Source organism: Phragmites australis, chromosome 16, assembly GCF_958298935.1.
Source record: "Phragmites australis chromosome 16, lpPhrAust1.1, whole genome shotgun sequence".
Classification (NCBI taxonomy): domain Eukaryota; kingdom Viridiplantae; phylum Streptophyta; class Magnoliopsida; order Poales; family Poaceae; genus Phragmites; species Phragmites australis.
In genome coordinates this window covers 371,716-432,663 of record NC_084936.1, presented here as the reverse complement: position 1 = coordinate 432,663, position 60,948 = coordinate 371,716, and the positions used below count along the sequence as shown (strand labels likewise).

The following is a 60,948-nucleotide window of genomic DNA, read 5'->3' as shown; positions in this document are numbered from 1 at the left end:
CCACTTCAGGATGTAACGGATCTACTCCAAAAGCCATAAGTGTAAATAAAATTATTTTTATTTTGCAACCGAAACATAAATAAACAATGAATCGTCCAACCAGAGTACGATTAGAAAGAACAAAAATTATTAGTCTCAAAACAAAAGTATTTCTATTTTGCATGTGGGGATCCATATTCCCATCGGCTTCCAACTCCAATCCGGGTGGTCAAATTAATTACACGACTGCTGAAACATGGAGCCTAAACTGCATTCCAGCAGAATAAGCACTATAGACATTAGATTAAACATATGCCTCATCCATCCATCAATACAAGCTGCATTAATAGTATTGCTGGTATATATATATATATATATATATATGACCGTTTGTATATATTACGCGCCGACATCAAGTACCAAAAAATAGATATTATTCTTAATTACTTGATAGCGAAATTAATCATGCATGCATCCGCAGTAAAAATGAATAATGGAGACCAATGCAAGCACACTAACAGATCGACCTGTAGATATGATGATCGGTCTCATGGTGACACTGACGACATGCGTGCATGATACTATGGGATTAATTTTCTCCGGCGTGGTTACGTTCGTCGTCGTCGACAACTCTTGCAAGACAGATACAGATGTATAGGGTAGCTGATCAGGGCTTAGGCGGTGAGGTCATCCTCCTTGTGCGTCTCGATGACGACGTCGGAGGTGGGGTAGGCGTGGCAGGTGAGCACCCACCCGGCGGCGACCTGGTCGTCGTCGAGGAAGCTCTGGTCGGACTGGTCGACGGTGCCCGAGACGATCTTGCCGGCGCAGGAGGAGCAGGAGCCGGCGCGGCAGGAGTAGGGCAGGTCGATGCCTTCCTCCTCGGCCTGGTCGAGGATGTAGACGTCGTCGGGCACCTGCAGCTCGACCTCCCCCTCCGGCGTGATGAGCTTGACGTTGTAGGTCGCCTGCGCGCGCAGCCTGGCGCCACGGGCCAGCTTGCCGGTTGTCGCGGGCAACGCGACGGTGGAGAGGGCCGGGGCCGGGGCGAGGCGGAGGGAGAAGGCCGGCGCGCGGAGGCTGCTCAGGGCGGTGGCCATTGTGCTAGCTTAGCCTGCTGCAAGTGACCGACCTCTTGAAGCAAGCTCTGAAGTTGATTCGCTAGGGAATGGAGAAGGTGTGCTTGGCTACTAGCTAAGGAACAATGGAGGAGGAGGGTGGCCGGCGATTTATCGTTAGCGGGAAGGGAAGAGGTGGGTGCCACGTGGTGGGCAGGGAGTCGGCAGCTTATCTGCGCGGGGATGGCCGGGGCGACGAGGATCACACGCTGCGATCGATGAGCGTGGCGTGTGGCGGCCAGCCGCGCGCGCGGGGGCCCCTACGTGGCTTGGGAAGCAAATTTTCGATGGCCGTTGATTATTTCCTTGAGCAATCACCATCGATCGGCGTCGAGCATGCATGAACCTCCCTCCCTCCCTCCCTCCACACGTTGCATGCTTGGGTGTGGTTGGATTGGGGTTTAAAGGTCTCAGGAGCTCTGCCCTGCCCTGCCCACTATCTATCCATATGCTACCGTACCATTAGGGGCATTCTTTTTTTTCTTTTTTTTTGCCACGGGTGAACTCCGGTAGCATTCCATTTATCATTCTGCTTCATATGCATAGACTCAGTACGGTTTGCATATTATTCTCAGCAATAATTGTTACTTTCTTAAGATGATAACTTAGCAATTATTCTTACCATTTGTGGTATAGTAGCGGTAGAACCCTAGCCAGCTACTCCAGTTCTAAAGACGTGCCCAGATTTTGACCATTGGATTGGAATCGGTGTCTAATGTCGTCGACTGTAATGAGCTAGCTAGGTGTATGTTCAGGCAACCGAAGAATAGTATGATCGATCCATATTTTTTGTAGACACCGTATCACCGATCACCTTAATTTGGCCGTATATCCTTACCACATGAACTCAGGAAGGTTTGGTGACAAGTATCGATATAAAATGTTTTGACTTGGGAATCGAAGCTAATCAATTTCAGGTATATATTGGGCCGCAAAAGGCCCTCTTGTTTTCTGCGTTCGTCTCAGGGTTCATATATGCAAGGAAGAAGCATCATCCGAAAAATACGCCTTAGCTTCCGATGCCATTCTGGTCCACGCGGAGAATGACTTGAGAATTTCAGGTCCATGCAGATGTCTTCCTACTATTCATGCCCGTCTTTGACCTGTTCTCGTGTACTCCTTCGGTCCCTCCGACAGAAAATAAAAGTGGTTTAGCAACATCCACACGGTGGAACTTTGACTAGCAAAGTTTTATGAAAATATGACATGAAATGAATTGAAAATCTTTATTCGCTTCTCCTGTTCTTCTTCTACCCCTGTCCAGTTCTATTCTATACTTCCCAGTTGTGTGTATATTCGAATATGTATACAAAAGTCAGTTGAAAAATTAGACTTAAGCTATATTAGTTGGTTAGGGATAAAGTTGTGTCGAATTTGTATTCCTGAGCCTATAAATAAGAGGCGTCGCTGTTGTATCCGCACGACGACATAGCGATAGGCTCGGATGGGGTTGTGGCAGTTCTATTAGGATCTCGGAGCAGACGGTGTTGCAACTATAGGGAGGAGCGCATGTAGTTATGCATCGAGATGTAGCCTTCAGCTAAATTTTATTAATAAATATCGTATCTCTGGTATTGTCTGCAATCTTGCATGTTTGTCTCGGTAAATCCGTCGCTTCCGCAGACTAATTTCCTAACATTCCATAAATTATTTGATGTTTTTGGATCTTAAGCTTGTTCAAATGATCAAAGAGATAACAAGATGTAAATTACTAATAGTTAAATGGCGTGGGCTACTCGGGAGGCCATCGGATTAGCTTTGTGGGGTGGCTTGTCCTCGGCTTGGGATTAACATGTATATATTTTGTGTTAACGTGTATTTTGATGTGCAAACTTGTCTGTTGCTTGGCCAAACATGAGCCGTCTTCAGTTCGACCCCTTCGCCGAATCTTTCGTTCCTGGACTGGTATTGTACATGTTGCAGCTGATGAGAGCTCACATTAACATTACTGACCGGCCCCTAATCTCTTTGTTGGACTGTTACTGGTACGAGACCCAACAATGCGCTCTATAGTGTTATCAGCCTAGCGAGTATCCAGAATTCTGTGCTGATTTTGCCAATCTACTTTCTCTGTTTCCCTACAACATGACAGTTGCATGGATGCCTACTCAAACTCAAAAAATCTAGATTCTAGATCGAGCTGTCAAGCCAGCATGCATCGATGGACTCACTCATCACTTCATTGCGATCGATGATGCGATCTGGCATCGACGCCTTCCTCGTCGGGACTCAGAGGGATATACACATGTTTTCACTTTTCCATCCGTCGCCCTCGCCCACGTACACAGATACATCATACTCTACATGACAAGACATCTTTCCCTTAGATAGCTACTATTTTTTAAGTTGGGAGAACACATTTTTTAAAATTTATATAAATTTTATCGTTCATAATTCTTTATACATCACAAAGAAGAGAGCCGCTGAGGTGACTTGCAAATACTAGCTCTTTGTCTCCCATCTTCAGAAGCTAGCTAGTACTTACTCCCCTCTCTTTTGCGAGGTATGAAGATTCGTGTTAATTACAAACATTGAAAAATATGCTTCTCAGCTAAAGATAACAGATATCTCTGAAGATGCACTAAGCAAACCCATAGCTCTCTGTTCCAAGGCGGGAAAATCTGAGAAATTAATCTAAAATGTATATTAATAGTAAAAAGAATATAACAAATTAATCTAAAAACTATATCGATACAAATTTTTTTTTGAGAAATAATCACCAGAAGTACAGCATACTTACATCGATAAATTAGAGAGAAAAAGGTACAACACATTCCCCGCTAAAGATGGTCAACTGGGCCATATCTATTGGGCCGGCTCGAGACACGTCACTGCAATCACGACCTAGGCACAAATCAGGCACGATGGTAGACGGGCCGGATCGGCACGGCACGGCTAGCCAGGCCGTGCCTGGGCCGACACCTTGGTATGTTGGGCCAGCACGGCACGACCTGATTTAGACGGGCCGGCACGGGCATAGCCCACCCCGACTCGCACCGACCGCCCGCCCCTGCGCCGCCTCGCCGCCCTGCCCGCCTCCGCCCCAGCAGCCCGCCCCCGCGCTGCCTCATCGCGCTGCTCGCCCCCGCCCGCCCCTGTGCCACCTCACCACCCCGCCCTACCCCGGCCGCCCGCGACCCTGCCCCGCCGCCCGGTTGCGTCGCCCCCGCCCCACCGCTCGGCCCCACCGTCCAGCGACCGGGCACGGCCTGTCGTGCCGCAATCGTGCCCGGACCAGTTCGGTACAATACTGTGCTTCACAGACCGTACCGTGGGCTAAGGGCGCGGCACAACACGGCCCGTTACAGTATTCGGGTCTATTGGGCCGTGCCGGGCCGACACGACTGACCCATTTAACCATCTCTGTTCCCCGCTACTTGTCATGCAAGTGAGAGAAGGGAAAGTGGCAAACCTCCCCATAATTTATCTCTACCACACTTCTTAATGGAAAAAAAAACTAGTAACAAAAACTTCGAAAAAAAAAGATAAAAGAAAAAGGAAAAAGTGTTAGTGTTTTTTTTTTCTAGCAAGAACTTTTTTCTACCACATCATATATGGGTCTAAGTTTAATAAGAGAACTGATAAGAAGGTAAGGATTAGTTTACCTAATACACATATATAAGTGTCGTTTAGGTTGTGTATAATCAACTATTTCAAACTTTAGTTATATATTGTGTCTGAATATTTAAAATGATACATGTAGATTTGTCTCGAAAACTATTTTCATAATAATATATTTTAATAAATATTATAAAAATATAATAGTTAAAGTTATTTTAAAGACTATATGGATATCTAAAGCATTACTTATTTGTGACGGGGGAGTAATATTAATCAATTACTGTCGGTGTATCAAGTAAATGGGTACCCCAGCTAACAGGCCTCACGAAGGGTACAAACAGCCAAGAGAACATCTCCTAAAAATTCTAATCTATCGATAAGCTATCCTGACCAGTGCAAGGCCTCCAGCGACCAATCTCGCTACGCCTTCACATTAACCCACAACCAGCCCCCCTGGTCGCGGGACTGGATTGTACACTCGCCCGAACGCTTCTCTTCACCAGACACCGGCCTCGACGGATAAAGTCATGGGCGGTGCAGGGGGGGTGTTGTCGGATCCCGTAGCATTAAATTCTACGGAGTGAGACTCTACAGGCCGGCGCAACACCGCACGACAGATGAGATGCTGTCAACCATCCGGTAGGGCAAGTGGATGGAGATGGCGCAAAAAGGTAAGTGGACGGGAACGACGCAAAGGCAAGTGGACGGGGACGGTGCGGAAAGGCAAGCGGGCGGGGACAGTGCAGAAGGGCACCGTTCCATCCTGTCACATTAAATGCAGCAAGATAAGGCTCTACGGGCTAAGCAAAGGCGACGCATAGCATCATGATATACAATGCTATCAGAACAAGTTGCATACTTGGTACTCCGTAATGATGATTTGAGTTAGATATTAGAATAAGCAGAGGCCATCTGTGTAGAGCCCGCCAATGTAAGTTGTCCCTCTCTTTACTATATAAAGGGATGAGGACCTCGTCTGTAACCAGGATTGATCAATTCTAACAAACTGCTAGAACACTGTTGTAACAAAATGAGATCTACTATAACATAAAATATAGGACTTAGGGTTGTTATCCTCCGGAAGACCTGAACCTGTATAACCCCTGGTGTTCCCGAATTCTTCACCTACACACAGACACACTCAATCCCTGAAACGCCTTCACGCACCCACCGTCCGACATACCCCAAAATCACTGTCATGCATACTTACATCGATAAATTAGAGGAAAAAAGGTACAACACATTCCCCGCTACTTGTCATGCAAGTGAGAGCAAGGGAAAGTGGCAAACCTCTCCATAGTTTATCTCTACCACACTTCTCAATGGAAAAAAAAACTGGTAACGAAAACTTAAAAAAAAAAAGATAAAAGAAAAAGAAAAAAGTGTTAGTGTTTTTTTTAGCAAGAACTTATTTCTACCACATCATATATGGGTCTAAGTTTAATAAGAGAACTGATAAGAAGGTAAGGATTAGTTTACCTAATACTCCCTTCAATCATATATATAAGTGTCATTTAGATTATGTATAGTCAACTATTTTAAACTTTAGTTATATATATTACTTTTTATATATTGTGTTTGAATATTTAAAATGATACAGGTAGATTTGTCTCGAAAACTACTTTCATAATAATATATTTTTAATATATCTTAATAAATATTATAAAAATATAATAGCTAAAGTTATTTTAAAGACTATATGGATATCTAAAGCATTACTTATTTGTGACAGGGAAGTAATACTAATCAATTACAATACTTATTTGTGGTTTGCATGTATGTGTGCACTCCACCCTTTCTTCAGACATCCCCTGCCCATAATTTATGGTTTACGAACATATGGATGCTCCTGACTTCAGGCTTTAGCAACTGATTAAAAAAGGTAAAATAAAATAGAAAAAATAGAGAGAACAAACAACGGAGAACTTTCCCTGGAACAAAATAAGAATCTTTTGTACCTGACGTGAAGATTGCTCCAACACCGATCCAAATGTCGTCAGTCAAACCCCGTGTTCGCTGACCATGTCCCAATCTTGCTGCTTCCGCCACCGGAGTACTTTATCTTTTCTATTTATTTATTTTAATAATGGAATAAAATATCCCATGTCCGAAACCAATAATTATTACAATATTTTTCTTTCATGTAGATTTTGGTCCTGTTTGGTTCGCGTCTAAATCTGTCACGTCTAAAGTTAGTCACGTCATAAATATTTAAGTAACTATTTAGTTAACTACTATAACTGTGACAAACCATATTTTTGTTAGTCCTCTAGCCTACATGCCATACACTCAATTTTTAATTAACTTTGTTATACTTATGGCCAATAATTTCTTAGCCACACTTAGTTAACCTTAAATGTGACAAAAACTTATGCGTGAACCAAACATGCCCTCTATATACCATCCAGTCACAATTCACCACTTATGCAAATGAGATTTAACAAATAGATAAGTTCATCCTAAAACATCTATTTTATTGCTAAAGCTCTACTCATGCTTGGCGAAGATATCATTGTTTCAAAAGGTAGCATGCAATATGCATTATGCAATTCTCCTCCTTCTCCAGCAGTGCCCAATATGTGTAGCCTTAAAAATTACATATATAGAAGAGTTAATTTTTGTTTTCTCAAAAACCACATTATTCCCACCGAGCCAAAGTGCTCAACAAATAGCACTTATCTCAACCAAAATTTTTTCCTTAAGCTTTATTCCTATTCTATTTAGCTATGGTCTAAATATATTGGATATACTAAGAGGAGATTGAAAGAGAAAAATAATTTGTAAAGCTCTCAAAATAAACTTAGCAAATAAGGAATGGAAGAAAAAAAATGTTGAATAATCTTATTGGTACAGCAACTCCTTTACGCAAAAACCACATAAATATCTTTATTTTTAAGAGGAGTTTTAATTTCCATATGTACTGGTTATAATCGATGATATTTGAATCTATCACAGACATGTATATTGAGTGGACAGTAAATTGGCCGTTTTGATGTAGTCACCATCTAAACATGGCAGGTTGGTCATTGAGTTGAGTATTTACAATCTTTTCTGTTTAAATTAGTAGGATTCATGCTTAAGATATATTTTTCTAACTAGGATTGATTACCTCAAAAAATTAACTAGGATTGAATTTCAGAAAGAAAGAGCTGCTGCAGAAATTTATTATAAACACGCATGCCTTTCTAAAGGTGAGGAAAGATTATTTTATATTGCGCCACCATATTCCAAGGAAGATTCCTATCCATCTTAATCATTTAGTATAAACTAATCTCCAATGAGGGTTAAGCACTTAAGTTCCGTACTTGTATTGGACTTAATCATTTTGGTTTTGCTTATAAGCAACTCAATTTCGTGCCTGCCTTTTCCGTTGTCAGGGAGCTGACGGCTCATCGTTCAGGAGATGCCGACGCTTCTTCTTTCGTTTTGATAAGATATTTTTTTTTTGCCGTCTTGATAAGATAGATATTAGTTCATCAACGACATTTCTCCCTCTCCTCGAGGAAAAAATCTATCAATTTCCTCTACACTTTTCTTGATTTGCTGTGTCATAGTTGCATCATTTTCGGTCACCAAGTATATCCCATGATAAGAAATACCAACATTACAAGTGAAGTGCTTTCATAGTACTCCATCTGGGACAGAAAAAAAGAAGCTTAATTTGGACATCGATATGGTCCACAAAAATTGATATTAACAGTGATTTCTATTATGATATTTTTGTAACGTATTAAAAAATATGTTAACAGCTATTTTAAATACAAATCCACTAATATTACTTTTGAAATATTTAATTTCAATATGTAAGAAAATATGGATGGCCGAAATTTAGGTGCTTTGACTGCATGAAACCTAAAACTGAGTTATTTGGGACCAGAAAATTCGGGACATATTATATCCTGTTTCTTTTCTTGGGATTGAAATGGACTTTGCTGGCAATCTGTAAAGATGACATAGACTTCTCCTTGGCTAAACTGCGTTCGATTGTCATGCTGGAAGAGTTGATTGATTTGATGCTATCTTGACATGCACTCAACCATATTAATTATAAAATGCAAAACAACACATGAAGTATGTTTGAATTATGTCAATCGGAGCCTATCCAGTATGCAGTAATGGATAAGGTTTGAATTGTACATACAATTATATGATAGCAGTGCTACCATTTTTCAATGGGATATCTGTCTAGCTTATGAGTTGTGAAGTCATGAATGATTGATGATGCCGAAGAACAACACAAGCACAAGCATGATCTGATTCTGATTGGGTACGGTGGGCAGGCAATCAATCAAACAGGTCGCACCCTTAGGATGAATGATTTGAGCATGGATAAAGATAAGATTAGTCATATTTGGTAATATGCTCAAACAAAATCAACCGTCTTCATTTTTTCCCCTGCGTATACATGCATGATTTTTTGGTTTTGCTTGTTTGTTCCAAGAGGAGAGGCACATCATATTATCATTGGTGAATCAAAACTTAGCCATTTTATACTTAACGTCATGCGTTAGGTGATATCGTAAACTGATCTGACTCAAGAGTTGTATTGAAAAGAATTGAGAAGAAGAAGAAGAAAACCTACGGAGTTGGCTGCTATGATAGGAGACCAGGAGACTAGAAAATGGCAAGGTCCGAATGCCAACATTGGTTTATCCATGGGCAGCATCAAGTATGGTTTGAAATTGAACATTGGTTTCTTGTTTTATCCATGTGAAGCGCATGATATAAATGTAGGTGGTCAGTTTAATTTTTTTTTCTTTTTCTCAAGAATGATTGAGGAATGAGGAGACGGCTGTCCTAATAAAAATAAATTTTATAAAACTCTCTTTCCTGTAATAATACGTATTCACTTTCTATCTCCTCTCTAATTTAGCTATTAAATTATAGGAGCTTTTGCAAATTTGCCACTCGAACGATAGTTCTTATGACATTTTTGTAATTTTTAATGGCAAATTTGCAATAACAGTTCAAAACAGTGATAAATTTATAATTATTTCTAAATTATAAGATAGAAGATGTTGATAAAATCTTACGAAGTCTTCCTATATAAAAATCTATAAAATTTGTTTCCTATCCTGAACCCACTGACCGTGTCGGTACGGTACTTTTTTCTCATGTTTGAATTCTCTTTTTTTTTATTTCTGTGTGAAAAACAAAAGAAGAAAAATACAGCTGTGCGTGGGCCCCACATGGGAGGCTTCTTCTTTCTTTCTGGTCGTCGACTCGGTCCTCTTCTTCGCCATTCCGAACTCCTGCCGCCCCGCACGCAACCATTTCTGTTCAGTTCACCGACGATACGATTCCACCACCGCCTCCCTTTGATTTTTTGGTAAGACCTTCGGTTTTTGGACAAGCATGCGATGGGGATGGGGTGGCCTGCTTGCTTGCAAGTTTGAATGAGCTGCGGCTTCATTCATTCATTGTCGTGCTGTGCTGACTTGACTTGCAAATAATTCAAAAAACCACTCCTATTTGGATCTTACTCTGTTTTTGGTTGATTGCTCGGGTCGGGGCATCGCGTCCTCCCTCTCTTTGGTTGTTGGATTCATCGCCGCGCTCGCTTCCATTCCAACTACCCGCTCTACCTGCTGAGAAACTTGCTGTTTCTTTTCGGATTCAGACCTGGTTCGTCCTTTGGGATTTCGCTTCGCTTCTCGGATAATCCGTGCCGTTGTTTCAGTTGCAACCACAAATTCCATCAATTTCTGGTGAATTTTGATCTACTCGTCGACGATTACGAATGCCGTCTATTTCCCCCCTCTTTTTACCAACTAGGTACAAATGATTTTGACCGAGTCTGGCTGTATTGCTTTGGTCAGGTCAAGCTGATTGCAGCTCCAAGGAGATCTCATCTCATCTGGTCTGCTCTCTTCTGAGCCCGGACGCCGGAGGAGGAGCGCTACCGGCGGCGGGGGACCAATTGCAAGGGTATGTGACGCTGCTGCCTGCCTTTGCCGCAGGCCATGTGCCGGGACATGGATCAGCAACAGCACCACTCAACGAGGTAAGCCGTAAGCCTTCGTTGGACTTGGCGATTACTACTAGCTGTACTTGCCAATCAGGTCAGGTGTATGATATTAGTGGAGCTCTTGAACAATAATCTCCAATGCCTTAGCCTTTTGTTTTACCAGCGTTGCGTCATAGTACCATAAAAGCATCTATCTACCTGCTAAGCATAGGTCCCTTTTATGCGTTCTGCTGCTGCGCACCTGGGATCTAACTCAATTCTTCCACACCAATCTGCGTCTCCATAACACTGAAGAAAGATCTTTTTATTTGTTTGTCCGACTAGCTAACCATGTAGAGCTTTAGTTCTGGACAGCCCATATTACTGGACAGGGATGCCCTTGATACAAGGGAACCCCCTTGCCAGATACACTTGTCTTGCAGGTCCATTCTGATCCAGCGTTTTCTTTTTTCTTTCCCTTTTTGGCCTACAGGGAGGCTACATCGGAGGTTCTTGATGGTAATTGTGACCATCGCAGCCTGCATGATGCAGATCGTTTCCGACAGAATGAGGCTGGGGATATCAATAAGCATAGCAATCGTCTGTCCACAGATGACAATTTTTCCTCCAATAGTTCATGGCACAGACATGGCGATATGAGCCGCAATCCATCTGCATCCTCTGTTGATGACCGCTCAATAAAGTCTGGTGATGATTCTGATGGGGCTGGTAGCACCAATGGCAGCAAAAGCAGCGATACAGGGATTTCATATCTAGAAAACAATAGCATCTGGATACCACCTGAAGCGGCAGATAAGGAGCATGAGACCGAGAGTTTCTCTAAAAGCATTGCTTATGACGACGACGATGACTATAGTGACGGAATAAAGTGGGGCCAGTCAAGTTTCCCATCCCCTGGTGAGGAACATGAGGCCAGCGCTAACAATGCGAGGGTGGAACGAGAAAAGGCGATGCTAGAAGCTATGAATGGGCAGCTGAAGATACTTGTCAGTCGGTTTCTGGCTTCTGCTGGTATCTCTTCTTCCAAGGGGGAGGGCAGCGAGAGTTGGCTTGACATTGTGACCTCCCTGTCATGGGAGGCTGCGCTACTTATCAAACCTGATGCTAGCATGGGAAAGGAAATGGACCCTGGATCTTACATCAAGGTCAAATGCATAGCATCTGGCACTCGACGGCAAAGGTGAAATAAACTTTGTTTCTTGTTTTTTTGCCCCTAAACACATTTGGATTTCTGTTTGTTTTTCACCTGGCAATGTTCATTGCAGTGAGGTGATCAAGGGGTTAGTCTTCAAGAAAAACGCTGCTCATAAGCACATGCCGACCGATTGCCACAATCCTAGGCTTCTACTTCTCAAAGGAGTCCTTGGGCATTCTGATGTTGGTTTGTCGTCATTTAATTCAATGGATCAGGTTGGACTTTACATATATATGCATGCAAATAACTAATCCAGTTCTGTTTTGTTGAATAGAGGATAATACCTTCTAATTTCATGTCTTTAACAATCAGGAAAAGGACATTTTGGAGAGAACTATTGCTAAAATGATGGAGATATGCAGCCCTAATGTTGTTATGGTTGAGAAAACTGTTTCACGGAACATACAAGAACTTCTTCTGAAAGAAGGTGTCACTCTAATTCTTGATATGAAGCTCAACCGGCTGAAAAGAATTGCACGCTGTACGGGTTCTCCCATAGTTTCATTCTCAGAAGTTTTGGATAAACCAAACCTGAAGCAATGTGACTACTTCCATATTGAAAAATTTATTGAGGAGCATAACAGTGCCAGTGAGGGTGGAAAGATGCCATCTAAAACATTAATGTTCTTGGAAGGATTCCCAAGGCCATTGGGTTGCACGGTATGTCTAGTTCAAATTCATTGTATACCGAATGCAGCCCATTCCATGCGCGCTAATAACATTTTATTGAATAAACAGCAAATTCCAAACTGATTAGTGTTTTGTACTTTTTTTTAATAATCTGCACAGTTAAAAATGGTTTCTTTCTCGTTCAGATATTGCTAAGAGGAGCAAATAGCGAAAAATTGAAGAAAGTCAAGCAAATCATGCACTTCACAGTCTTTGCAGCATATCACTTGATACTTGAAACGTCTTTCTTTGAAGATCAGAGGGTTTTTCTAAACGATAAAAATGTTCCAAAAGAAAATTCGTTTACCGCTATGGAAGGGCCATCAGCAACTTCTTATGATGTTGCTGCTGTTGGTGGTGCTATCCTTGGCTTTCCTTTACATGAGGACTCTCCAGCACTTAGACTGTACCATGCCACTTCTAATGGTTACGCTGATGTGACCAAAACTTTGAGATCTCCAGGAAATGCAGATGCTCCAAGTTCAATAACAAGCAGCTCTGCGAATGAACTTGGAGAAGGTGCAAATATCCGGTATGACTTGAGGCCACCCCAAAATGCTGAAAGACTAACATCACCAGTCCCAGGACCGTTAAGGAAATTATTCGCTGACATGTTACATCACCAGAATATTTATTTACCTGTTACATCATTGCAAGAGACAAATGATAATCAGAAAGCAGGCAAGGTTGAATCTGGTCAAGAAAGGGTCAGTGACAGTTTTCATGTAGGGGCAAAGGTGGAAGAGTCAGCAGTTTCCAGTGAAAATGGGGAGTGCACAAATGATCTCCAGAAACAAGAATTGACTCGAGAAATAATGCCAACAGGTTCTTCTACATGTGATAAAATTGAAGAATCACCTGTTGTGATAGAAAATGGGGAACATCGTAGCACCCGTATCATTATCAAAGATAAATATGCCGACAAGGATCAAGCCGATGATGCACTTGATTCTCACAGCATACTGATTTTGATGTCCAGCCAATGCATCACAAAGCAGGTTGTCTGTGAACAGAGCCATTTATCCCGTATAAAATACTATGGGGATTTTGATGTGTCCCTGGGGAGATATTTGCAAGACATTTTGCAGAATCAGGTAACAATATTTGTGATTTGTGTTAGTAGTACATTGATTTGGTTTAGATGAAGACTCAGCTCGTTAATGTTTATTTCTAGCAGAAACTGAGCTGCTCCTTGTTTGGAGAACCTCCAGAGGCTCAAGTGTACTCTTACACTCATCGAAATGGAAATTTGACTGTTCTAGCGAAGCATCTGGTGCCCCAACACCATTTGCCTGGTGAATCTGAAGGAAAAATATGGATGTGGACTAGATGCTTGAGATGTGATGAGGAACATGGGATATCCAAATCAACTCCAAGAGTATTAATATCAGCTGAAGCATGCAATCTCTCATTTGGGAAATTCCTGGAACTCAGTTTTTCGAGCCACTCTGCAGCAAGAAGGTTATCCATATGTGGACATTTGGTGAACAGGGATTGCTTGCGGTTTTTTGGGTACGCTAGGCGCATTTTTTTACTTGAAATATGAATTATTTAAATTGAAGTAACTCCTTGGTAGCCTTTAGGCTTTAGCATAACAAAGCCATGAAAACTATTTTTTTCCACTTTGGTTATGAATACTTTCTGTTTCCTACTGATTTCAGGTTGGGCTCTAAAGTGGCAATGTTCCGGTACTCGTCAGTTGAAATTTACACTACATGCAAACCACAACCCATTCTCCAGTTCTTCAACCCCATCAGGCAGGATTTGTTCGAAGGACAAAGGAGACATGTATGTCTTATTCTTTTAACCATTTTGTTCTTACTTATCTTCAGTTCATGTACAATGGTGCCTAATGCTTATGCTGCATCTTTCAAGGTTCATGCTAGAGGTATGACGCTTTTTTCTGAGGTTGCAAGCTTGCTACAACACTTGAAGAATGAACATCCTGATGCAATAACTTTAGTAGTCAAGTGTGGCCTCTCACTCCCTGTTAAGGACTTTCCTGAACTCGAAGAGTTGTTGATGAAAGAAAAGACCAACTTTGAGGTAGGTATTTTTGTATTCATTTCTTTTGGCCCAGGTATCTGTTCTGTTGTTGTTGTTTATTTATTGGTCACCGTCTGTGTTGTCATGCAGGGTTCTCTAGGCAAGGCCATTGATCAAAATGGGAGACCATTTTCATCTGTGCATGAACTTTTGAATTTAAATTGGTCCTATCAGGACCTTCTACTTGAACTATACGTATGGGACCGTCGTCTACATCAACTGTTCAACTGTAAATCTGTTGGACTAGAAAGTGTTGCTAATTGCAAGAATCCTGCTGATACTGTTGATGAGATTTCTGATAACAACTTTGATATTGATAAGAAAATAGGTGAATTCACATATGTTGAGACTACTACAGCTTTGGGGGCAGCCCGTGCAAGTGACAAACTTTACCTTGACCATCGATTGGATAAGAATGCAGCACCCTTGCTTGATGAAAGTCCAGAAGCTGGGCACTCTGAACTTTCTTGCAATGGAGGTAGTAAAGATGAAGAATCTTCCATTGCTCCTGGTCAAATAGATGTAGGTAGCACAACACAAACTTCAAAAGTTCCTTGTTTTGAGATATCCAATGATACAGAGCTCCAGGGCAATGCTGTTGTGGCGGATCCAATACCTGTGGAGCAGGAGCCTTCTAGCACTCCCCAACAGTTCAGATATCCTTATTGGGATGACAGGGAAAGGTGGATTTGGAATTCAATTTCTGAGTCTCAATTGGCTTACAGGAATGACATTCAAGCCGGATATTTGGACAAATTTGAACTGATTAACCATTATTCACCATCTTACCTGTCTCCCTTGTTTGAACAGAATGAAGAGGTGGTCTCTCCGCAGTTCGCAGTTGGTCCAGGTAGTAATGTTTTGTGCGTACTGGAGGATGAGATATCCAGCATAATAGCTCGTGCTCTTGCTGTATCTGATGAACGCCGCCATTTAATGGATTCCATAGTTGAGAACGGGATGGAGAATACCAGGGCAGAGCATGCCAAAATAATGGAGAAATCTTATAGCTTTCTTTCTGAAAGTTCTTTCAACTCATCATCTCCATGGTCATCTATAGGATCTTTAGATTCTGAAGCAAACTTGTCATCTCTCTTGTCATTTCCATCTGACGACTTTTCCGGTTATGATAGCTCATCTTTATTGTCCTCGGTACATCCAGAAATGACTGTCAACGGGAAAGTAACTCTCAAAGGCAAATATTCAGTTACTAGTATATATGCTAATCAATTCTACGCACTTCGAAAGAAGTGCTGCCCATCCGAGCTTGCATATATTACTTCCCTAAGCCGCTGTAAGAAGTGGGATGCTCAAGGTGGAAAGAGCAAAGCTTTTTTTGCGAAGACAATGGATGACAGGTTCATCATAAAGCAAATCAAGAAAACAGAGTTTGAGTCATTTATTAAATTTGCCCCTGAATACTTCAAGCATGTTTACCATTCTCTGGATACTGGAAGCCAAACTTGCCTTGCCAAAATCTTAGGAATCTATCAGGTAGTTTATATCCACAGCTGGTATTTGATTTGAATTCATTTTCCTGACCTTATGTTTTTTTCGTGTGGTGTCACTTGCCTGTTTCAGGTTAAGCAAATAAGGCATGGCAAAGAGGTAAAGATCGACCTGATGGTGATGGAAAATCTTCTCTTTGGCCACAATATTTCACGGATTTATGATCTTAAAGGCGCTATTTTTTCGCGACGCGTCGCTGACTCAGATGATCGTGACACTGTTTACCTGGACCAAAACTTTGTTGAGGACATGAGTGTTTCTCCAATCTATATTGGTGGAAAAACGAAGCATCTTTTACAGCGTGCAGTCTGGAATGACACATCTTTCCTCACTGTATGTATAAAGCACATTGTCGCTGCAATTACAGGTATCAGGTTTTTCAACGAAAAGGTTTGTTAACATAATTATTGTACTTGCAGTCGGTCAATGTTATGGACTATTCTCTGCTTGTGGGAGTGGACAAGCAAAAGCATGAGCTTGTATTTGGCATCATTGATTATCTGAGGCAATATACTTGGGACAAACAACTGGAGACATGGGTGAAGACTTCTCTGGTAGTACCCAAGAATGCTTCACCAACTGTAATATCCCCCAGGGAGTACAAGAAAAGGTTTAGGAAGTTCATGGCAAAGTACTTCCTCACAGTTCCAGACAATTGGAGTCCTGATAATCCTTCTAAGCCATCCAAGTTGGTAGAAGCCCACAGTGGTGATAGCCTGCATCAGCATCCAATTGAGGCTGAGGCATGTGCCTAATCCTATGCAGGACTTCCTGACAGTTTTGTTGAAGCCTATCCAGTTGTTGTTTGGCTAATATTCGCTTTGTAAAATGGTGTACATAGGAGGGCCTCACTATTGATCTATCCAAAAGTTTGCAGCTTTTAGGCAAATTGTTGGGGGCAAGTGAGGTCCGCAAGAATGTACCTATACAAATGTTCATTGTTAATTTCACAATTATTATAGTGAAATTACAAAATTGATATGATTATTTTTTTTGAACCTATCACCTATGGGGCTAAAGCAGTCTCTACTTGCTCTTTTTTTCTTCACTCATGACACGACTAACTGTCCAAGGTAGACACTTCGTATCTCTGTTGAAATTAGCTCAATTTTTTTGTCATATTTGCCCCAATGTAGTTGTTGGCGTCAAAAAGCAAAGGACAGGTATAAAGTCCTCCTGATTGTGCTGCACAAAGTACAATGCCGATTTTGTTGTTCGCTGGATGTTGTATAGTTTCGGTATGCTCCCTTCACCTTTTTTTTGGGTACTGTACTGTGTAAAACTTTTGCAGATCTCCTGGTTCGGTACATACTTCTAGCTATTTCTTCAATAAGTCAAGTTTTGTTATTACTTGGAATGGGTGAGATCAAGTTGCTTATTCTTTTTCTGGAATTTTATTGCAGTAAGTATTTATGCCCCAGAACCATTCTCGTCAGAAGTCAAAGTGACAATATTTAATTTGCTTTTTTTGGTTCCTTTTCAGATAAAATTCCCTGTGGATGAGGCAACTCTAACTGTTCTGCATCAGGAAGTAGCCGCCTGGTGATGTGCCTACTATTTGCAGTTGCTCTATGCTAAATTGTTCTGATCTTTCATGACTGCTCCTGTACAAACTGCACAGATCAGGGCGGTACTAAAGTAAATGCTACTTTCCTTTTCCAGAGCCGAAGCACATTGTTTATCGAGGACAATAATCCAGTTCGAGCTTATATTAAAATTTTCTCCTGATCAGATAACTGATGGCAAGAGCTTTTTATGTGTTGGCTAGCAGGTTGACTGATTAGTAACCTGATTTTCTCCTGATCAGTTTGCATTGGATTTTTCAGTTCAATACTAATTCATGGCGTGCATTTTTTTAGAAGCAGCTGATTATGAACCGATCAAATTTGATAAGTATATATTTTGTTTATTGGTTGCGAATCCTTCCTTAGGAAGTGATCATTGTGTCCGTTTCAGAATGAGTGATTCGATTTTGTGGACTGGAGCTCAGCTTTCCCCAGTAGAGGCAGAGTCCCAACCCCAAAGTATGAAATATGGATGGCGCTGCTGCTTACCATCATGTCTCTATCTTTTGACTCTGCAAAGCAGCTCAATCAATTTGGCATTTCAGCCTTCGCTGGCAGTCCTCTTCATCTGATTGTGGTCCACAAGGTGATCATCTTGTTCCAATTCCAGAAGGCTATCTCATCATGACACAAACCAAATGGTGACTGTTGTCGGAGATCAAAGAGAAGCATCTCAAGACAAGAACCTCGCAAAGCCACACAAAGGTACCATCCTTAGTTCCTGCCCTTCATCTTCTCTGCTCTAGCAAAATGACCAATCTTTACACTACAATTCACCAAACTCTTGCACTGATGGAGTTATCAATTATAAAGACAGTGAGCCTACCACCATAAACAAGAAAGAACAAGCAACGAAAAAGAAAGACTACTACAAGAGCTATTTTCCCCCAGTTACTTTCTTTTCTCTCCTATGTCCAACAACTTGGCCACACCTCCACAACACTTCATTTGCAGAAAAGGGCAAAGAGTTGTTTTCCTTTTTCCGAGGTCTCATTCACCGCACTTGCAGATTCTCCCTTTCACCGTCAATGGCTATTATATCATCATAAAACGCCATCTAAATCTAAAATATGTTAAAAAATGCTAGGTAGACATATGTTCTGATTCTGATTCTGACTCTGACAATAGACAGGCATGAGCACTAGGAACTGCCAGTACCATTGATAAGGAGGCATACAAAGAAAGATACTATGATGATCCTGCTGCATGACTTAAGTATGGACACCCTAGAATGCTAGCTAGAGGCTAAACATGGTAGTGGGCTTGAACTACTTTATGATTAGTAGAGATTTTGGATGATTGATTTTAAATAGTCGGGTGGTGGTACTCCGATGAGTTAGTAGTTGGATATAGAATATCTTGTGAGTCTAGTAATCAGATGGAATCTGATAAGCTATTTCTTTAATGTTGATGTTGTCACACATAGTAAATAGGACTGCTATATTTTTATTTTTAGTTTTAGATTAGGATGACATAAATGTAGTAAACCTTAGTCAAGCTTTTTTTATCTTAAGTTCTCATATCATGTTTTTCTACATTTACGGAGTATGATATGTACTTACACTTGTTATTTTCAATAATAAATACTACTCAGTTAGAGAAGACTACGCGAAGATCAAAGGAAGCTGAGGACTATGATGAAGACGGAAGGTCCTAAGCCGTGTTGCCCCTAGTCGATTGTATGTGGTGTGCACTGAAGTTTCGTTGGAGTGCTCTTGTATTCTTTCGCTGCGGTTCAAAACTCTGGTATTTATTTTAATAAAATTGTTTTGTTTGATATAGAATTGTTTATCACTGATGATATCATTATATGCATGATAAAATTGATCCTGATATATATGTGAAATATAACTTATTATTTTTTTGAAAAACCGGATGTGACACTCTGATTCTGACAATACAGGCATAAGCATTCGGAACTGCCAGTACCATTGATTAGGAGGCATACAAAGAAAGATATGATGATCCTGCTGCATGACTAAGTATGGACACCCTAGAATGCTAGCGAGAGGGTAAACACGGTAGAGACAGCTACCTGCACCCGACCAGGAGAAAACAAAAAGCACCTAGATTTGTTAGCCTTCTTCTATCTACCATAGAACCACTACCAGCATGCATCCTGCTCCTGCATGCTCTGTCAACTGAACTGCGAACGAACTGGAGTTTGTTTGTTTCAGCGATGGCTGCAGAGGTCTGAGAGCATCTTCCTGCCCTCCACGATCTCATCAAAGAAGTCATCTAATTCACCGACGACACTCTCAGCACCCGACCTCAGCATCCCCACCCAGCCATTGACGATCTCCACTCTCTCGCCGAGGCTGTCGCCAATCTCCTCGGGGTCACCGTATCCCATGGCGACGACTCTGTCGAACTCTGCCTTGAGGCTCTCAATGCCGGCCCTGACCTGCCGGAACTCGTACATCATGATCCCGGAGTGGTCGCCGGCTGCCTCCATCTCCTCGGCGACGCGCTGGCGCAGGCGGCCCATGGAGGAGACGTAGCCGGCGCCCGAGGTGCGGAACGGGTGAGCGGCACAGCTGGTGCTGGTGCGCGCGAGGTCCGGGAGGCAGGAGACGGTGCCGGAGACGAGGAGCATGAGGAGGAAGGAGCTGGCGTTGCGCAGCGCGTAGAGCACGCCGCGGAAGCCGTTGAAGGCGTTGAGCTTGAACTCGAGCGGGGAGCGATCGTCGAGCATCAGGGAGGAGGGGTCGAGCCTGGCGTCGGCGAGGGCGCGGTTCTCCTGCTCGAGGCCGACGGCGTGGCGTCGCGGCGCGTTGACGGCCCGCTGGACCTGGCGGGCGGCGTGCGGGTTGGGGCTGCAGAGCCAGTCGTGGAGCGCGGCGGCAATGCGGGCGGCGGAGGCGCAGTAGGCGTCGAGGGCGGAGGCGCCGGCGCGGACGAGCTGGCAGGCGTCCCAGAGGCGGGAGGTCTCGTCCATGTACTCGTCCAGCCAGCTCTCGCCGGGCGGCAGGTGGAGGCGCTGCACGAGGTGGAGGAGCTGCGAGTGCAGGGAGCGGAGCAGCGCGGCGGCCTGCTGGAGGAAGGCCGCGGAGAGGAAGGCGTGCGGCGGGGAGGCGAGGCTGCGGTGGAGGGCGTCGAGGCCGTGCGCCATGGAGGAGTAGAAGGCGTTCATCGTGGTGATGGTGGGTAGTGCATGGAGATGCTATACTTCTGGGCTTCCCTTGGGTTTTATAGACAGAGGTACTGCCGAGTGATGAGTGAGTGAGGGAAGGGGAAGCAGCAGCAGCAGCAATTGCTCCGACTAACAAGGAAGCAAGGAAGAAGGATAATGATGGTGTGTCTCATGGGCAGGGGGAAGGATGATTGGGCGCTGCTGCCATGGCCATGGCCATGGCCATGCCACTGCAGCTGCAGTGGTACTCCCTCCCTCCTAGTCAAGTAGTCATGCCATGCAGGGCAGGATGCAGCAGCATGGGAAAGCGAGAACCCAACAAGCAGCTAGGCCTAGCTAGCTAGCTCATGAATCCCATTCCGTTCACTGCTTCCCTCTCTTTCTCTCTTGTCTTGATCTTCATTCCAAGGCCCCGGCTACCATGGTCTCTCTCGTATACAGTCTTAGAGAGAGAGAGAGAGAGAGAGAGAGAGAGAGACTGGACTAGTGCCTTGTTTTTTGAGTTGTCCAACCAAATAGAAGAAGGGGACCATTGCAGTTGCATGGGAAGAAAGGAAAGAAGGAAGGTGATTGTTGGGGTTCATGAAAAGTGGCCCACCGGTCATTGGCTCGATCGATGGATGGATCGTCTCCTGCGGCATGCAGCAGCTGTCATGTGTTGCTGCGAGATGCATCAACAAGCAGGCAGAGGCCGAGGCAGAGGCAGAGGGTACGCTGCTGTGCTGTGCTGCCTCTCCTTTGTCTGCCCTTATTGCGGTCGCGCCATCTCATGGATGGTTTTCAATTCGGCAACGCCATGTTGCCTTAGCTGGACGTTTGTACGATTCCTGCATTGGGAAACTCCATACTGGCCACTACTAGTGCTACTCACCACTCTGGTCACTAGTAATCACTGGTCACTAAGTAGGTGTGTGTACACATCCTCATTCGAGCAATACATTTTACTGCAATAGAATTGTAAGAGTGGCACATGAGCAGATGTGCTTCTTGTTCTAGATGCCTGCACACCAGTACCACCAATACGGCACCAGTGACCAGTAAGGGTTAGTGAGAGAAAGAGAGTCAGAGTAGGAGGACGACAAAGTTTCAAAGGCGGCAGTGAGCCCGAGAGATTTGTCTTTCCTTCTTAGCCGTGGGAGATGGAGAGGGAGAGGGAGAGGGAGAGAGTGTGTGTCCATGCCCAATTGGACTCCATGGAATGATGGGTTTCCTTGTACCCGTACAAATCTCTCTGTACAAACCCCCATGGCCCGGCAAGGCCGCCTTTTGAGGTGAGGCACCTACATACATCCCTCTCAACCGGGCCGGGCCTCCCCTGACCCCCTCCCAAACCCAGCAATCATGCCTAATATATGCTTGTGCCCTGCCTCCTCCATCTCCTCTCCTCTCCTTGATTATACAACTAATAGCCTATATATATTGTTTAGGTGCTCGTGGGGTTTGGGAGAAGGAGAGAGGATTTGATTGGGGAAATCAAAGAGCATGTATGTTGTTTGGCCCTAACAACCAATTATATAACCATGCCACTTGCTGTTAACTACTAAGATGGATGAATTAGGATGTTTGAATAATAGTACCACCCACCGATTAACAATGTCAGTCAGCCTCGTACGTTGAATACAATACGTGCAGGAATACAACAGTAAAATGGTACTCCACTATAGGACATGATATTATAATGCTCCTGCGTGGCCGTGGTTGACCGGTAGGCTCCACGCCACTCCACTCATGCCTTCTGTTCAGGCCGATCATCTCTCACATCGGCAGCCAGGAGGACTAACGCGTAAGTTCATCTGCTATTGTACTGGAGTATGATGCTGTCGTGGTTTGTTCCATATTTTAGCAACAATTTTGCCCAATGCGTAACTTCAATGTCTGCTCCAAAGTATGTACCAATTGAAAATCCCTCTAAAAGTCAACATTTTTTTATTTCTACAGAAAGTTGTAGTCCTTATAAAAGATAACCTAGTTAAAAAACTAGTATGATAGTGAAAATTGTTGTTTTTTCTAACGAGAATGAAACAATTTGACATCTTTTCTTTGTTTGCAGTCTTACAAAGTTTTTTTTGAAAAACGTTAGCGATCGCTTTTAGTGTACATCTTCATCATAGCATGCCCAATATATCATGGCTTAGGGGAATAGGAACAAAATTGAAAAAACAAGTTCTGGTGGAGGTTACTACTATTTGTTGGGCAATTTGGTTAAGTCGGAATGAGTGATTTTTATAAGAAACAAATTCATTTTTCTATATAGGTTATCTTCAGAGCTATAGATTAGATAAGATTCTGAACTTTGTTGCAACATGAGAAAGATAGGATAACAATGCGCATGGCATGCCGTGGGTTGGAATCAACTATAATATAGATCTTCGCCACACATAGGTGGAGATTTAATAATAGAATATGTCTTTACGGATAAATACATGTCTTTATTTAAACCTCTTTGTAGGAGGGCGTGTCATGGATATACGGTAGATGGACATCTGCATCGTATCCATAGAGTTTATAATAATTATTGATCACATACATTGAAAGATGTAGAAGTCAGAATGCTTTCATAAACTTGATGAGTTTTGGATAAAATAGAACACCCTTTATCTTAAAAAAAAAATGTACCACACCAATATCTGCTACCACATCCAAGCACTGAACCTGCATGTTTACTCCAAATATTTAGTATGGTGGTTGGTGGCTATACGAAAGAACCCACTAGTTGGCACGCTGATCACAGCATCCCTACATTATATTCTTCCCAGTCAGAGCGTCTCCAGTCGGCTCTGTAGTCTGTATCCGGCTCCCCATCACGCCATCCCTCTTGCCACCGCCTCGCCGCGACTTGAAGAAGAGGCCGGCTCGAACTTCAAATCGGCCAGGGAACGGATGGGATTCACGTGTGGTTGAGTCCTAACGAACTTCCCAGCGTAATCTCGACCTCGGTTGGGTGGGGAAAGGAGCTCAGGCGCCGGATTTACAGCTCGGCTTGCGCTGCAATGGCGGTGGCCGGGTTTTGTTCGGCTCTGATCCGGCTGGGAGGGAGAGAAGAGAGAGATGGGGACCCGGGGGATAAGCTCCAAGGGAGGGGCGCCAACGCAGGGGATCGTGACGGTCATGGAGATGCCCAGCCGCCCCTGCTCTATGCGGTGTTGTGAGGAAGAACGAAGGAGAGAGAATGACATGTGGAGCCCACCAATAATTGATCCTTTTAAGCAATTCTTCTCCCTCTATTTCTCTAACTAAATAAAGGGCTTCCTACTATCAAAAAATTCCGAACATTTTTGTGGGTGTTCTGGAATTCAAATGCGACCCATTTTACTTGTTTTGGTCCAAAAAGCCTAAGCCAAAACAGAATTAAAATTCTTCAAAGTTGGCTATTTTCAGAACTTCCACTAATTTTTAGGGTTTCAAAATAATCCCCAAAAATTTAGTAAAAATCACTAATATCCTTCATAATTCATGGAATTATTCCTAAAATTAAGTCCAAACCTAAGTTGTATAGTGTTTTCGCGAGTTCCTTAACAGCACATCAATTTCACATTAAGTTTTAAATTGTTTGTAATTTCTTGTGAAATTCTTTCTCTTTTCAATAGTTGCTCAAAGTTTTAAATGAGGTGTCAAATTATGCAACATGAGTGCTCATTGCATGATAAGAGACCTGAGGATGTGACAAATGTAGATGAATAGAATATAGGGTGTGAGATTTAGGAAGTCGATTGGAGCGCGTAAAGAAATAGAGAGATAAATTTTTGGAGATGCTCTCTATATGGAGATTTAGATAATGAAATTTAGGGAGTCCGTTGGAGATGCTCTTAGTGTTACAACTTACTGTAGTACAATTTTATTGTTGCAACAAATAAAGAGTTATCTATTAGTTTAATAAACCACGAATTTCAATAAATAATTGGAATATAATCCAATTGTACACCAGAAATTATACATATTCTTGATGGTTTCACAATTTTATTGAAAACAGCTTGAGGTTTTGAAAAGCTACAGTGGAGCTGTTGCTTTTCATTTAAAGGTACAGAACTTGCAAAGAAAAGGAGAAGAAGGAAAGTTTTTACGTATACGAGTTATATTGAAATGGAACAGTAGGCTTTTATTAGCATGGAGTAGTACATGCAATGCAATGCATGGTACCTGCCTATGATGATTTGGATTTGGCATGTTCCATATGTTTCGTCAAATGAAGGGTTGTGGTTACAAAATACACCTAGTTCAAATCATTATATACAGGCATGTTTGGTTTGTCGCCATATTTTGCCACAACTTTGGTAGATATGTTCAGGGGCGGATTCAGGGCCCCCCCAGCACGGGCCCAGCCCACGAAGCACAGAGAAATAAAGGAGAAAATTCAGAAATTTTTTAAAAATCCCTCTCACATAGCACGGGCCCAGCCCAAAATGCTGAAGAGCAAAAGGCCCAGCACCCCTCCCTAGCCTGGGCTGGATCCGCCACTGGATATGTTTGATTAGCCGTGGCAGGTGTTAATGGTTAGAAGTCATAACTTAGTTGTGCTAGACTTTTTCTTCTCTAAAACCTTTTTTTTTTAACAGTAAGATCCATTTTCACTGTTTTTATTGGGATAGGATCGTGCGAGGTCGGAGCTCGAACCCCGACCGGCTCGGTCCCTTCCTAGGACTTTGCTACTGGACTATGAGATGACTCATTTTCTTGCCAATTTGTGCCACTGGACGTTTAGTTTCATGCAAAAAAAAAAAAAAAAAAAAAAAAGCTGTGGCGCGGCGAATGTATAGACAGAATCATTATACACCTATTGCAATTTGGTGTTACCAAGTGCTTTACTATTCCCTCCAGTAGCAGTACGAACACATGGTAAAAACTCTGCAGTACAATGATATAGACCTGTAGGTGTAGGGTGGCTGGCTCTTGACCAAAACAAAGCTTTGAGATGCATGGACGCTATGCTTGCACAGTAGTCTACAGCTTTGAGATGCATGGACGCTTTGCAGAGATATCATGGATGGATGGAGTGAGCAGCTAGCTGGCCATGCATAAGGCTGCATGCATGTATTATGGACCGACTGGCTGCCTAGTTGTGTTGGGCAATGATCGATCGATTCGATTACATATATACATGACTCGTAGTATCACCTTTAATTTTCTGCTCCTAGGTTCGCGGAAAACTCATGATGCATGTCTAGCTACTACTACTTCCTTCCTATGATGCAGCAGCAGCAGCGCCCATCAAGATCATGATCGGCCGGCTGGTGAAATGATAAGGAGCAGCTTGCAAATTACAGGGCACTAATTGAGTGAAATCACTAGCTAGTACTGCATGTATGTTGTGACAGGCTAGTACTGCGTGATTGAGTGAAATCACTAGCTAGTACTGCATGTATGGGAGAAGAGAGAAACAGAGAGCATAAAAAAGACATGCTCAAGTCTGAGACGAGGATGAAAAGAAAAGAAAGGAAGAGCATGGGGATATTCTTTTGGAGCACCAGACCAGAGGCAAGTAACATCAATAGTAGGTAGTAAGTAGCCCAGTAGCTAGAGAAGCGGCTTTGTTTGCATTTGTAACTGGCATTGAAACTGATAAAAAAAAGAAGAAGAGAGAGTTGAATTCAAGTTTGAAACAGAGGCCAGCATGATGGATGCAGGGAATCAGGCATCCATCACCTTTTGATCGATCGAGTTTGGGGGAGCTGCAAAAGTTGGCGCGCTTTTTGCAGGATCTAGCTCGGCAGGGCTCATGCTGGCTGCTCATTTCATTTGAATCATCGACCATGCTGTCATATCTGCTCATCGAGTTGGCCGCTCTTTTGCTGGACTGCTTCGATTGCGAGCTACAAAATGTGCTGCATCGGCAGACGACAGCATCCATGGATTGCCCTGGGCCCGCTGCTCCGAAAAGGAAACGCTAATCGATTGCCATGCGAGTAAGTCTTGTCTTGTTTCAAATGTCTCCCCTGCTTCTGCTTTGCCGCGCCAAGATTCGTCAAGGAGCATCATCCTCAACAAATTCAGCCGCCGAATTAATCGCTCTACCATCTCAATCGATTCGGACAGCAGGATAAAATAGAAGTCTGTTTCACAAAACAACAGATAAATAAACCAAACTATATATCTTCTACTTTTACATGCGTTTTTCCTGTTCCTTAGTGCTATACAATGATCATTTGTCCCTTCACCTTGTTCCTTCTTGTATATTTGGCGACCCTTTCTTACCCATCAATAGTATTTGCTGTGAAGGACTCTCATTTTGAAATAAACATGGTAAATCTAGGTCGTTGAAATCAAGCGGTGAACGCGTGTGTTGATCATTCTCTCGTTGTTTATGACTAGGAAAGGGGGGGACTATATATAATTTCTCTCTCTTATGCATTAATATAGGATTCTCCATCCCTTAGAGCGAACATGCTATATATTATTGATCCCAGTAGTTGTTTCCCTCAACACAGTTATTAATATATTAATAACTAATTTTATCAATTATTATTCTATACTGTATAAAACACGAGTTGATTCTCACATCACATCTTCCCTCTATTCTCATCCCATCTAATAAAAATCCCAAAAATACAAATAGTTTATCTACTTTTGTCATCCATCCTCCCTGCCTCGTTAATAGCTATGGATATGAGACCCGCTTTATTAATAAAAATAAATGAAGAAAGTAGGAGAAAAATTAGCGAATAATCTCCTCCTCTTTTTTCAGATCCTATATGAAATCAAACTACGAAATTGCTCCTGATATATTTGTTTGCTCTCATGACACATCCATATCTCCATATATTTAGTTAGTGATTAATGTAACCGTGTCTATTGTTTGTGTTTTTGTTACAACACATGGATACTTAGCTAGTATATTAATAAGTAGGGCTTGCTCACTCCGGTGTTCTTTCACAGTTATATGTTGTCAGTTTGTAAAAGAAGTATTTTTTTTTATCTTAACTATAAGCTATATATATGTTAAAACATTTAAAAAAACTTGCATGGATATGTAAGATAGTGGAAAGTTGAAGTTATTATATATAGCCGTTGTCTATACGAGAATCACACAAGCGCTCGTGGCCTAACGGATAAGGCATTTGACTTCTAATCAAAGGATTGTGGGTTCGAGTCCCACCGAGCGTGTATTTGTTTTCTTCCTTTTTTTTCGCTCGTTCAGCTTTTAAACGTACTTGACTCCGTTCTTCCAAATTACCTTTTGAGTCAATATACAAAATTACCAAATCAGTATTAGGATCAGAATTCGTTACAAAATCAGTATGACGTACTTGACTCTGTAGCTAAGCAACACATATATGCAAGAGCTTTGTTAAATGATAGTTTTTTTAAAATAATTTTGTGAGTATTTACTGAAATAAACTAGATGATAAATCTGAAAAACTAACTTCCTTTAATTCACTTCGTCATAGAATTATTTTCTTTATAAAATTTATCTAGAAAATTAAAAAGAAATCACTTTAAGCTACATAATCATTTCTAAAAAGTTACTAACAGCTGAAAATTTAGATTAGAGAAATCTTTACCAAATAGAGCCTACATCTTGTCCCCTTGCTTCTCGCCCGTGAGCGGCAGCATCTCCATCCGGCCTCTGGGCGTGCGCGGGCTCGGCGCCACGGCGGCCTGCTGCGAGATGAGGTGCCTCACGTAGCCGTAGAAGGTGCAGCCGACAAGCGTGATGGCGCAACCGACCGCGTTCATGGCCGAGATCGGGTTCCGGAAGATCGTCCACGACACCAGCACCGCCGCCGCCACCTTGAGGTTGCCGGCCACGTTGAAGGTCACGGCCGTGGTGGAGTGGATCACGTAGAAGATGGAGAAGTTGAGGCAGAAGGCCAGAACCCCTGACGTGACGATGATGATCAGCGCAGGGACCACGGGCTCGTAGGTGTAGAGCCAGTTGATCACGCCGCTGCCTTCCAGCACCATCGCCGGCGCTGACAGGATCATAGTCGCAAAGGGCGCCATGTAGTACACCGTGTTGATGCTGCATGCACAGAGGAACAGCAGAATTATCTGATCACTGTGCGTTAAATGTAATATCAGCTGGATGGAAAACTCAATCAAGGATCATTTTTTTTTATCTACCTGTCGAATTTGTATCCATGGAGTAGAGACTCTGCCAGGATGGTCTTTGTGGATGTGGCCAGGCAGCCAACCATGGCAGCACAGAAACCAAACATGTTGAAGCTAAGCTCAGTTATCGAAGTTAGCAGAATTCCTCCCACTATTGGGACCAAAGAAGCCCAAATGCGCCACTCAAAATATTTCCTCCAGACCAACCACTGCAGAATCACTGTGTTACAGTGGAAGGGATTGGTCAGAAGATGAATTCTATAGCAACTGCACAATTACTAACATGAATGAGAAAAATGCGTGTGCAAAAATTACTAACATGAATGAGAAAAATGTTGGTGCAAATAGGATGCCAAAATCGGATAACTAACCTGTCGTCGCAGGAGTAAAAGATTTTATTGTCTGCATGAAGGAGACTGGAATGTACCGCAGGCTTACATTCCCCAACACAATGTTTATGCAGAATACAAATGACATTGGGAATATCCTTCTCCATCGATCCTCCGAGGCAACCTCGATCAGCGGCTTTGTTTTAAGCACTTTGATTGCAATATAAGCTCCGATAGAAGAGCATATGAAGTGGACGCACGACACGGTCAAAGGAAATTTGAACTCCAATTTCTGACCAAAATGAAAAGTTTAAAATCGTCAAGTTCATGCCTTTTTTGTCAAGGGAAGCTGCAACTATATCATGAATCTACCCTTTTCAACATCCAAGCAACAAAATTCAGTTCCAATAATGAAAAGGGTGAAACAGAAAACTTCTTTAAGAATAGATACATCAAGCAGTTCGCTTATCAAGCCATGCTTGGCACTCTGGATCAGTTCTGTTTTAAGATATGTCAAATATAGTGCAAATTTTTTTGGATGGCGACTATCCTCACATGTCATGGAGCTGCCTACCAAACATATCAGAGAATTTGTCACTAAGGCTGCCAAAGTCAAAAGATAAACCTGGACGGCGACACTCCATCAAATTAATTGTCAGTGCGACAGAATAGAAACCTTGCTGTTGCTGTTCATTCTAACAACATAAATAAGCAACAATCCTAAAAAATATGCATGATTGCAGAGTGTAGAACTTGTGCCCTGTGGACTAACAAACTGCATAGAGGTGCAATTTGGATGCCATGCTATGTTGAAAGGAAATTGGTAACCGTGCATTCATTTTCATTTTTTTTCTCGATTTCAAATTGGCAGGATAGTTAGCCCCCATACCTTGGTTTTCATAAATTCGTGAATTTGATTACAATTATAATTAACTCTGAAGATTGCATGCACGTCCACGAAGAACCAAACTTATGTTCTTTCACGATTTTTTTCAGCTATGCTACATGATTTCCAGCAACAAAAACCCTGATATAATCCATCAATACAATCTCTTAATTATTTTGGATGAACAATATCCTCCAAATTATTACTTTTGTTCATCAAAAGTTTACCAATCTTAACTCCAAACCACCAAGTCCAGAAATTTTACACGCATAAACATCGTTCCTTTTTGTTCCATTGCCAACCTCTAAAACCTTCCCTAACACTACACGACATCATCGGCGAATTATCCCGACGCATAAAAAAAAGCAAATCTTTTTGCGTCAAAGCCCCTACTTTTGGCTCCTAAACTCACGGATCAAGGCCAAAAATCCCGAAGATATAAAAAAGGAATCACCCAGAGTTCATTAGATATAACGGATGACTACGGAAAAAGAGCAAGAATTGTGACCTGGAAGATCCACTTGTTCATGATGATGACAGTGACGTTGAAGCCCCACCACTGGAGGATCGCGAGCACCGCGCGGATCGTCGCGGCGTTCCCCATCTTCCCGTCCTCCATCGATCCCATAGAGAGAAACCAAACGCCCGGAGGGAGGAGGAGGAGGAGGAGGAAAGAACTGAAACGTACCGCAAAGAACCGGTGTGCGGGTGTGTCTATGTATTAATGAATTAATCTGATAACGAAAAGCTCCTCCCAGTGATCCATTAATGGCTTCTAGAAGGACTGGGTGATTCTTCTAGAAGGTTCCCGAAAGTTGTGAAGGAGGAGAGGAGGTGGTGGCTTATACTAGGAGAGGAAGGAACAGAGGAGGGAGAAGAGAAGGGGTAAGAGGGAGGAGGAAGACGACGCAGCAGGGAGAGGGAGAGGAAGAGGGATATTCTTCTAGTCTAGTTTTAGGTTGGGAGTTCAGTTGGTGTGAAGGAAGGAGACATGCGCCACGCGTTATGTATCCTATGTATGTATGCATGCGTGCCTTTTCTTCTCTTCCCCTTCGCTTTGCTCCTCCCCTTTTCTTTTTATTTGTTTGATACTACTCCAGTATCTTAGAAGCTGAAAAGTACTAGTTTTTTTCCCCTTTTTCTCATTCAATTCGATTTTGTAGGACTCTAAAAGGATATTTTACAAGCATCGCATTTGGCCAAATGCATATACATCGTACACACAGCCAAACTCTCTCTGTCTCTCTTTCTCAAAAGTCGAAGTCTTAAAATGAATGGAAAGCCTGTCAAGAAACTCCAACCTACTTGTCAAGATTAGGCTCTGGTACGTTTGACGCCAAAAAAAAAAAAAAACCCTCCTGTCCAACAGCGATGCAGCTAGCTATTGAACTTAGCACAATATTACGCATCTCTTCCAGCTACACACCGCAAAAATCCAAAAATGAATAACAAACACTACCGTATTTATCAAAATAAATAACATATCGATATATTTGTAAATCTAGCATTTGTGTTTAACACCTCAAACATCAAAAAATCGATTCTGGTACCTGAGGTACCGAAAACTCTTGTATTCGGCATCTGTGGTGCCGAATACGTGCTGAATATGATGAACAATGCCGTATTTGGTTGAATACAGGTTGGCCTTGCTTCGTCCCTCACGTCGTGTTTTGTCGTGTCTCATTTCAGGACCGAATAGAATACAATAACATAACTTTGTTTCTTTAGGACACAAACGAATAAATAAAGAAAGAAACTTAATAAGGGAATGTGTGTCATTTTGTGTCATCTTTCTGTATAGAGTGTAGTACTTATTGGTGATAGTAGGGCTGAATAGAGTGTAGTAGCATAATTTAGTTTTATCAGGGCATGTGCGAATAAATAAATAAAGGAACTGGATGAGTGAGTATGCGTAAATTTGTTTCAATATAATTTTGTCGATATTTTATTATTCATTGAATATATTTGTGTAGGTAACTTTTTAGGAAAGTAACGTCGGGAGAATATAAAATCTAATTTGTCGAACAATAATAGTAATGAAGTACGATTATCATATAACCAGATATAGATGTTACATACTCTGATAAATATTAAATGAGATATGAGGTTTTTTGTCACTGCGCGAATGTATCCTAACCATAAATAGATGACGACAACAGATGTTGGCATATCCGGTACGCCTAAAGATTAACTTAATAGCGTGCCGCTGCTAAACCAAACATACCTTAAGAAATAAAAATAGATCAGGTTAAAATAGATACTCTCTACTGATTGCACTTAGGATATTTGCCCTTTCGCAGAGCATCAAGGCCCTCCGCTTTAGCGCGACGGACCCTTTCTCGCTTCCTTTCCCTTTCTGCTTTGCATGCCTCAGCTGCGGCGTGCTCCTTCGCTGTCTTCCTCATACGCTCCTCCTCTTGATGATTGAGTCGTAGTTCCTCCTGCTGTTGCTTGTACTTCCGATGTTCGTACGCTTCCCTCCTCCACCGCATACTCATATCGACCCACCGCTTTTGGTGTGCATTTTGCTCTATATTTAGCCATTCCATGAAGTCACAAATAGGTGAAGGAGACGGGACAAATGAAACAAGAGGATAGATTAGTAAGACAATGTATGAAATCGTACGAAAAGTGCTACACTAGTGATATATGTCGCTATACCGATGGGTACTCGTACGGTTTCTGTCGAGGCATGTCGTACTTGTAGTTGGCACACATGAAGAAGCGTAGGGTCATATGTGTAGGAGATGTCCTGAGACTCGTAAAGTCTACAATGGTCATCACAGAAGCACATTGGCAGTTCGACTCCCTGGGGATGAAAATCTCCTAATATTTTTTGGGTGAGCTTGTGGGGCTAAGGAAGATATTGCAGTTAAGAGAGCTGAGGAAAGAATGGTGTATCCATGGATGAGGGTGGAGTTATTTATGGTGGTTGGGGGTTGATGCATGGACTGAGTGTATAGGGTTGGTTGGAGGCTAGAGTATATGATTTCTTGTGAAAGCTGAAAAAGTTGTGGCATTGATGCTTGGCAGATATCCTCATGCGGTAGTGTGGACACCCCTAGAACGTGCTCCGATGGAGTCTGGTATGCCAAAGTTGAAATTCATGCACTGTGTCCCCTGCATAGTGTCTGCTGTGCTACACCCTGAAGCATACCTCAGGTGCCGAATACAAGCCGACCCAGCTCACATCGCGTTGTGTTGCTGCTTTCAGTGCGTCCGGTCGCGGTGTGTCGTTTTGCTTTTGTTGGTTTGTTCAATGTCCCCTGCACAGTGTCCACACTGCCTCATGAGGATCCTTCTTTATGGTACATGCAAGGCAGAGTTAGTGGGGTGGGATACACGTTCGGTGGGGGTCCTACAGGGCAGGACGATGATGATGACGAGCAAGGGAACATGAGGCAGGGGCTACGTGATGAGGGTCACACACCCACTAGACGCGTATACTCTTAGAGATGGGTGAGTGAAGATGAAGATTTAAGCTCAAGTGATGAGAGCTTCGCCACCCACTCCTCTAAGAGAAGTTCTTCCTTAAGGTCATCATCACGTAAGTCGTCATCGCACAAGTCATCACACAAGTGTTTTATCACTTAAGGTATGGATAGAGATGTAAGTGATGATGAATTTGATAAGGATTCTCTCTCCTATGATGAACTCCTTCATTTGATCAATAAGCAACAAATGGTTCTTAAGAAATAATCTAAGGAACTTAAGAAATTTAATGCCTTCAATGACATTCATTCTACCTTTGTTTCTAATTATGAGCAATTATCGAGCAAATTTAATTTGCTAAATAAGAAGTATGAAGAGCTTAAGGTAAAATTTGAGTGTATTTAATCTCAATCTAAAACCCTTTTAGATCAATCTACATCTCTATTTAATTTCAATCATAAGGTAGATACTTGCAATTCTTATGATGATTTAATTGATTTATCTAGCTCATCCCTTTACAATGAGCTATGTGCTGAGAATATTTTTGTAGAACCATCTAATGAACTCACTGCACAAGAAAATAATGAGCTCAAGTAAGAAGTAGAAAAGCTCAAGAAGGACTTGACAAGATTAAAGGGCAATAACTATGTCTAACCTCCTCAAGATAATCATACTATCATGGTGAAAAAGCTTACGGAGAGATCCACCATGACATACTTCAAATGTGATTAAGAAGGCTACAAGTCCTTCAAATGCAAGCAAGTCAAGGAGATCAATGAGAAGAGGAAAGCAATGAACCTCTCCAACAAGACCTTCAAATTCTACAACAAGCTCAGCTACAAGATAAAGAGCAAGAGTGACCACTACAAGCTCAAGAAGAAGAACAATTGTAAGGTAGTTGTATATATGGTTGGGAGAAAGGAAGAGAGGTGGAACTAATCCATTTGGGTACTAAAAAAGTCATCACCAACATGAAGGGGCTCCAGTCAGTTTTAGTTCCAAAGAAGACTTGAAGCCTGAGAATGCTATAGGATTTGGAGACTTTGCTCACAAAATAAAGTGAAGGTTCAAGAAAAAAGCCAAGTGTATAAGGTTGGATTTTTTGATGAAGATCGTGATCATCATATACCAAATCTCTATCCAAAGGTGAAAAAAAAATAGAGCCAGATGCAAAATCTTTAAATTGTTGTAGCTCAATTGCTTTGTCTAGGATTGCATGTGCATATTTTAATTTATTGCAATACATAGTATAGGTTTTTATATGATATGTTGCTTGTGTTTATCTTATGAGTAACTTATATAGTTTATTATTTGTAAGTTTCTTTCATGACAGGAGTTTCATAATTGGTATCTTTTATGTGCCATGAACCAATCTATAGAATAAATTCTCATTGTTATTAATAACAAGTGCATATCTCTCATAAGTATTCAACACTTGTATGCACACATTTAAGGAGAGTATATCTTATGAGTTGTGATTTTGAGACTAACTATGTTGCTAGATGTTTCTTTTGTAGTCTCATGGAGAAATCATCACGTCCTCGGAGGCATACGATGCTTAAATGCTTCAATTGGTATTATTGTCAATTCATTTCTACATTTAAGTTACCTCCATATATGATATGACTCAAACTTACTACCTCTACTTACTGTCTAGATGTACATATATTGCTATATTTCTACAAGTGGTATTCGCAAGTGAGTCTCATTATATTGTATGCACACATAAATGTGAGTTTAGATTATATAATGTGAGTTTCACGAATTATAATCTTTGTTTGTCTTTTTTAATTGATATTAATACCTCATATCCTTACAGTTGGTATATCTTTTCAATTGGTATCATTTTATATGGATCATGATTTGTGAAGCTCTCTCTCTTGTGCTCTAACGCTTTTCCTTTAGTTCAACATATGTTTGTTCTTTTTGAGATTGTTGACAAAGAGGGAGAAGTTTGATGACTAAAGCAAGAAGCAAGATACAAGATGTCTAAGAATACCGAAAGTGACTAAAGGGGAGAAGAAGAAGATACAAGAAGTAACATGAGGCACCTAGGTTAACAAAGGTGAGAAGTTCTTCCATGGGTCGAACAAGGGAGATAGTGGCAATGAAGAAATGGGGAGTCACAATAAAGGAGACTAAATCGTAAGAATATGTATCCAAGTAATATGGTAAGATTTTGTACTCTTTATGATTGATATTATTTATTATTTACCACTTACTTTGGTTGTGTTGTCATCAATCACCAAAAAAACGGAGATTATAGCAAAAATGACGCTATTAGACAATAATTGTGATTTTGGTGATTAATAAAAATATTGTCATTTGGACTAACATGTTTGTCAAGAATATATATTAGTAGGTCTCATGTATGCAATACATTAAGAAGCCACCATAGCCAGAACAAAGATTGATTGAATTGAAAAAGTCCCAGTAAGATTTGCCCCACCAAAAGGTCTGGTGAAGAGGAGTTTGCACTCACCGGAGCATTATGCACAGAGGTTGATAGCCTCACTGGATAGTCAGGTGCTCTGTGTGTTGAACTCATCGGAGTATTTCTGACAAAGGGGGAGAAGACTGAGGACCTCATCGGATAGTCTGATGATATGCACTAGGTAACACCGAAGCATTTCTTACAGAGAAGAATGAAAGTGCAGAAAACTGAAGATCAACCGATCGGAAGGTCCGATGCTTGGTTTGTGCATATTGGAGTATAGCATCGGATCATTTCTTGTAGAAGCGATTGCAAGTATTAAAAAATGAAGAACAACCCAACGGAAGGTCCGGTGCTCTAAAGATCAATGCACCAGAGCATTTCTTGCAGAGAAGAAGTGGCACAGTAACTCATCAGAAGGTCCGATGATAGATTTAAAGGCACACAAGAGTGTCCTATTTTCACAAAGGCTTTGAGTGGAGTTCCAACAGCTAGTTTCTGAGGTTATACTCACCAGATAATCCGGTGTTAGTACTACTGTTCTCATCGGATCATTCGGTGTTAACAACTTTTCTGAGCCGTTGAAAAAACGACTAGTTGGCGGGTTTGAGACTATAAATACCCATCCACTCAGTCATTTGAAGGTGTGGCATGCTGATGGAGTCCAGGAAATCTCATAGACAATTGAGAAAACATCTAAGCCACCAAATTATTTAAAATGATCATCCAAGGTGATTAAGTACAAGACTAGAGAGTGATTAATGCTTATAGGCCTAAAGAGAGTTGTAGCTAAGTGCTACAACTTTGAGAGGGGATCAAGAAGTGATCCTAACTTGTACCAAGAGCTACGCTGGCACCTTGGAGTCTTGTTGACTCGCCGGTAAGCTTGTTGACCCTCTGACTTGGTGTGGAGCGACGACAAGGTGATTGTGCGGGAACGTGTAGACCTTGCCTTTGTGGCTCAAGCTCCGAAGTGATCATAGCAGTAAGTGACCGGAAGAGAGGTTAGTGATGAGACTTGCCTTGGTGGCTCATTCGGTTTGAGGCCTTGTCTTGGTGGCTCAAGAGTTGTGACCAGGTACCGACTGAGAGCATATCCTTGGTAGAGCTCCAATGTGGATTAGAGGTGGCGTTTATGCCATTGATACTATAGGATAAAAACCCTTTGTACCGAGTTTGCTATCTCTATCTTATTTACGTTTCCGTTTTTACATATTTCTATCTACCTTTGCGTATTTATCTTCCTAGAATAGTTTGTTAGGATTAGCTATAGGTTGTAAAACTCTTTTGAGCGGTAGAGTAGAAACACTAGATAAATCTAGAACACAGTTAGATATAATTTGATGTAGGTTTATCTTGTGAAATTTTTGGAGCCAATTAGGTTTTAAGTGCCATAATTCACCTCCTTCTTAAGACGTCACCGATCTTCACAATAGTGTCAAACTTATCTTAGAGTGTGCGAACTGGCTGAACATCCTTTTATTCTAGGTTTCTCTAGGAGTCAAAGAACGATAGTGATGTTGCTCGACCAATATGCATCCCACATTTAGGTTCGTAATTTCCTATATGCTCACCTTACTTATCTTTTTTGTCCATTGATTCGAATGCTCTGCTTTTGCATTAGGCGTTCCCGAAAGACGCACAATTGATCAACAAAGATATCACAAACTTCTTGATGATGTATATGCTCTTCGGCGGGGGTGTCATGCCTGGTTTGCGTAGAAGACGACAACGATCAGCGAACCTAAGGGGTATAGGGGCGTCCTCTACTACTCATCTAGAAAATGACGACGACGACGACGATGATTTCATGCCCCCAATGTCTCGACGTTTCAGCAGCAATACAAGAGAAGGTTCAATGAGCATTGTAAGAGGATGTTCACGCACCACATCAAGGTGGCATACAACTGGCAAGAAAATAGGACGTGCTACTATCGTGATAGCTCAAAATGATGATAAGAAGACGATTTCATGTCACAATAACCCCTCCCTCCGAGGCCTCAATCTCCGAAGGACATTGATAACCCTGAAAATGATGGTGGATTTGCTAGTACTCATCCTTACAACTTTCTATTACCACCTCGGAGACGACAACCATCTTACCTTGATAGCATTGACTGGCAAAGCTAGCATTCTTCCACTAATTTACGTCGCCACTTTCCTTTATCATCTTAAGATGATCTAGGTATTCAACATCTATAGACTATGAACTATTCAAATGACAGACGTGATTATTTTTTTTTTTTACAAACTATTTGTATAATCAATATGATGGTAAATTTATTATATTAACGTATTATCCAAGCATAATTATTTCCAACATATGAAAGGTATTTGTGAACTCAGGATTTAGACACGCCAATGTATCACCAACACTTCTGGGACTAACATTAATTGCAACTCTAAAATCAATAATGTGATTGTATAAACCGTTCAATCTCGGCCTGTGATTGCTTTTGGATGAATGCTTCAAGCAGGTTTTGACTTTGAATTAAGATCAAATTGATAGATGTTATTTCTACACCCACTCAAAATCAACAGTTTTCACAGGGAATGCTTGTATATGATTTTATACTTTCATGCAGAGGCAATAATAGCTCATTGCTGAACTTTTACAGAATGAAATGATCACACTAAGCAATAACTTTCACATAAAATCCCTGCAAGCATCAATATCACAACTTTTCTAGTTTTCACAGGAAATCCTATGCCCTAGCCCCAGCCAAGCCCATGCACTCAGTCCATGCACCAGCCTTTAACCACCATAAATAACCCCACCCTCATCCATGGACAGATCACTCCTTCAGCTCTCTTAACTGCAATATCTTTCTTAGCTCCACCAAGCCCACCTAAGAAATATTAGGGGATTTTATCCCCCAGAGGGTCAAACCGTCGATGTGCTTTTGCGGCGACACTTGAGGCTCCACGAGTCGCATGACATCTCATACACCTATGATCTATGCTTCTTCGTGTGTGCAAAACTACTAGTATGACAAGCCTCAACATGGACCATACGAGTACTGTCGGAGGGTGAACTCCTCAAGCAGGGATCCGGAGGGACCCCCTTTGAGATTTGGCCAGGGGGATGATTCTGAATCTGTTTTGCGGGTGAAATAAATGGGTGTAAATGCGATGCAGGTGAAATGGAATGATCGGATGCAGAAGTAGTAAATGCACAGGAGGTCTTTTAGATATGTTCGGGCTGCACTGAGCGTAACACCCTACTCCTGTGTGTATACTATAAATGCTCTGAGAATGTCTCTCAGAGATGTTGCTGGTTACAAGAATATTTGTCTAGCCTAGAGCTTCGGGCTCCTTGTTCTTCGATGATCTCAGCTTCTGCGCTTGTACTGAGCTACTGCCTTCTAATTCGGCTTGTCTCTAACTTCGCATTCTCCGTCCCCTTCACCGGGGAGCCCGCCCCGCCTTAAATACCCGCCGGGGCGGTAGCGTTCCTAGAAAGGGAGGGCGCGAGCTCCAAGGCACCATAAATAGAAAGCAACCATCATGGGCTGCTGTGTGAAGTGACGGGGAGGGTTGAAAACGTGCCCCCGTCCGATCTGGTTCGTCATCATGCCGTTCTGCAACAGGTGCCGCGGAGAGGGCCCACCGGGTAGTCACTGAACAGCCCGGTGTGCTCGCTCGGTCTTGTACACCTGACACAGCAGGGCGGCAGGCGGGGCGCCTTGGGCTTCGCGATGTTATCCCGAGACGCGCCGGATGTCCCGTGATGGGACCCGTGCATTAAATGTCCCCACGCCTCCCTGCCAGGCCGTGGCAGGGACTGACATCGAGCGTGGCAGGAGCAGTTGGAGGTGACAGGCCTCGCGCCCTCTTAAATGTAGTATCGGGCCTTTCACCAGTTGACACCTCACCATTGGACCTCTGTGGGGGCCACCGACGAAGGACTTCTGAGGTCCTCGGGGAACCGAGTGCTCGGGGATCAGTGTTCACAGCCCCGAGTACTCTCTCTCAGATATGCTCTTTCTTAGTCCTCGGGGAACTGAGTGCAAGGGAGCCACTGTCCACAGCCCCAATCACTCTCTCCCGGAACTGACTGTTCGGATCCTCAGGGAACCGAGTGCTCGGGGGGCACTGTTCACGGCCCCGAGCACTCTCTCCCGGACCTAACTTCCTTGGGTCCTCGGGATATTCGGGTGCTCGGGGGCCACTGTTTGCAACCCTGAGCACCCTCTTCCTGGTACTTAGCTTTTCTGATCGTCGGGGGACTTGAGTGCCCGGGGGTCACTGTTCACAGCCCCGAGCATCCTCTTCCCGGCACTTGGTCTTCTCGGGTCATCGGGGAACTCGGGTACTCGGGGACCACTGTTTATGGCCCCGAGCAACCTCTCCCGGGACTTAGTCTTCTCGTACCTTGCGGAGGCGATCCCGCGGGAGGGCGCCACGTGGCACACTGCTGATCTGGCCTCAGGACTCGGGGACCCCTAGTTCCTGTGTCACCGACAAGTACCCACCGGTATAGCGACGTATATCACTAATGTGGCATTTTTCATACGATTTCATGCACTGTCTTGCTAATCTACCCTCTTATTTTATTTGTCCAGTCTCCTCCACCTATTTGTGGCTTTATAGAATGGTTGGACATAGAGCAAAATGCGCACCAGAAGTGGTAGGTCGACATGAGCATGCGGTGAAGGAGGGAAGCGTACGAACATCGGGAGTACAAGCAACAACAGGAGGAACAATGACTCAAGCGTTAGGAGGAGAAGCATATGAGGAAGGCAGCGAAGGAGCGTGCCACGGCTGAGGTACGTGAAGCAAAAAGGGAAAGAAAGCGGGAGAGGACCCGTCGTGCTAAAGCAGAGGGCCTCGATGCCCTACAAAAGGGCAAATATCCTAGGTGCACTTAGTAGAGAGCATCTATTATAACTTAGTCTATTTTTATTCTCTAAGGCATGTTTGGTTTAGCAGCAACACGCTATTAAGTTAGTCTTTGGGCATACCGTACATGCCAACGTTTGTTGTTGTCATCTCTTTATGGTTAAGATCCATTCGCACAACGATGAAAAACCCCATATCTCATATAATGTTTATTAGGGTATGTAACCTCTATACCGGGTTATATATTAATCGTACTTCACAACTATTATTGTTCGACAAATTAGATTTTGTATCCTCCCAATGTTACTTCCTAAAAAATTACCTACACAAATACATTAAATGAATAATAAAATATTGACAAAATTACGTTGAAACAAATTTACACACACTTACTCATCCAGTTCCTTTATTTATTTATTTGCTCGTGCCCTGATAAAACTAAATTATGCTACTGCACTCTATTCAGCCCTACTATCACCAGTAGGTACTACACTATATGCAGAAAGATAACACGGAATGACACATATTCACTTATCAAATTTCTTTCTTTATTTATTCTCTTGTGTCCTAATGAAACAAAGTTGTGCTACTGTATTCTATTCAGTCCCGAAATGACACACGACAAAACGTGACATGAGGGACGAAGCAGAGCCGGTCTGTATTTGGTACTTGAGGTGCCGAATATAGCACTATTTACGGTATTCGACACCTCATGTGCCAAATATAGGGAGTTTTCAGTAAGGGTGGCAACGGGTCTGCCCCCGTCGGGTTTTGGTGGAACGGACCCGAACCTGAAACCCGACTCGTCAAACCTGACCCGAACCCGAAATCCATATCGGGCGCAAAACCACCCCCGCCCCCGAACCCGACAGGGACCCGAAACCCGACAGTGTAACGGCGGCGGGGCGGGTTGGGGCGGGTGAGCGGAGCGGGTGTGGCGGGGCGGGGCGGGTCGGGCGGGTGGTTCGGGATAGGGCGGGCGGGCGGGGCAGGGCGGGCGGGTGGGGCGGGGTTTCGGGTTTCGGGTGGCACCCACGGGTGAAAAAACATACCCGAACCCGACCTGAGTTAAGGACCCGACCCGACCCAACCCGATAGCTTCGTGGGGTTTTTTTTGCACCCGAACCCGCCCCCGTCGGGTTTGAAACCCGCGGGGACCCGACCCGACGGGGGAAATTACCACCCCTAGTTTTCAGCACCTCTAGTACCGAATACGGTGAACAGTGCCGTATTTGACACCTTAAGTGCTGAATACATGAGTTTTCAATGTCTCAGTTACCAGAATTGATTTTTTAGTGTTTGAAATGCTGAATACAAATGCTAGACTTGCAAATACACCGATATATTATTTATTTTAACAAATACAATGACATTTATTACCTACTTTTTTTATTTTTGCCGCTACACATATGTTATATGCATCTTTTCTTCTGGAATTCTCAACAAACAATTGCAACAAAATTGTTGCTTCCTTGTCTCTGAATATCTGGTGCTTGCCTGCTGTTGCCTCTGTCATCTATCTCAAGCTCAGGCCAACCATTTCTTGCTTCTGAAACATCAGCTGAATAGCTGCTACCGACTCAGGTACACCCTTCACCTTCAAGATTAGCTCAGTTGATAGAATACGGATATACGTCTAGACATCTAAATTCGAGTCTACTTAGACTCAAATTTGAGTACCTATTTTTAAACAATAGCTGTGCACATCCTAGATGTCTTCCGAAGTTGTACTTTCATTATATAAAAAAGTACACCCTTCACCTTCAGGATTAGCAAGCCATCATCCCACATAAGATGTGCAATGTACTCACACTAGCTCCCTTGTTTTACCTATATAGCATTAACAAACTTTCACAACTATTAACCACAGCCTAAGATGAATGGTGAAAAAGCAATGCAGATGCAAACATATGATCCCCCCAAAAAAAAAGCATATACATCACCAAGCGATGTCAACAAGGGTATCATCGCAACGAAGTAGCACAGACGAAAGAACAGCACAACAACAACGTCTCAGAATTGTCATAGAAATTCGACAGGGGAACAAAGGAATGGACATTTCATCCGGCTACGCATCCATACAGCACCATCTTCACCAGGCAACAGTTCTTCCTGTAGATACCAACGGCAGGAAACAAACTACACAACCGATCCAATTATTCAAGTCAGAGTATACCCCTTCAGAGGGACCAAAGAATCCTTTCTTTTCGCCTAAGCATGTCAAAGCAAAAGCTCTGAAGCTGATCCAGAGTGCTGTTATCCTGCTAGTTATTTTTCTGGAGCATCACCTAGCAAAACTTTCGACCGCTTGGCATCAGAAACATGCTTCACACTCCGCACGATCAACTTCTCATACTTTTGCAATCCGCCCGTTGCCCTGAGCAAGCTACATGATGTGCAATACCACTGACCTTTGGGGATAGAAGTGCGCGCTGGTTTCATGCAGTATATGTGATAAGCATCATCACAACCATCACACAAGACTGTATAGTCATCATCCTTGTCCCTGAAGCAGCCTCTGCAAATGCAAGATGGGCAGTACCAGCATGATCGGTTTTTCTGCTTCTCCATTGCAAGCTGGCTTTCTTTCAGGCATCGGATGTGATAAAACTTATAAGCGCAGTAAGGATGACCACATACCAAGAATTTCTTGTCTTCATCTTCGCATGTGCCACAATGTTTGCACAAGTTTGAAAGGGCAGTTGTCGAGAGGTCCGGTTCACTATCTTCCTCCAGGCTTGCGACTGCGCTCTCCTGTGTTTCGTCAGCTAACTCAGTTTTGCTAACAACCTCAGGACGTTCTTCTGGCTTGGTGATGTCAAGCCAGTCACATCCATTACAGTCTTCATGTGATTTTCCACTACCATTATTCTTTGCAGCAACTACATTTGATTCAATGCAGGTGGGACAGTACCATTTCACTGGGACATCTTCAATGGCAAGCTTGAGACATGAAACATGGTATGTGGCTTCACATCCATCACAGATAATTCTCCCTTCACTGTCTGCCTTCTTGCCACAATCCTTGCAAGTCTGATTTCCTTCCAGTCTAGATGTCTCAGTTTGCTTTGGTATGGTAGAATGGCCAGAATCGCATGTGGGAGTCGACTCCCTCGGGACTTTGTGGGCAACACCAACCAAACTTGTTTCCTAATGAAGAATGCAATTAGTAGAGGTATTTTAACAAATCGTAACAACAAAACAATGGTTGGCAAACATGTCCGCAACACACCACTTACCTTTGTCTTGTGCTCAGTCACATCAATTTCTGAAAGTCCAGAAGCCTACAAAGAATGTTCCTATTAGCAATGCCCAACATAAAAGGAATTATTTCAAAAATCTAAAGCCTGCATATTATTGCAGCGTGGTTCGCCGGTGTAATGTAATCATGTAATAGATGCCTCTTGAGTCAAAAATCTAACCATTTCAATGCTAGCACCATCAATTATATCAAGGAAGCACCGCCAAGAAACTAACAACATACCTGCTTCTGATAAGAAGCTCGTGAAATAACTGAAAGATTGCTCGCCAGACCAGCCATTTCTCGGCCAACTTGTTCAAACTTCTCCCATATCTATAGAATAAACAAATATGTATTAAAATAAATACACAGCGTTGAAGATACTTTTTTTTTTGCCTGAATGTTAAGGAAACTTCTTTGGACGCATGGTGCATAAACAATAACAAACAAACAAAAAATTACACACCAGAAAGTGCAAACACAATTATGGAAGAACTGGTTTGATCTTTGAGATTTATTGGAGGTTTTAACACCTCCACCAAATCTAACTGTTAGTTGATTGTCGCCAAGACATTAAGATTACTTTCCCCTTTTTTTTGCTTTCTTCCATTTAAGAAAAGAAGTGAAAAGGATAAATAAAAACCTTTGTCACTTGGATTGAAACCTACGTATTGAGCAGTCGTGCATGGCAGCATGCTGCAACACGCTCCAGATTTCTGTGTTCATGAATGCCATCCTCTGATGGTCAAGCTTGCGGTCCACTTCAAGAGAGAGGCCCATGGGAGTTGGCAAGGTGAGTGAGGATAGCGGGTGACGTGGGCGGAGAGAAAAAGAGCATGAATTCATGGAGACAAGACCACGGATCCCTTCCCACAAGAAACAGGTACTAGATCTCCTTCAGTCGAAAAGAGGCAGTAGATCCCAGCTTTGCGACAAGTAAATAGAGAAACATTGCTGTGTTTTGGTTGAGCACCACACCTATTATAACTGCACAAAGAAGTGCAAACATCCATCCTCCTACCTAGCATTCTGTTATTTGGACGGTTCAAAACATTTTGCAAGGACCGAGCAATGTGGTGAAAATAAGAAAGCAGAATAGGCAGCACAACAAGGACAGGATCATTCCATCAACTAACCATACCCAGAACATCTCACTATCTGAATATATGCGGTCAAACGGACAAGAACAGGGACCATTTCCAAACCTACAGGGTAGAAAGGACCTACTGTAGGGTCTCAAGTAGAAGTCCTACATCTCTATCTTTATTAGATAAAACAGTGCAAATAAACCGGAGGGAATGAGTGCAATAAAGAAACAGGTACCTGCTTGATATCATGGTCAAACAGTGTAGGGTTATGTGCATAGTCTCCATTTCTCATCCTCGCATCAATTTTTTCCAACCCAATCACCTCATCAGGCTTATTGACATGGAAAGTTGCAGCTAGCGAATCACACAAGAAGGCAAACTTCTCCGAGACTAAAATGTCAAATAGAGCATTGTTGCACATTGCCTTGTTGGCTTCCAAAGATGCTGCAGTTCCATCTCCAGACGGAACCAAGGTGCCATTATTCTCTTTACCATGTACCAATCCACTAGGGTTCTCTTGGGCTTCACCTTGGCTGTTAGCTAGGTTCCCCTGGTAGTCACAGAGAAAACTTTTGTCAGCAGGGAAATTCTAATCATATACAATCTTGCGCAAAGCTAATGTATTTGTACAACCTGTGTGACAGGACTATTGAGTTGTTGCAGGGGCTGGCAACCGTTATATCTGAGCGCTTCACGGATGCAGCTCTGAATTCCTCCAGAGCTCTGACTCACACCGGGGGACTGCAAGAAGCCCTCCAACGTGTCCCTCCGGCTTCTCCAGTGCCTGGCCAGCGCTTCTTGCTTTGAATTGCTGCTGCGTGCTCCTACCATGCTCATCTGAGCCTGCGCGGGGAGCAAAGAAATGAATCTAGTCTAGTTTAGTTTAACAAAAACCATTACTGCAATAAAAGGACAGAGAAATCGCCACCAAGGATATACGTTTCAAAGAAAAAGAAGAAGCGAGAGAAAGAAACCGGCACCACGATTCCTAGACCCCAGGTTGGTAGCATTGCAAGAAACTAGTCAAAACGAAATCTTGCGACATGGGAACGGCATCGGAACGAAATCATGGCGGAATGACGGCACCACGACGCTATACAGATGCTCGAACTATAACAGCAAAGAAGAAATAGGCAGGGAAAGTAAAAGAAGAGGCCGCTAGGTCTAAGAGGATAATGCGTACCATGTCGGAGCCGGGGTTGACGGCGCTGGAGTTGGAGTTGGTGCCGCGGCAGCGGCGCTTGTAGGTGAGGACGTCGGGTGGCTGCTGGTCCCCCACGGCTCTGCGCCTGGGAGGCGGTGCCAGGGGCGGGCGGCGGCTGGCGGCGCCCTCGGAGGCCATGGGCGGCTGGCTAAAGCATGTCCCAGCCCGAGGAACGACGGCGAGATCGGAATGGATTTTGAGGAGAAGAGGAGGATTGTGAGGCGGCGCAAGGAAGAGGAGGAGGAGTTGTGGGCTAGGGTTCGGGGGGATTTAAAGATCTCGTTTTGGGGTGGGAGGGCGAGAGCAAAAGAGGAAACCGCTGCCACGCCGGAGCGGCGAGGTGAGTGAGGGGTGGAGGAGCGGGAGGGAGGATGGATGAACTCCCAAATGGAGGAGCGGGGAAAAGGAATTGTGAAACGGAAAACAGCGCAGGCTCAGAGGCTGTGGGCGCCCTCTCCCCTCCGTCAGACATAAACGTTCAATAACATCCTTCCACTTCTTTTTTTCTTCTTCTCCTTTTCCTTCTACAATAACACCAATTTCACTTTATCGCGATATAACCAAGGCACACGTTAGGTTTGGACTCATCATGTAGCGTAGGAGCGGCAACCAAAGGGAAGGGAGGCCGAAAAAAGAGGGTAGGTGAGGATTCACTAAGTATGGTTTCTGGGTTGCTTCGTGGCACAACGATGTACTACGTAGACTTTGCCATGCAGCGCGGGAAAATAAAGGTGATGGGGAAATAAAGCGTAACTACGTGAAAGAAGAAACATGTGGAGATTAGATTAGAAATCAGTTAGAACCAAACATACATGAAAAGATATTATCAGTTAATGCCTACTACATGTTATTTGTGATGGGTCTTTTTTTACTTACAACCAGTCTTAAATTATCAAAACTGGTAAGACAGTTGTCCCTACCGTAATATAGCATTTTTTAATAAATTATGTTAGACAAAAATGACAAAATTGTTTAATTTTAACATACCATCTTCGATTAGTCATATATATTGTTCCATAAATATCACACTTTCTACCCTCCCCTCCTTATCAGACATATAGTTTATATAACATCCTTCCTCTTCTTCTCCTTCTCCTTCTACCATGCACCAATTTCATCCGGTCGCAACATAACCAAGGCATAGATTAGGTCAGGGATTGTCACATGACATAGTAGTAGCAACCAAAGGGGAGAGAGGGAGGCCGAAGGAAGAGGGTAGGTGAGGATTCGCTAAGTATGGTTCCTAGGCTAGTTTGTGGCATTTCGATGTACTATGTAGGTCTTGCTATACAGTGCAAGAAAAATAAAGGTGACGATGAAGTAGAGCGTAACTGCGTGAGAGAAGAAACATGTGGGAATTAGAAATCAGTTACAACAAGACATGCATGAAAATGTATTATCAGTTAATGCATACTACATGGTGTCTGCGGTGGGTCTTTTTTTACTTACAACGAGTCTTCGATTATTGAAACAGGTAAGCCAGTTGCCCCTATTGGAATATAGCGTTTTTTTAATACATTAGGTAAGACAAAAATAACAAAGTTGTTTAATTTTAACATACAATCTTCGATTACTCATCTATATTGTTCCATAAATATCGTGCCTTTCTACCCTCCTCTCATTGTTAGACATCTAGGTTAAATAACACTACTCTTCCTTTTCTTCTTCTCCTCCTACTTCTACAATGACACCAATTTCACCCGATCAAGACATAACCAAGACACAGGCTAGGTCAGGGCTCATCACACCATATAGGAGCAGCAACCAAAGGGGAGTAGAGAGGGTGGCCGAAAAAAGAGGGTAGGCAAGTATTCGCTAAGTATGATTCCTAGGTTGGTTCGATGTACTATGTATGCCTTGCCATGCAGCGCGGGGAAAATAAAAGTGATAGAGAAGTAGAGTGTAACTGTGTGAGAGAAGAAACATGTGGGGATTAGATTAGAAACAGGTTATAACCAAACATGCATGAAAATGTATTATCAGTTAATGCCTACTACATGTTATCCACGATGTTTTTTTTTAAATTACAACAAGTCTTCAGTTATCGAAACTGGTAAGACAGTTGTCCCTACCGGAATATAGCGTTTTTGAATAAATTAGGTTAGACAAAAATAACAAAGGTGTTTACCATCTTATATTGTTCCATTAATATCGTGCCTTTGAGTTATATTATTCATATATATTGTTCTTTCAAAGCAATATCTGCGATTTCGGTGAGCCCTAAGAACCTAAAGCGAGATTTGGGCTTTAGGGGGGTGGGAGAGACTTGACCCAACAAAAGTTTGGGAAACAAGAGTTGGTTTGGGGATGGGGAGACGAGAAACTCTTTTCTAACCATTTTAATGCTACAAAAGGGGGTTGTCTGGTTCAAAGGGCTACGGTGCAAAGGAGTAGCAAGCATTAGAAAGTTACAAAAGTACTCTCCAAATGCATATGGTTCTTTTCCTCTACAAAGGGCGCTATGGTTATAAAAAATTATGTCCCATACTTTTCAGGTCCCTTTTCATTGCCAGTAAGCCAAATTTTCGACAGATGCCGTATCGGTCAAAAGGACAAAAGGAAGAGAGAGGGCCCAAAAAGCGTGACGAAATACAATTGTACATTTCCAGATGGTACAGCAGTGGCAGACAGATCATGGATCATGAATTCTGGAGATCATGTCAACTGGACCGTTCCAGGATAGAATTTGTATCAATCAAGTGCGCTTCAGTAAAGAAATGCACAAAATTCATATAAATTTACTTTACTCTCCAAATAATGCCATTTAAGTAACAACTGACGCCATGGGTTAAGTGTCAAATGGCAGCTCATTCGTGCCACATTTCGACAATTTTTAAAAGCGTGATAAAAAACAACAATAATAAGGAATATGGGGTATGGTGCTATTTCCTTCCCTTGGCAGCAGCGAGAATATCTCATCAAGAAGTGGTGACGGCGAACCTCCAGAAACGAAACAGGCCTTAGCACATCATCTCTCCTGTTGCTCTGCATCAGGTCATCATTTGATAAATCCTCTACTCCTGTCTTTTACGGTTTTACCTGTTCATCTCGTTAGATGAGACACGACTCAGGAGTTGGAAAAGATAATGCAAGATAGGAGTAGTTTGATGTTGAAGGGCATATCAAACATTGCTTAGTCTACACTATATCAAGTAGTCAATATAAGAGCAAACATGGTAGAAACTGCACAAAGATAATGTGATACACATTTATGCACTGAGGCAAAGCAAAGATTGCAGGGAAAAAGAAAGCAAATTAAGCAGTCACTTATGCATTTTGCAGTGTACCGCTCAACCTTCAGATATGTATTATGTTAAACAGAAGTTTTGCAACGAATGAATTTTCAACGGTAAGAAGCGAACCCTGGTGCTAGGGACATACTGCAAACACGTTGAGCCAAGTTAAACAAAAAAACCTTACCACCGAACAAATGTATTTGGCAGTTTGCTGAGTCTGATTACAGAACAAAAGCAAAATACATGGCAGGGGTTCATTTTTCAGGGTACATGTTCAACATGGATAGCTCATCAAATAATATTTGCCACTTCAAATACTCACAAACAGATCACTCTAAACAACATACTGAAATTGCTACATCACAAGATTTAGGCATCCTATGATAATGTCAAGACCATGATGTTGATTAAATGGATCTAAAATGGCTTAACAACTACAAGAGCTCACTCGTTACAAATTTGGTATATCTTGTAAAATTTGATTTTTCTAGAACTGAATTTTCTAAGAGGATTAAACCTGAACTGAATTTTCTATGAGCAACCAGGGCAGAATAAAATGCATGACAGGTATCACAATGTATTGCAGTTGGCAGTGTGGCAATGGAAATATACCTGGGAGAAGATGAGCATCCTGAGCTGCCAGGGAACCCAGTGAACACATTGGAGTAAGACTTTGTGAGGTATGCGAAGTTCAAAATCGGCTGCAATGCAGGCACACGCTCCCCCTTCTTCAGCAGCTCCACTAAGTCCAGTCTTCTCAAGGTGAGCACAGCCCCAGTCTCTCTCCAAACAAATGCAAGCTGGCCATCCTGGAGGACAAACAGGGATCCGGGCTTTGAGCCAGGGTACCTGAAGCCGTAACCATTGGCAATGCCCTCCCCGGCAAAGCTTCTCTCGACACCCACATTGTGGGACTCCCTGTCAGTCCTCCATGGAAAAGCCTCCGTTGATGGCTCACCCATCCTCACAATAAACATTGACGACCCGTTCGGATGCACAACATAGTGTGTTCCCTCCAGCACCTTGGTTGCGATCAGCAGAAGCTTCCCCTCACTGTCCTCCTCATATGTGAGAAGCAAAAAAAACAGAGGCTTCCCGGGCTTGCACTCATCCTCCGGTCGCCCTGGTGGCCACCCGAATGTGCCTCCCCACAGCCCGGCATACTCCCAGCCAGGCATAGTTGCCTGCACCGTGAGCTTGTAGAGCGCAAACCGGTTGTCATGCATGCTCGGCCACGCGTGATAAGTGGACAGGCGCATTCGCGCGCCACGGATGCTCAGGCTGACACTCTCGCCGGTGCGCAAGAACTCGTCTAATGCCAGATGTTTGCTGTCCGCGTACTCAGCCCTCGAATTCGCCGACACTGACCGCGTCACCATCTGCCGCAGCCCATTCCTGACGTACCCTGCTACCGCCGAGAGACTCCTCGGAAGCCGAATTCTCTCCCCACCGTCGCACGGAGACGGCGTAGTCTTCTTGTTGGCTTCCAGAAGAAGCCCCTGGACCTCCGGTGTGCGCACCAGGCCCCCGCCAGACTCCCTGTGCAGCCGCAGCATCGCCTCCCGGCGGGCGGCGAGCACCGGGAGGTCCTCATCGGAGCGCGCGAAGAGCGGGGCCGCGGCGAGGTCCGGCGGGAGCTTGACGCGGCAGGCGGCGACGAGCAAGTCGAGCAGGCGGCGGCGGTCCCCGAACGCGAGGCGGACAAACTGGGAGGATGAGGCGACTGGATCCTGACCGGTTTGGGCGTCGAGGAAGAGGACGTTGGCGTGGGGGTGGAGGGAGGAGATGAGGCCGGGGAAGAGCGCGCCGGGATGGTGGCCGTGGAGGAATAGGATGGTCGGGCGGCCGTCGGCGTCGGCGAGGAGCTCGAATACGGGGGCCCAGCGGAGGCGCGGGGAGAGCTCCTGCGGGATGGAGCGGACGGCGACGAGGGAGAGGAAGCCCGGGAGCGCGACGACGAGGTTGCCGAGCTCGGGGTTCTGGTGGACCCAGAGGCCGAGCAGCGGGGCGGCGGAGTGGAGGAAGCGGCAGACGGCGAGGGACGATCCCCCCGCGGCGGCGCGCCAGGCGAGGAGGTGGGGCGGCGAGGGGAGGAGGCGGCGGCACTGCGCGAGCCACGCCTTGTCGGCGCCGCCGGCGGAGAGGGCGTCGCGGAGGCGGCGCGAGGCGGCGGAGAGCGCGAGGAGGTCGCGGGGGCGGAGGTGCGCGGAGATCAGGGCGAGGACGTCCTCCGGCAGCGAGCAGATGAGGTCCGCGCCGTCGCAGGCGAGCTCGGAGGAGGACATCGGGAACGGAGGGGGGGGGGGGGGTTCCCCGTCGCCTGGCCTGGCTGTGGTGCGGTGCTGCTGCGGCTGCTCTGCTCTGCTCTGCTCTTCGCCTTTCCTTCCCTTTTCTTTTCCCTTGTTCTTTAGGAGCATGCGATGTGATCCAGCAAATGCACTAGCATGTAATTTTGGAATTACGGCAATTTTTTCAGAAAACATTTATCAATCTAATATGTAATTTTGGATCTTTCTAGTAAATATCTGGAAGCATCTTTTTTATTTAATGAGCAAGTAATTCTTTACTGGCAAGTACATACTACTTAATTGGGAGTCCACAGAAAAAGCTCTAATTGGTGAGGTGGAAAAAGAGAGGAGAGGAGTGGAGGCTTCGCCTGCTCTGCTCATCCTTCCTGCGCTGTGGTCGGTCGTCGGAGTCAACCTCGATCGGTCATCTTTTCCGGTCTTGGTGGGCTCCACCAGGATGGCTGCTGCCTGATGCTAACGTGTCAGGATTCCTATCCTATGCACCAGGGTAGTGAGACCAGGTCAATGCCATGGTTGCCTGTCACTGTGGAATCGCCCCTACTGCCAATTGAAGCTTCCGCCATGCATCGCACTATTCTTAATTCAGGTAGTATTTCTGAGGATTGAAATACCTCCGATCCAGAGACATGATTTAGGGCCGGGTGTGTCCACGATGGCTAAAGTCAATACGCTTACATTTGGGCAATGTATAGGTCTAATCGTAAGGTTTTAGGTGAATTTTCTCATATTCTATGTCCTTAAGCCCTAGCCAGATGTATCTGTCGTAGTGTGACATTGTTATGGATCTTCTATAGGTATTTTTGGTTCTACTTAACTAGGCTTCATCTATCTAGAAATCTTTGATTCTAGGATGCTCTAGCTTAGCTTTCTGGAGAAGATCTTTTCAAATGGATTTGCTTGGCTCTTGGCTCAGATTGGGCCTCCATGCCCTTGATGTCCGCATCTCCCTCCTTATATAGTTAGGATGATGTAATCGTATCCTACTCGGATTCCAACGAGAGTACTCGTCCCGATCATATATCTTCTAAATATTTAGAAGACTCTTTCTTAATTCGGGGATAGTTTCTATATAGAACATGATGAATTGCTGAATATGTCGGTACATACCTCGTTTACCCCATGACGGCTATAGAACCAACCGAATCGGGTTAAATACACATGTACGATCGATACCCTATCATAGGATATACCGTATTTACCAAATATTTATAATTATATAGTTTATTATTCCTCACTAGCTAGCCCCCTAACTCTGCTCATCAAAGGGCTGCTGGATTACGTCAATAATTTGACCTTACTAGAACTCACCTAGTCAGGAACATTCCTCGAAAACATGTTCTTTCTAGTTGAGAGTTACTTCCGACCGAATAGAATATTTCCTAATCGAGGGATTCCTCCGACCGAATAGAACATTTCCTAATCGAGGGATTTCTCCGAACGAATAGAATTATGGGCCTACCTAGTTGAGAAATTACTTTTGACCATAGAAACCCAAAGGTTGCCTCCTTTTTTTTTTCAACATCCTCCGAGAATATCGCATTACATACATATGAATTCTAAGGAGAGTTGAAATGATACCACATCTGATGGGGCATTTCAGAAGTTGAAACACCGCGAATGTTGTTATCCTGAAGCGGCAAGGCCATCGTTCTTCATTGAAAAGTCACAAGACCTCCTTTTCTTATAAATGTGAGAGGACTTGGACGTTATCTCAATCGTGCTCCCATGCTCTCAGACTCCTCACCTTCTAGCAAAAAGCTTTTCCTCTTCCTTCAATCCTCAATCCATAATCTTTCCTCTCAGCCCAAGTTGTTCAACAATAACTTCTTCTTCCTCATTATTGTCCCCACCCTTTCCCCTGCTAGACTCTCCACCACCCTTGCCAGTTCATCCGGTGGTCATCCTTCCAGTCATCGTGATTTCCTCCTCCAAAGAGGAGTTAGCGGGGGATTCAGATCTCGAGGATACCACTAGCAGCAAGGCGATCGCTAATGCTTGGCTGGATGAGCTTGACCATGGCGATAGAGATGTGATTGATCCCAAAGATGTGATTAATTGGAGTCTTCTAGAAGAAGATAAAGACAAAGACGACGAAGAAGAAAAGATAACGACGGTGTCCGTTCTAGCTCAACCTCCCCTTCCTACACCTGTGGTGACAATGACGATGATGGCATGACAACCAACTTCCTCACTATCGGTCATGATGCTGCCCTCGGTGGGCTAAACAAGAGGCGTAGGTTGGCATACTTTGTACTGAGTAGTTTGGTATTGGGTCATTTATGTTTGGACCCGACTCCTTTTGTGATGTAACTATAGACATCTTTTGTGTAAATATTCTTGAATCCTTCCTCTTAAAGGTCTTCCTTTCAGGAACTTTTAACTTGGTTTTATGTTAAGTTGGGGTTTCTTGCTACGGTAGAACTCATCTAGTTGGGAAAAAGCCTATGACCAAAACACACCCTTCCTAGTTAGAAAATATCTCTGACTGAATAAAACACTTACTTAGTCGTACAACTTCTCTAACCGAATAGAATTCTCCCAGCAAGGTCCCACCTAGTTGGGAAATATCTTCCGACCACAAAACCCCAAAAGTTATCACTTCTCCTTTTGTAACACTCCGCCTCCAAATTTCACTTACATCCCAGTTCACCTATGGGGTGGACTCTCATACGCATAACATACCTCTTACACTTTTATCATCCCTTCGTATAAAAGGGTTAATCCAGATGTGTTATATTTAAAACACAAAGGCTTATAAGCTAATCCAAACATATTTAAACCACCAAGATAGCATTAAACCCACCACACTGTAACACTTGTCCCACATGGGCGAAAACTAGAAAAACAAATGGGATGGGGTATTACACTCTCCCCCCTTAGGGCTAACGCCCTTGATAGCTTACCACGAACACGACAAACAAATATCTAGAATCTACCCTCAGTGCCACGACCATGCCATGTTCCCTCCACGGGCTGACATGCATGTGTTCGCATAACGAGAGTTAGCTCTGATACCATGTGTAACACACCGCCTCTAAATTCACTTCATAATCCACCTGTGGGGCGAGGCCGCACACACATATAACCATTCTTACACTCTTTATAATGCAAAAAAATACAACTGACCAACCAAGTTAGACTCAACTCAGTCGGTCGGCAGCCGTTGCTGTTTATATGGGTTTTGAGCCCACGATCACCCGAGCCACCCCAAACCCTAGAGCCACCATTGTCCTTTCCCTCTATGTTGTCGTTGCCACCGCCTTGCTCTCCGCGCTCGCCGTCGTCACCATCAATGCCATATGCCTAGCCAGTTGCTAGCTGCAGCCATCTCTTGTCGCCACCAGAGGCGCAGCTCGCTATTGCCGCCTCACGTTGGCCACTTTTTAGCCGCTTGGTAGAGCCACCAGTCGCCGGTCGGTAGAGCCGCCAGCCGTCGATCGCTAGAGCCAATGCTGCTTACTGCTGCTATTGCTGTTGTTGTGGCTAGCTTTAGGTAGAGAAGGGAGCAAAGTAATAGCAAGAAGAAGAAAGAAGAAACAAAAAGGAAAGAAAGAAAAAAAAAGGGAAAAGGACAAAGAGAGAAAAGAAAGAAGGAAGGGAGAAAAGGAAGAAGGAAGAAAATGCGAGGGATTTCACTGAATTCATTATTGATTCGTCGTCTCTCCTGCAAGGGTAATCCCTAATTAGTCCCTAGATGGTTCTAGATGAGTTTGGATGGACAAATTTGCCACCAAATTTGTGCCTGATAGATTAATTGTAGTACATCGGCGTTATTTTAAAATGTAGCATTGATTAGTGAGGAACCATTCCATCTCACTAATACAAAAGTTGTATGTTTATTTATTATCTTTCCAACAGCACTGGTCTTGTTTAAATCTAATGAGCGGTTTAGAAGAAATAAACAAAACAGTGTTGGTGTATGGTTAATTTAAACCCGTGTAGTATGTTATTTATCTGTTTTTGATTTAGTTAGAGGAAGAGACAAATTTTTGAATAAAGTGAGATTTGGAGTTTTAGGGTTTTGTTGACAGTTTACTTTAGGTATTCATTGAATAGATTTGTGGTCATCTTGGGGATAGTTTTCAAGTATAGTTTTCACTCCACCTCAACTGGTTTGGAGAGTTCTGGTGCCGATGACATGACACCATGTTCTCGTTAAGGTTAAGGCAAGTGCATGATGAACTCATGTGATATAATGATTGCTCTATTGAATGTTTTCTTAGTCCTTTCCATTAAGTTTATTCAATATTCGTATTTCTTCATATTTATGTGATTCGAGTTTTATGATTGTGCTCCTATCAAAGGTTTCAATTTATTCCTTTCACATCATTCATGTTCTAATTGAGACGTATGTGTTATTTATTTCTTATGTTCATGTTCTTGTGAGTAAATGCTGACCCTACTTGCTTGGCTTTACCTATAAATGCTAAGGATGCATTTAGGTGTTGTCCGTTTTAGACGGAAACTACTGCTTCATGATGTTTTCAAAAGACGAGAAATAATTCCCTCGATTCTGATTCCTCATTGGATTCTGACACTTTGTTTTGTTCTTTCAGTTCTATATTGTACTTGCTGAGTGTTTTTACTCACACTTGTATTTTTTTTAAGGTACCAAATAACTGTAGAATGTATAGGATGAGAGTAGCATCATGGTTGAGCCCGCACATATTAATAATTAGTCTTTTTCTTAAAGTATTAGAACAATAGTTGCTAGTTTGTCGGTTAACATTTGTTTGGCTGAGTTGAACATATGTATGAGGTCCTAGTTTTTGAGCTAAGATGCTTACTTTATGCTTACGACTGTGATGGATGTGGGTTTTTTATTTGTCTAGGAAAGAGATAGGTACCTAGAAAACTCAGCCGAAATTTCTAAAAATTTTCAAACTTAGTGGGGTTTTAGACGAGAGATGGTAGTATCCGGGTTCATTCGTCCTCGCTTCGTGTAAAAGGGTTAACCTGGAGGTGCTATGTTTTAGAACACAAAGACTTATAAGCTGACCCGAGCCTATTTAAACAACCAATGTGGTACTAAACCCACCACACCAGAATACTTGGGCAAAACGGGTTGAAACTAAAAATACTAATAGGCTGAGGTATTATACCTTTTCTCCGTCTCCAGGAATATCGCATTAAATGTGCACGACTCTTGATGGTAGTTGAGACTCCACGGATATTTATAATTCTATAATTTATTATTCCTAGTCATGCTGTTTGGAGGAGTGGAACATATTTCACTAGAAGTTCCATTGCACTAAAGAGTACAAGCACTACTACAAAACTGATCATAGATGATAGCTCATCACTGCAGGTTGTGCAAGAACCGGTAGTGCAAATATATCATTGTCAGTTCTTAATCTCCCGCGTTCGAACCATGACGGAATTGCTAAGAACTAGCACTGATACCGACTATCAGTGCCAGTATGTAACTGATAGTCGGTATCAGTGTCGGTTCTAGCCACGAACCGGCACTGATGATTACTAGTCCCAATTGGCCAAACCAACTCAGGTTGAGATATTTCTAAGTCCCACCCATCCGAGCCAAACCCTATCTCTCTCTCCTTCTTATATCTTTGGCTAGTGTCTCTCTTTATCCTCTCTCTCTCGTTCTTAGCTATCTTCTCTCTGGTTCTCCTCCACACCGACCGATGGTGGCAAGGTCTAGAAGAGCGCATGGGGGATGGGGAAGCTGGTGGTGAGGTGGGATACTAGCTCCACTCGCGACCACGCTGATGAGGACCATGCCGTGATGGCCATGACAGAATCCGTGGAGGCGGCGGCCGCAGTAGGATCCGTGGAGACGGAGGCCATGATTGGATCCATGGAGGCGGCGACCACGATGGGGTCCATGGAGGAGGCGGCCGAGGTGGCGGGTGGATCACACGCTCCTACCTCGAGCTCACCAGATCCATGGAGGTGGGAGGAATCCAGGCTAGCAATGCCTTCGCCTGAGCCTACCATCATCAGTAGTGCCGGAGGTGAGCGCAAGGCGACGGTGGTGGGGCGTAGCTATGGAGGAGGCGAGGGGGTGACGACAGCAAGGCGAGGGGCGCAACTACTCTCGAGCCTAGGTGCAATGGATCTATGGCAGCGGCGGTCATGCCGCCACATTTTTCTCTACAGGGCGCGCGCGGTAGAGCGACAAGGTGCTGGTGCAGCGGTGCCTAGGCGCAGCGACGCCACTGGTCGTCCTTTTCTTTTTCTTTTCAAAAATACCATCATTGCCGGCTAGATCCACGAACCAGTAGTGATGTAAACTTTCAGTGCTGATTCCAGAACTGACACTGATAAACATTGACTATCAGTGCCGAGTAATTAGTGGTGTTTCAATACCCGCCACTAATGATGATTTTGAACCATTACTGATGATATATTCTGTAGTAGTGAAGTTTAACTATTGCGGAAGTTAATTGCTAGTCATGGGCAAAGCTAAATTCCAATATTGTTCATCCTATATTCACCACATATGCACCCAGTTGGTCCATTCCAATCACTACTACAGAACTGACCTTATATGCCGGTTCATAAGCCACGCGGAAAGAATCAGCTATCATGGCTTATGAACCGGCAGTGATAAGGGTCATTACTGCCGGTCGATAGATTGAGCCGGCAGTGATGCCCTGCTCCCTCATCATTGCTGGCTTAATCCACCAACCGACAATGATAGCATAACATCACTGCCGGCTAGTTAAATGAGCCGGCAGTGATGTCCCGGCTATATAAAAGTTGCCCTCTCCTTCGTAAGCTCAAGCACAACAGAGAGGAGCTTTGTTCTTGCTCGGTGGCAGCCATTTTTGCTCACCAGGATCTTGGTGGTTTCAAAATTTCGAGGAATCCTCATGCCCTAGGTGTTCCAAGGTGTGTAACTTCCTCTCCAATCCATTTCTATTTGAATTTTATTTGCTAAATTGCTCTAAATTTTGAAACGATAATGATGGAGATGAACCTATGACCATGATGTTTTGAGATAATGTAGATGCAATTATACATCATTTATGATATGGAATCTTTAATTTTAGTGGAAAGTGTCTTTATTACTGATTTATATTAGTTATATGTATGAGCATATTTATTTTTGGTTTTTAATGAATTAGAAAATTTAGCCATGATATTAAGGTATATAGCAAACTCCAATTATATTTTTTATATTTTAATTAATTAGCAAGCTCATATATAGAAACTTTAGGTATAAGCATATTTATGGTTGATTTTTAGTGAATTAGAAAAATTAGTCATGATATTTAGGTATGTAAAAAGCTCTAATCATATTTTTCTATTTTAATTAATTAGCACGTTTCCAATATGGAAACTTTAGGTATGAGCGTATTTATTTTGATTTTTAATGAATTAGAAAATTTTGCCATGATATTTAGGTATGTAGCAAGGTACAATTATATTTATGTATGAGCGTATTTATTTTTCATGTTTCTTAATAAGTTATAGATAAGGTGTTGAATAATAAAGAAAATTTCTAGGGATGGCACCAACAAATACTCATCGGAAGCAGACACGAAAGCATGCAAAAGGTGGCTCCTCCAACTCGGGCCAATTGCCGATAGGAGATGATGAGGTAATTTATTTGTTTATGATCGGAAAATGTTCTAGATGTTATGAATTTAGATTTACAATAATGATATAATTGTAGATGGACAGAAGATGGATGTACGATGCGAGCTGTGTGAGCACAGAGTACTAGAACGGTGTGGATTGTTTCCTGGTATAAGCCATGATGCACAAGTTAAATACACAGTCTCAATACATGTACTATTCATGCATAGATTGCGAGAACAAGAAGCAGTTATCCACCACCCAGTAGATACATTCCCACTTGATGCCAAGGGGCTTTATGCCTGGCTATACCCGTTGGACCGAACATGGTGAAGTTGAGATCGTACAGGAAGGGTAATACATTGAAAGAGAAGATGAAGACATGCGCAATGATATGCCGGTCGACGAATACATCGATATGCCGCCTGCCGGAGATACGTTGGTCGATGATGATCTAGAGGAGATGTTGGCCGATATCGACATCGATGATCTGGAGCAGATGTTGCACGATGGGTTGGGAAACTTCACCAATGAAAGAGAGTTTCAAAAGTTTTGGTGTATATTAGAGGACTTTAAAACACCGTTGTTCCCGGGCTGCGAAAAGTAGCACACAAAGTTGCGTACCGTGCTTTTACTGCTGCAATTGAAGACAAGCAACGAGTGGTCTGATACAAGCTTCACAGAGTTGTTACTGTTCTTGAAAAAATTACTTCCAAAGAAAAATATGCTGCCAGAAAACACGTATCAGGCCAAGCAGGTTGTGTACCCATTGGGGTTGGAAGTACAGAAAATACATGCATGTCCAAACAATTGCATGTTGTATCGCGGAGAGTATGCAGACATGCAAGCGTGTCTCGTTTGTGGTGCAGCACAGAACAAGTGTGACGGTGATGATATCGATGGTGAAGGAAAGAAGAAAATGCATCCCGTGAAGGTGATGTGGTATTTTCCTATAGTCCCCTGTTTGAAGCGTTTATTCGCGAACAAAAGGCATGCCGAACTGATGCGATGGCACACCGATGAGCGCAAGGATGATGGAATGCTGAGACACCCTGCTGATTCTACATAGTGGAGAAACATCGATAGGAAATACAAGAAGCCCTTTGCAGAAGATGTGAGAAATATAAGATTTAGGTTGGGTACGGATGGGATGAATCCATTCGGCGATATGAGCAGTAGTCATAGCACTTGGCCTTTGACTCTATGTATCTACAACATTTCTCCTTAGTTGTGTATGAAGCGAAAGTACATTATGATGGCGGTGATGATACCAGGGCCGAGGCAACCTGGCAACGATATCTGTCGGTGTATCAGGAACCGGGGGTCCCCGAATCCCGAGGCCAGGCCAGCAATCCGTCACATGGCGCCATCCCACGGAATCTCCTCCGCAGGGTAAAAAAGATTAAGTCTCAGGAGAGGGCGCTCGAGGCCACAGTCGGTGGTCCCCGAGCACCCCAGTTCCCCAATGATCCACGAAGTCTAAGTGCCGGGAAGAGAGTGCTCAGGGCTACGTGCGGTGGCCCCCGAGCACCCGAGTCCCCCAACGGTCAGGAAAGCTAAGTACCGGGAGAAGTGTGCCCGGGGCCGCGAGCGGTGGCCCCTGGGCGCCCAAG

General features: G+C 43.3%; 6 protein-coding genes and 1 non-coding gene across 11 annotated transcripts; 2 read left to right on the top strand and 5 right to left on the bottom strand.

Moving 5' to 3' along the window:
- Window positions 1-396: 396 nt before the first annotated feature.
- On the bottom strand, window positions 397-1,195 carry LOC133895734 (ferredoxin-like). The gene has a single exon (XM_062336233.1). The coding sequence runs from the start codon at window positions 1,077-1,079 to the stop codon at window positions 654-656; it is 426 nt and encodes a 141-aa protein (XP_062192217.1). The 5' UTR covers window positions 1,080-1,195; the 3' UTR covers window positions 397-653.
- An 8,651-nt stretch (window positions 1,196-9,846) lies between these two features.
- On the top strand, window positions 9,847-17,050 carry LOC133895479 (1-phosphatidylinositol-3-phosphate 5-kinase FAB1A-like). Of its 3 annotated transcripts, none has more exons than XM_062335814.1 (12): window positions 9,847-9,987; window positions 10,478-10,662; window positions 11,099-11,806; window positions 11,892-12,036; window positions 12,134-12,481; window positions 12,637-13,584; window positions 13,668-14,002; window positions 14,152-14,278; window positions 14,366-14,536; window positions 14,627-16,030; window positions 16,118-16,378; window positions 16,465-17,050. In XM_062335814.1, the coding sequence occupies exons 2-12, from the start codon at window positions 10,622-10,624 to the stop codon at window positions 16,798-16,800; spliced, it is 4,824 nt and encodes a 1,607-aa protein (XP_062191798.1). In that variant the 5' UTR covers window positions 9,847-9,987; window positions 10,478-10,621; the 3' UTR covers window positions 16,801-17,050. The 3 variants fall into 3 exon arrangements, with proteins under 3 accessions (XP_062191798.1, XP_062191799.1, XP_062191800.1); XM_062335815.1 differs by having other exon boundaries at window positions 9,891-10,366; XM_062335816.1 differs by having other exon boundaries at window positions 9,892-10,283.
- Window positions 17,051-19,681: 2,631 nt separating this feature from the next.
- LOC133895480 (uncharacterized) lies at window positions 19,682-20,845 on the bottom strand. The gene has a single exon (XM_062335817.1). The coding sequence runs from the start codon at window positions 20,741-20,743 to the stop codon at window positions 19,784-19,786; it is 960 nt and encodes a 319-aa protein (XP_062191801.1). The 5' UTR covers window positions 20,744-20,845; the 3' UTR covers window positions 19,682-19,783.
- Window positions 20,846-27,757: 6,912 nt separating this feature from the next.
- LOC133896222 (UDP-galactose transporter 1-like) lies at window positions 27,758-31,045 on the bottom strand. 3 transcript variants are annotated; one of them, XM_062336783.1, is made up of 5 exons: window positions 30,513-31,045; window positions 29,161-29,410; window positions 28,802-29,009; window positions 28,240-28,700; window positions 27,758-27,911 (listed from the first exon to the last, which is right to left on the bottom strand). In XM_062336783.1, the coding sequence occupies exons 1-4, from the start codon at window positions 30,630-30,632 to the stop codon at window positions 28,250-28,252; spliced, it is 1,029 nt and encodes a 342-aa protein (XP_062192767.1). In that variant the 5' UTR covers window positions 30,633-31,045; the 3' UTR covers window positions 27,758-27,911; window positions 28,240-28,249. The 3 variants fall into 3 exon arrangements, with proteins under 3 accessions (XP_062192767.1, XP_062192768.1, XP_062192766.1); XM_062336784.1 differs by lacking the exon at window positions 27,758-27,911 and having other exon boundaries at window positions 28,092-28,700; window positions 28,802-29,056; XM_062336782.1 differs by lacking the exon at window positions 27,758-27,911 and having other exon boundaries at window positions 28,092-28,700.
- Window positions 27,769-27,841, top strand: TRNAR-UCU (transfer RNA arginine (anticodon UCU)). Its single transcript has one exon. It is a non-coding gene; the product is annotated as a tRNA-Arg (tRNA).
- Window positions 31,046-42,705: 11,660 nt separating the features above from the next.
- Window positions 42,706-48,821, bottom strand: LOC133894976 (PHD finger protein EHD3-like). Its single transcript, XM_062335197.1, has 6 exons — window positions 46,225-48,821; window positions 45,675-45,884; window positions 45,277-45,591; window positions 44,197-44,286; window positions 43,952-43,996; window positions 42,706-43,862 (listed from the first exon to the last, which is right to left on the bottom strand). Exons 1-6 carry the CDS (start codon window positions 46,381-46,383, stop codon window positions 42,981-42,983), a joined length of 1,701 nt encoding a protein of 566 aa, XP_062191181.1. The 5' UTR covers window positions 46,384-48,821; the 3' UTR covers window positions 42,706-42,980.
- Window positions 48,822-48,963: 142 nt separating this feature from the next.
- Window positions 48,964-51,865, bottom strand: LOC133894975 (F-box protein At5g39450-like). The gene is made up of 2 exons (XM_062335196.1): window positions 50,094-51,865; window positions 48,964-49,284 (listed from the first exon to the last, which is right to left on the bottom strand). Exons 1-2 carry the CDS (start codon window positions 51,764-51,766, stop codon window positions 49,281-49,283), a joined length of 1,677 nt encoding a protein of 558 aa, XP_062191180.1. The 5' UTR covers window positions 51,767-51,865; the 3' UTR covers window positions 48,964-49,280.
- Window positions 51,866-60,948: the final 9,083 nt, after the last annotated feature.

What these genes read in the sequence shown, in the direction of transcription:
- LOC133895734 (XM_062336233.1), bottom strand. Translation starts at nt 1,079, where the DNA reads ATGGCCACCGCCCTGAGCAGCCTCCGCGCGCCGGCCTTCTCCCTCCGC.
- LOC133895479 (XM_062335814.1), top strand. Translation starts at nt 10,622, where the DNA reads ATGTGCCGGGACATGGATCAGCAACAGCACCACTCAACGAG. An exon ending in CAAGGCCATTGGGTTGCACG is followed by an intron (nt 12,482 to 12,636) that starts GTATGTCTAGTT and finishes TTTCTCGTTCAG; the next exon opens with ATATTGCTAAGAGGAGCAAA. An exon ending in TCGAAGGACAAAGGAGACAT is followed by an intron (nt 14,279 to 14,365) that starts GTATGTCTTATT and finishes GCATCTTTCAAG; the next exon opens with GTTCATGCTAGAGGTATGAC.
- LOC133895480 (XM_062335817.1), bottom strand. Translation starts at nt 20,743, where the DNA reads ATGAACGCCTTCTACTCCTCCATGGCGCACGGCCTCGACGCCCTCCAC.
- LOC133896222 (XM_062336783.1), bottom strand. Translation starts at nt 30,632, where the DNA reads ATGGGATCGATGGAGGACGGGAAGATGGGGAACGCCGCGACGATCCGC. An exon ending in TGAACAAGTGGATCTTCCAG is followed by an intron (nt 29,411 to 30,512) that starts GTCACAATTCTT and finishes CATTTTGGTCAG; the next exon opens with AAATTGGAGTTCAAATTTCC. An exon ending in CATGGATACAAATTCGACAG is followed by an intron (nt 28,701 to 28,801) that starts GTAGATAAAAAA and finishes CTGTGCATGCAG; the next exon opens with CATCAACACGGTGTACTACA.
- LOC133894976 (XM_062335197.1), bottom strand. Translation starts at nt 46,383, where the DNA reads ATGGCCTCCGAGGGCGCCGCCAGCCGCCGCCCGCCCCTGGCACCGCCT. An exon ending in TCAATAGTCCTGTCACACAG is followed by an intron (nt 45,592 to 45,674) that starts GTTGTACAAATA and finishes TGTGACTACCAG; the next exon opens with GGGAACCTAGCTAACAGCCA. An exon ending in TTGACCATGATATCAAGCAG is followed by an intron (nt 44,287 to 45,276) that starts GTACCTGTTTCT and finishes TTTATTCTATAG; the next exon opens with ATATGGGAGAAGTTTGAACA.
- LOC133894975 (XM_062335196.1), bottom strand. Translation starts at nt 51,766, where the DNA reads ATGTCCTCCTCCGAGCTCGCCTGCGACGGCGCGGACCTCATCTGCTCG.